This window comes from Musa acuminata, chromosome BXJ1-11, assembly GCF_036884655.1.
Source record: "Musa acuminata AAA Group cultivar baxijiao chromosome BXJ1-11, Cavendish_Baxijiao_AAA, whole genome shotgun sequence".
Taxonomy (NCBI): Eukaryota; Viridiplantae; Streptophyta; class Magnoliopsida; order Zingiberales; family Musaceae; genus Musa; species Musa acuminata.
In genome coordinates this window covers 7,488,059-7,557,885 of record NC_088337.1, presented here as the reverse complement: position 1 = coordinate 7,557,885, position 69,827 = coordinate 7,488,059, and the positions used below count along the sequence as shown (strand labels likewise).

The window sequence follows — 69,827 nt, the reverse complement described above, 5'->3', positions numbered from 1 at the left end:
TCGTGTCTTCTTGGAAGATTTTCCACTCAGAGGTCTCCAACATTAGACTTTCAGAAAGAGTGATATTTTTACACGAATGCATTTGCATTCTGTGTATTCACAATCTGGATTTGGAAAACAAGGGCCCATATTACAAGATTAAAAGATTAAATTTTGTATTATTCAACAGTCTATCTTGCTTCGACTTGTATATGTTTCTTTTATCTAAGTTCATTTACACTAGTTTCTCGATAGTTTATTGTTGTAGTTGGATACTTGAGGGTGTTAGTTTGTTGTTTTACTAGTTAAAATAGTGTAATCGGATACCCGATCTTTCCTCGTACCTATAATTTGTCTTTAGCATACCATCTTGTTCCTCAGGTTTGATGACGCCCAGTGTTTATTTGGTTGTAGGTTGGTAAACAGGTCATCTACTCAAAGTATGCAGGAACAGAGCTTGAATTCAATGGTTCTAAGCATCTTTTGTTGAAGGAAGATGACATCATGGGTATTCTTGATACTGATGATATTAAGGACCTCAAGCCACTTAACGACCGAGTTCTAATCAAGGTTTGTTGCAAGACTTATTTCTGGTGGATACAGTTTTTGCTTGCAGTCCAATCCCGACCGTGGTATACTTCAAAAAAAAAAAACCCTTCCTCTCTTTTCCCTCTTTCCCAATGCAGCATCTTGAAATTACTGCTTAACTTATTGAGCAACTTACTAGTGACTGTAAGAAGGGCAACCTGGTATCTGGGGCTTCTAGGTTCAAATGCCATGCGATCTGACCTTCACATGAGAGTTTCATTCCATGACATATACTCAGATTGGATTACTTATGTGAGATAAAGCTGGTAAAGGTGTTTGGTTCCCCTAATTGTTGATGCCAATGTTGCTTGAAACTTGAAGTACAAGCCTATCTTTGCGGGAAGATTGTTGAACCTCATCCACAATGTTTTGGAAACTGAATTTAAAAGAATTAGCAACTGTGGCATGATATTTTTCTTGAACTTTTCTTCATTGTCTTTCTTTGTTTTTCATTCTTTTTTACTCCCAATTTAAGACTCTGGTAAAAATACTCTCGTAACACTTGCATGACCTTGCTCTGGATTTTCTTACAATCATCTCACAATAATATATAGGGACATTTCACTGTGGGATCGATCCCCTCTTCTGTTTTGATGCTGATACACCGATAGTTGGAATACACCATCATTGCTCTCAAGCTATTTGAATAATATCGGAACTATGATCGAGATTAGTTTGCGGAAATCCTTGTGCTATTAGTGATCAACATGTCTTTCTTTTTTTCTATCTTAGGTTGCAGAAGCTGAAGAGAAGACCGGAGGTGGCTTACTATTGACTGAGGCCACAAAAGACAAGCCTTCCATTGGGACGGTGAGATTTCCACTTCAAGAAAAAGGCATATCATTAGGATGCTACATTTTTTTTTTTTTTCTGATGACACTATTGCATGTAGAAATATGTCGGAGTTTATTGGAGGGATTATTTAGTGCATGTCGTACCTACTAAAAATGCTGTTACCTCGTGTGTTTGCCCTGAATGTAATAATAGGTGATTGCGGTTGGCCCTGGGCCGTTGGATCAGGAGGGCAATAGAAGGGCATTGAAGATCATCCCGGGGAGCACTGTCATGTACTCCAAATATGCAGGAAGCGAGTTCAAGGGTGCTGACGGTGCTGATTACATTGTTTTGAAGGCGTCCGATGTGATGGCCGTCCTAGCTGCCTCCTAACCAACTCTACATGGGTATTTTTGGTATCTATCAATTCTTCTTCGTGGGGAGCCTGTAAAATTTTGTAGTCATTATTCTGTTGGTACATGGCAAATCTGTAATGACTGTGTGCAGGTTATTCTCAACATCGCTCACCTGATTAGAACACGTGGACGAACATGCTTTCTCATTCTCACCATCGGCGGTGAGCAGAATCCGAGACTATTAGTCAGGCGTTGTATCGCCCCCCTGGAAACGATCGAAGCTCGTCGGTACCGCACGCCTCGAAAGATTGATGTCAATTGATTCAAAGCTCGTCTCATCAGTGTTCTTGCCTACGGCATGGAAGTGAGTGCCGAGGTAGCCTTCAAAAAATGGGTAATCACGGAGACTTGCCGACGGCAGTAGGGTGTCAAAGCGTTGTCTTAAAAAGAAAATCGAATTGACCCACCCAAGATCGTCGAGGAGAATCGAAGGTCGTTCCCACCGCTTTGTTGCACGGCAGCCGCATAAGGGAGACCGCGATGAGCAGAATCCAGGATGTGGGATTGTCACGCAGCCTGCGCAGACCCACTGCGCGAAGATCCGATGTGGCCCCCAGTGTAGCACCAACCACAACGCAGACACGGGAGCCAGTAACCAAACCAGGGGTAAGAAATACCCATAGGCACTTATATAGGACGCAAAACAAGATAGAATTGGATAGAATTGGATAGGGTGCGGTGCTTTAAACTACCCAAACATTTTTACTGGTGCAGATTTTTTTTTTTTTATTTTTATCCAACGGTTATCAAAATTCAGAAGGGGTCTTTAAAACGCTTTCTTGCTTCAAAATTGGCGAACATAAACCTGTTTTGAGTAGAGGCTGCAACGAAGGGATGTGCCCCCAGAAGATTTGCATTCTCAAGGCCCTTTGTCAAAAGAAACCCAAAAATCCCCTTTGTCAAAAAAAACCCAAAAATCTATCATAACATTTGCATTCTCAAGGCCAACGTCAAGTCAGAAAATTTTTGACACCATGGATCTAATGCTCACTGGCTGTTGACTGAAATGATAGGAACTCCCCAAAGGAAGGAAGAATATGTGAATTGCTGAAAAGCATAGGAAAGAGGAGCAAGTTGTGCAAGATGAAACAAATGATTGTGACAAGCATGAAAAGGAAAAGCTGTAAGAAATCTACCATAAAGCACAAACTTTGTTATAGTTTCTCAAGCTGTAAACAAGTAGTTGATCTCAACTCAAGTCCCTTGATTTTGCATACCTCGTACAGTTGGTGACCTAAATGTGACTGAAAAAGATAATAATTCATTTCAAGTCATGGATATGCATTCTTTCTCTTTTTTTTTAATAAAGAATTTAAGTAACAAGAGTGGGATTCGACCTCAGGTGATGAATTGTCTTTACATTGACCAATATTGAAAAGAGACATGGTATGCATATCCTTTTATATATATTTCATCTAACTAAGTTGAATTTAATCGAATATATTTTTTCAACAAAAATTAAAAATCAACAAAAATAACAATCCATAACATATACCAATATCAGAAAACTATGATTAAACATCTAAATCAGAATATTGATTATTAGATTGCAAATCATTTTTCATAAATTAAAAATTCTCATAAATCAATAGACCCGAATTTTAAAACAAGAAAACCATGTTAATCTACTGTATAACTTTGATAAAATCTATTATTTAATCTGTAAATTACATTTTTCATGCTAGGATCACGCATAGACATCATATTTTTTATATCTAAATAACTCATAAAATTTCTGAAAATAAGAAATAATACTAAACATGATCCAACAACTTCTACACATTAAAATCCCAAAATCTAAAAAATCATAATAAAAAAGGGAAGGTCAAGAACCTATATCTCCTAAAAATCGCTCTCATACCATTATTTTTGCGCTATTCTAGTTACTGATATCAGAGCTTGGGGATTGGGACTATAGAAAGAGGGAGGGTCATGAATTAGTACTTTCTGTTCCAAGTGTGAAATTGCTAATAGACGTAAGGTGTCAAAAGGGCAAGGAGACCCGTAAGCACACTGAAAAGGTGAAGCAACGAAACAAAAAGAACAGGGAAGAAAGGCTCATGATCCCCTAGTTTGAAATAGATGTCTGATAGATGGGAAGAAGCTATACAACAATGGTATGCTAATTCCCATACCTCTAAGCTTGACTACCTTGATCTTGCTAAAACCATAAATCCTACAAGAAAAGAACTAGCCCATAATCTTTCGGTTATCTACGACAGAATCTGCCTGTCTAGTAGAGTCCATTTGAAAATTTTCAAGGCCATTATTGAGAAAAATCATAGTCTAGAAAGAGAAATCAAAGGACTCAAGCACTCCATAAAAACCCTCACTGCCTTACTCTCGGAAAATAGACCTCTCACGAAACAAGAAGTGCGAAATTTGGTTGCAGAGATTTCCGAGCAACCAAAACTTGTGGAAGAAGAAGCTCTTCGACTAACTCAAAGCTTAAATCAAAAGCTGCAGAGGGTTGAACAACTTCTATCAAGGATAGAAAAGCAAATTTTTGGATGAACTATCTGTTCTCCAAAAACACCGAATCCTACAAAGAAGCCCTCAAAGCCACAGAGCCTATCGATCCCCCATCCTTAGGATTTCTCAAAACAAACGATTACCTGGGGACCCTTAGCCACCAAGCAGCTATAATTAAACAGCACAACACACAAATCCAACTCCTCACACAAATCGCGGAGGATATAAAAGGGATACGAACGGAACTACAAAACATAAGGGAGCTTCAGCAAGCTAAGACAGGACCACCCCAGAGCATCCCAGAAGATCTGATAACAAAGCTCTCCAATTTAAGCCTAGGTCCCTCAGAAAGACCTAAAGAGGCCAAAGGAAAAATTTTGGTGTTCAAAGATCCTATACAGATCCTGAAACAAGTTCAGAAATGACAACCAGGACTCAGGAAGTCTCCACATCTGCCCCCTTGATCGAAGACCAAATCCGAGATTACAGGAGAAATCAACGCAGGATCTTTAACGCTCGCCAAGCAACAAGGCGAGTAGGACAAAGATTATTTGGAGGTTCAATCTCCACCCAACAGATCCTAGAACAACAAATAGACCCTCAGGCACAACTGAGGTTATCTATGCGTGAAAGATCTACTATAGCACCAGCTGAGGTGCTATACCACTCAAGAAGGGACGATATCCATCACAGGGTATATGTTCACAGGTCTGAAGAAGCCATGCTGGTTACAAACAACCAAGAGGATAGATCCTTCATCATGGAGGAAAGTTACGAAAGGCTTCAGAGGAGTAGAATGCAGTATGTCCACCTAGGAATACTACAAGTACGGCTGCAAACCCTGCATCGACAGGAAGAAGGAACACTAGCGCTACTAGTGTTTAGGGACAATAGATGGATGGATGATCGGTCCATCATTGCCACCATGGAAGTAGACTTGACTCGAGGGAGTCAGCTGGTCTACGTAATCCCCGACATCATGATGACAATAGGGGACTTTTACCGCAATATTCAACTCTCAATCCTTACCAGAGGATATGACACATGGCGGAATGGTGAAGCTAATTTGCTCGTCACCCGAGGGATGGTAGGGCGACTTTCAAATACCCCGAATGTCGCCTTTGTTTATGAGGTTTCAGGGGTGGTGGACTACCTAATAAGCCATGGCGTCCGGGCTCTCCTCGGAAGAAGGTACTCCACAACAGAAATACATGGCAGAGACTGGGTAATTCGACCGACCCAGGTCTCAATACCAATGCAGCCATCTGAAGTGAGAAGCCGCAATCTGATAGATGGAAGAATATCCATAAGTTTCGACAACTACAAAGCAGCATCCACGTCAAGCCGGATCAGTTACAACACCGCTGATGACGAAACATTCAGCGATGAAGAGGAAATCCGAAGCCAAACAATTGCTGTCAAAATCCAACTATCCGACAATAGCGAAGGTGAAATAGAGGAATTACGTGATAACCTTAACTATTGGTTTCAGGATAATCACGTTTCATAAGGTGGTGGGGAACGGGAACTACCATACCCCCAAAAATTCAAAGAAGAAGTAGTAGCAGCAAGCCTGGAGGAAGACTTGGCAATGGAATATTCGCAACTAGCAAGACTATCTCAGCAGATATACTCATCCTCCGCTGTCTCAAACTACAGACCACCGACAGATACTACCATGGGGCCAGCAAATTACCCCCCAGCAGTAAATGTTGAGTCTACAAGCCAAAGACCAACCTTTGAAGGCTACACAAGGCAACCAAGGTTCAAAGCAAAAGATTTTTCAGAAATTTGGAACCTTCCATCAGCCTTCCAGGAACAAGGAGCCATGTTCATAATCCCATCCCAGTTGGGAATGTTCGACGAGGTATTCATGAGGTGGGAATCTATCACAAAGAATTTGGTTTCCCTTCAAGGATTTACTGACCCACAGGCTAAAATGGAATTTATTGAAAACCTACTAGGCGAATCTGAAAAATTAGCCTTGATACAATGGCGAATGGCGTATCCAGAGGAATACCAACTTCTGATAGCCAACGCTGATGGCACGAGAGGAACTAAGAACAATATTTATTTTAGAAGATCCATTTCAGGGATCAACAACCGCCCAAGAAGAAGCATACAGAGACCTCGAAAGGTTATCCTGCACTAACCTGAAATACATTATACAATTCCTAAATGATTATATAAGGCTTGCATCCAAGACAGGACGGTTATTCACAAGCCTAGAGCTCTCGGAAAAATTATGGTCAAAGATGCCTGGAGAGCTGGGAAGAAAGATAAAGGGAGCGTTCGAAGCTAAATACAGGGGAAATACGATAGGGGTCATCCCAAGAATTCTTTTCTCCTACAAATACTTAGAAGCAGAATGCAAAGATGCTGCATTCAAAAGGGCATTAAAAGACTTATCTTTCTGCAGTGAGATGCCAATCCCAGGATACTACAATAAACTGGAAAGGAAATTTGGGGTACGAAGATCCACTACTTATAAAGGTAAACCCCACTCATCACATGCCAGGATTGAGAAGAGAAAGCACCTAATTAGAAATAAAAGGTGCAAATGCTACCTGTGTGGCGAAGAAGGACATTTCGCAAGGGAATGCCCAAATGATAAAAAGAATATCAAAAGGGTAGCGATGTTTGAACAATTTGAGCTTCCTGAAGACTACGAGATTCTATCAGTACAGGAAGGAGAAAACCAGAGTGATGCCATCTACTCCATATCTGAAGGAGAAGACGTTGAAAACCTAGAATATGGTATCCACTCTTTTACTCAAAATTTTTTTGCACTAATTGAAGATAGCAGGACCTGGTGGATAGGACCCGAGTCAGGCTACAAAGCAAGGGTCCAAGTCTCCCAGACCCAAGCAGAATGCCACCATGTGTGGGAAATCAACGGGGACCTACCAGCAAACCTAGAAAAGTGCAACTGCTGCAAACGAGTCTCTCAAAGAAGACACAGGAGGCACTGCCCCTTGTGTAAAATCACCTCAATGTGGGATGTGCAGCATGTATTACTTTGACAAAAGCACTCCTGTAGCACAAGAAGAACCAGTCAGGTACGAACCAAGAAATCTCCTTCAACAATAGCAAGATTATATTAACCATTGTGAAGCAGAGATTAGGAAACTTAAAATGGCCTTAGAATCAGGAAAAGACCAAGGAACTTAAAGAAATGCATATCCAAGCAATTACCACAGCACAAGAAAACCTACGCCTGCAACAGGAAGTACAGGAATGGAAAGAAAAATACAGCTAGCTTGAGCAAGAAGCCATGGAGGTCGAAAGACTAAGACTGGAAAGGGCTGACTTACAAAGAGAAATACTGGAATTAAAAAACAAAGAAGAAACTGAAGAAGCATTCGTTCTATTGGCGGAAGAAACCCAGAAGGTCCTATCAGTAAAAACAAAAGAGGCAAGCGGCCCAAGAAAGGCCAAAAATATGATGTTCAACATGAAGGTACAAATAGAAATACTAAACATTCCGCGATTCGAAGTTAATGCTATATTAGATACTGGAGCAACAACCTGCTGCATAGACGAGAACGCTGCACTAGATGATGCAATGGAGGCAAATCCCTACACAGTACATTTCAGCGGAATTTCCTCGAAGACGACTGCGAACAAGAAATTAAAGGAAGGTAAGATGACAATAGGGGATAATACCTTCAGAATCCCCTATACTTATGCCTTCGCAATAGAATTAGGAGACAACATCCAGATGATAATCGGATGCAACTTTATCAGGGCAATGCAAGGAGGAGTTAGGATTGAAGGTAACATGGTTACTTTTTATAAAAACCTAACAACTATCAACACCCTGCCTTACATCCCAACAGCCGCAGCAATAGAAGAATTGGACCTAGAGGAAGATAATTATATCCAGATCCAAGAGGCAGTATTTTATTCAGCAGAAGCTCAGCAAAGCGACAAATATATAACGGCCAAGTTCAGAGGCCTATTGGACCAACTGAAAGCCCAAGGATACATAGGGGAGGATCCCCTAAAACATTGGGGAAAGAAAAAAATAACTTACAAACTGGAGATAAAAAACCAAGATTTTGTGGTAGAAGACAAACCACTGAAACACCTAACACCACAGGCAAAAGAGGCTTTCTCCAGGCATGTGAAAGCGTTATTGGACATTGGGGTCATCAGGCCAAGCAAAAGTAAGCACCAAACTACTGCCATAATTGTCAATTCTGGAACTACTATTGACCCCATAACAGGAATTGAAAAGAAAGGAAAAGAGAGGATGGTTTTCAACTACAGGAGGCTTAATGACATCACAGAAAAAGATCAATACAGCCTTCCCGGCATCAACACCATCCTTAAGAAGGTCAGCAATAGTAAAATTTACTCAAAATTTGATTTAAAATCTGGCTTTCACCAGGTTGCTATGCACCCGGATTCTATAGAATGGACCGCATTTTGGGTCCCCGAAGGACTATATGAATGGCTGGCAATGCCCTTTGGTCTCAAAAACGCCCCGGCCGTGTTTCAAAGGAAAATGGACACCTGCTTCATGGGCACAGGACATTTCATTGCAGTATATATTGACGATATTCTGGTCTTCTCAGAGAATGAAAAAGACCATGCACAGCACTTAGCTCGAATGTTGGAGATATGCCAGGAGAACGGCTTAGTCTTAAGCCCTTCAAAAATGAAAATTGCGGTAAGAGAAATTGAATTTCTCGGGGCAGTTTTGGGAAATTCTAGAATCAAGCTACAACCCCATATTATCAAAAGGATCATTGGCTATCAAGAAGAAGATCTCACTACAAAGAAAGGCCTCAGATCGTGGTTAGGAATCCTAAACTATGCAAGAAACTATATACCCAACCTGGGCAGGCTTTTAGGCCCGTTATATTAAAAAACAAGCCCAACCGGAGAGAAAAGGCTAAACGAACAGGATTGGAAATTAATTAGAGACATCAAAAACCTGGTACAAAATCTCCCAGATCTAGAGGTACCCCCAGAAGACTGTTTCATACTACTTGAAACAGACGGATGCATGGAATGATGGGGAGGAATCTGTAAATGGAAAAAACAAAAACATGACCCCAGAAATACGGAAAAAATATGTGCCTACGCTAGTGGAAAATATAGTCCAATCAAGTCCACCATACACGCTGAAATGCATGCCGTTATGAAAACTCTAGAGGCGTTAAAAATTTATTTTTTTGATAAAAAGGAGATCATCATCAGAACGGACTGTCAAGCAATAATAAGCTTCTTCAACAAGTCTGCCCAAAACAAACCCTCAAGGGTCAAGTGGATGGCATTTGTGGACTACATTACCGGAAGCGGCGTGGAAGTCAAATTTGAGCACATCGAAGGGACCAGTAATATTCTAGCCGACTCTTTATCCCGACTAATAAATATTTTGATTTCAGGATGGTCGAACGAACAGATACTCCTACTAACAGAAGCCACCCAAGAGGTTCAAGCCCAGCCGAATCCAAGGGCAACAATGCACCTGAGTCAACTAATAAACCAGGTGACCTCCTCACACAATACCAACAAGAACTGGATAAGCTCAAATCCAGAATGCAAAGGCCAGGAGGACTCCCACTCAATGAGATGGGACTCGCGGAAAGAAGACTCGGAGCAATTCAAAAGGAAGCCGCCCGACAAGCATGTGAGGCACTTCAGCAATTCAGGGACATCCACTCAATGAAGACAAGAGAGTATCAAAAAAGGAGTGGAGGAAAAGACAACTGGTACAAAGACTGGTTACCAGTTGTCCTCCAGCAATAACAACAGCTGGAAAGAGCTTTGGCGTTAACAAAAGATGTTTCACAAAGGACAACCGGCTTCAGCCTTTAGGAGCATGGCGGACCCCTACAATAGCTGGAGCGTATCTACTTTTCTTTGCCGCCAAGAAAAGACGAGTTGAGCCTCGGGGAGCCACTCGTAGTGTCACTAATAATGGTATGAAGGAATCTGCTTTCCTTTGCCACCAAGTAAAGACGAGTTGAGCCTCGGGGAGCCACTCGTAGTAATGGTACAAAGGAATCTGCTTTCCTTTGCCACTAAGAAGAGTTAGAAATATATCAGGTGAAAGGATAAGAATACGATGGGGCCCAATGAGTACCCGGTTCTCACCTCTCCCTCTATATATTTCCTAGTTCAGTCTCTTGCAGAACACGGTCGAAAAACCAGAGTTCTACTTGAGGAAATTAAGAGTCTCTATCCAGTCTTTTGTAAGCATTTTAAGCTTTCACTAGTTCTTTGTGCTTATCATTTCTTACAAATTTCTGGAAGTTCCGCTACTTATTTATGCGCTATTCTAGTTACCGCACCATTATTTATGCGCTATTCTAGTTATGCGCTATTCTAGTTGGCAATGGAATATCCGCAACTAGCAAGACTAGTGAAAGAGGGAGGATCATGAATTAGTACCGGAGGGTGCGGATATTCTAGTTGCCAAGTCTAGTGAAAGAGGGAGGGTGCGGATATTCCATTATTTAAGCGTGGTCTGTAGTCCACGCTCACCGCACCATTATTTCTTCTTTGTAACATGCTGAAGATAATGGTGAAGATATGCCATTCTTGGTAACATGCTCGAATGTTGAAGATATGCCACATAACTCCCAATCTCGAACCCAAATCTCCATGTGCACTAACTAATTGCAAACCTAAATCTCGTCAACCGTTGCCAACAAACAAATCAAGAACGTCAAGGCTTGTTGGACGCCAACCACAACAAGTTCAAACAAAGACATCGAGATGCGAGTGTTCATCCAAGAAACTAAAGGAAAACACACCGTAAAGAAGACATCGAAAGAAGAAAATATTAAAGAAACGGGGTATGCTCGATCGCATAGTACCAGAGGCGGCAGAGGGGGAAAGGTCATTGGGCCTACGCCTTCCGCAGCCTGAGGAGGGACGAGAGGCCGCGCTCGCCCAAGAAAGGCGCCTCCAAGGCAAGGGAGGAACTCCTGACGCGATGGATCCAGGAGACGCAGAGGCCCGATATCAGACCCCGCCTCGGCGACGGTTACCACCGCCGCTCCCGATCTGACGTTACTGTTCGAGAAGAAAGTGGGGGGAAAGGCCGACGACACCAAATATATAGAGAGAAAACGGGTCGGATTCTTTTGACGGATGTGCAACATCCGTTTACGAACATTTGGGCTCCGAACATCGAACTCCAACAAAGAATATTTTTCTTAAAAACATAATATGCATATATAATGAATAATATAGTGAATAAGGATAATAGGAATGAAATAGAGAGAATTTGCTTTTGATAACTGAAATAGAAATATTATACATAATTAAATGAAATAAAAAAAAACTTAAAATAGACTTTGAATAATACCATATTTAAACTACCATATGAGCTGATTTTTCAAAAACAAAAAAATCTTTTTTTAAGGGGATTGATTCTAAGGATACTTCAAATGTTTCTTTTAACACTCCAAACAATTGGAGTTTGATAACCATAATACACAACTATTACTGTCATGTTTAGACATGTTTGGTAAGGGTTGAAACAACAACCCCTCTATAAAGAGGTAAACCTATGTTATAGGTTATCACCCCTTCTCACACGATGGAAAACTCCATTGGAAATGGAAGTTGCAACTCAAACCAATATCTTTATAGGCAAAATATAACGGAGTGTCACAAAGCATAATTTAATATACAGAGCAGGCATCATTGTTTCTTCCCAATTCGTCCAATGAATTCACAGCATACATGAACCCGTGATACACTAGACAAGCTATTTACATGCAGTTTGAAGAGATTCCAATCGCTTATTGAAGCTGTTAACAGTTGAATCGTTGATCCCTGCCAACACCATCTCTCTATGCAATATGTAGGAAGATTAATCAATCATGGGTACACTCCTATCTGAACGAACTCATACATTGCCGGCTGAAGCGGCCTTATTTGCACCTTGCAGCTGCTCCATGGGGGAGCTTGTGATGCTACCAACAGAGCCATGGGTCTGGGAGCTCAACTGCGGACTCGCCGGTGCAGCTGCAGGATTACCACTATTATTCATGTGCTGCAATGCACCGGAGCTCAACTGTTGGGGACTCATTGCAGTCTGTTGGCCGATCTGTTGGGGACTGATCTGCTGGTGCTGCATCACCATGGCTGTTGGGGAACCCACCATTGGTGGAGAACCAACCTGAGGCTGCTGCAATGGAGAGCTTATCTGCTGCTGCATTTGCTGCTGCTGCTGCTGTTGTTGCTGCTGCTGTAGCTGTTGCTGCTGAAGGTGCTGTTGCAGATGTTGCTGCTGCTGAGGATTCAGGTAAAAGTTGGTTCCAGGTATTTTAGGAGGACCCATAGGTGACATTGCACCCCGCTGGCTCATATTTGCTCGGTTCAGTGCACCCAGCATAGACAGGCCCGGCGAACCTGGATGCATCTGGTTGGTATTTCCTGCCATACCAGTAATTCCAGACTGACCATACAGACCTCTACTTTGTGCCATCCTCAGCTTTGTTGCCATTGCAGCGGCAGCAGCTTGGGCAGGTGAAAGAGAACTTGAGCGGGGACCAGGACTGAAATTGGATGCAGATGCAAGGTTCATCTGGTGGGGACTAATGTTGCCCAAGCCTGAAATAGGCCCCATGGGGGAAGATATGCCGCGGACACCACCCATGCCTATGACATTGCTCAGGCCACCGATACTCATCACACTGTGTCCCATGCTAATATTTGGATTAAGCCCCATCATCACCTTCCTTGCAAGCTGTGGCTGCTGTTGTTGCTGTTGCTGTGCCTGCTGCTGCAGCATCTGTAGCTGCAGAGGAGTCGGCTTGCTGTTTACCATCTGATTAGTGTTCATCTGCAGATTTGACGCCTGACCCATTATCTGAGAGATTGGATTTGTCGTGAGCAGTGGAGATGACCTCTGAACATGACTGACTGAAAGTTGTTGCTGTTGTTGCAATTGTGATTGTGTATTCTGCTGCAGCTGCTGTTGCTGTTGCTGCTGTTGAAGCAAAGATTGATCGACCTGCTGTATCCTAGCAGGCATAGCAGCGCCTGGGATATAACCTTGTGATATCGCCAGTGCCTGGCTGTTGTTTGCAGATGTCAGCATTCTTGGATTGGTTGAAGGGTTTTGGGAAGAATTGATAGGTCCCACACCATTGGCAACAGCTGGGGCAGCTACTTGCAGTGGCTGACCTGTAGCTAGTTCTGCTTGTTTCATTTCAGATGCAGTGCCATCTGACATTATTCCTGAAACTGGGGCCAAATTACTTGGAGGAGCAACCATGCGGATCGGTACAGGTCGGATTTGATCGTCAGTTTTCTGATATCCATCACGGTCCATCTAAATAAAAAGAAACTCAGGAGTTTGATAATCTGGGTTGATTGACTTGAAAATCAGATATTCAACATCTAGGTCTTGCTTGGAATACTTACCAGTATAGCAAACTGTGCTGCAAGCAAATCTGCATGGTGCTGATACAAGTAGCAATATATAAGATATGATGAAATAGTTCAAGTCAAATATGTATGAAATTGGACCCAGCAGAAGGGAACTCACAGTTGTGGACAAGGTCAGATGGTAATCATGACTATCAGAATCATCCACACATCCATACTGCATTGATACCGTGCCATCAAAGGGCTTCTCAGTCATCGTCAACCTCATAGGAACTAGAAAGAATAAAGTATTCCAAATCAGCAAACTATAAAAACCAGTTGTCAGCTTAGAATAGCTTGTTGGTTTTTAGCTTCCAGGAAGCTAGGTTTAAGCAAGGTAAACCTTGATACAGCCGTTCACTGCGCAAGAAGTTCATTGTTCTGGCCTTATAAGTATTGATTGTTCCACCAATTAGAGACTTCGACATGGGTTTTATTTGGTCTGTGAAATCTTCACAATTGAATGAGTCAGAGAGATAAAATGCAAGTTGCTGAGTTGAATACTGTACTGGTTCCCTTGCAGGATATTCATCGACTGTGTTCTTCTTGATATTGAGTTGGTATCTGATGCCAAAAGCAGAACAAATTAGCAATGACCAATTTACTGACATCAACATTGTCACTCACTCATGTAAATCCAAAACGTTCTGAAATGATGTTCCTAATATCTACAGTGGCACTTGTGGAAACTATTGAAGAAATGATTCCGTACATATGTCCAATGTTTTCTCACATGTGCTCCTAAACTATATATATACAGTCTGTTGAAATATTAGCATGGAAAAAGATAAGACACAAACTGCAGAAATTAAAACAGAACCAAATATTTGAATTAAATACCACGATAAATGCAGTGTGAAAAACAAGAAAAATAATCACTACAAATTATAAACATACCTCTGGGCTACCGCATCAATTTTTGCAAATCTCTCAAGAATGACTTGATCTCCCACAGGTGCAGTCCCAATTGACGGGCTGTTAGCAATCAGTGGAAAGTTCACATTATTAACACTGGCAGGAGATCCAACTGCACTCACAGCTGGTGTCTTTGAATTTTGTTTGCGTTTACCAGTCCCTGAGGTCTGGTGTTGTCGCACAGAATCACTGGGACTAGAAGTCACAGAAGGGGCACCAATTGCAGCATTAGTATTTGCTGCTAACTTATCCTTTTGCACTCCCATAGCAGAAGCTGTTGCGACACCACCAAACTGCCCACCTACGGAACCACTAGAGATCTCTCCCGATCTTGATGACACTGGCGACTGAACCATGGGCCCAGAAGAGACTCGTGGACTGGGCACTGATTTCCTCCTTTGAAGTGCATCATCCTTTCCCATGTCCTTCTCAGGTACTGGTCGTGCATTCGTCCACTGGACAGCAGTTGGAGGATGGTTTCTCATAGATGAGTGCTGCAGCAAATGTGCTCGTGACTGTTGCAGATCAAGAGCACTGTTATCTGAGTCCAGAGCATCTTTAGATCTCTCAAGTTCTTGCCTATCTGTCTGTTCTTCCTTAGCACCAAATCTCATACCTTGTTGATTAAAGTAAAAAGATGTTCCCTGCTCACGATTAGGTACATTATTTATCGCGGAAGAAGGATATCTTTGACCAGCCAAAGTAGAAGAGTACTGAATCCCCTTTATGTCTAGCTGTGACTGTAAAAGTTGGTTTTTCCATTGCATATCTGTACCTGCCAGTCCAACCAATTGAGGGCCTGTTTGCTGCTGCTGCTGAATGCCATCTAGTCCTATTGGTGTCTGCTTTTGTCTCTTCATGGCTGCTGCCATAGATGTCAACTGGGCATCTGGATTCTCCCGCTTCATGGAAACAGGAGAATTACTTCCGATGGTGTCAGTATAAGAGCTCATCATGTTCTGAGATGATGACATTTTTGCATTAACCCCAGAAAAACTGCCTGGAAGTCCAGATGCATGATCATGTGCAACAGTAGCTGAGTTGATAGCTGGTTGAAGCTTGGACTGGGAAGGCAACGGCAAGGCAGCTCTGATGACTTCCTGTCCATAAGTGTTAGGTCTGAAAGATGGAATCCCACTTGATCCATGTTGCATGGGAATGTTCTCATAAACTTGTTGAAGTGATGCATTGGTTATTTGGGTTCCTGGACCTCCTGCTACACAGTTAGCATTCATGGGTATCCTATCAATGCAGGTATTCTTTTCAGAATTTTCGATACTGTTAGTAATAGTCACTTCAGAAACTTGTTGCAATCTCCTCCTTTTACCAATACCAAGATTAAGCTGCAAAAAGAAATTTGAGGAAACATAAGTAACCTGTGTCACATAGCTGAAGTGATCTTTAATTAACTCAAAATACCTTACTAGCACTAGAGTCTTTACAAAGTCTGTCCAACATTGGAGTAGGGTCTAAACAAAGACGTGGTTGTATAACTTTCAAAATTCGTGCCTCCACTTCCTGTGAAACAAAACAATATCAGTTCATGACTCAGTACTGAGAATGTTCTCTTTGACGATACAAAAAATGGCATGCTCACCATGAGGTCACTATACGTCCAAGAATCATCAGCTATTAAAGGCATGTCCTTAACAACATTTTCCAGTGACATCCTTAATCGCACTTTATGTAAAATTGGAACCACATTGGAAGCCGAAATAACAGTTCCTTGTTCAGATGTGCAATTTCTATAGTCCCGTACCTGCATAGAGTAATAACTGTCTTTATACAAAATCAGGCAGATGCTACATAGGGCACATTTGCAATAATTTAATTTTGTTGATTTATTTTTCTAAAGAAACTTAAAATTAAGGAAACAGGCTTGACAGTGATCATGTTTATGTTTGTTATTCTCCAAAAGCATTTTAAAATTACTAAAAGTTTACAAAGCACAGATTTTCTTCTATCCATCCCAGTCAGGTAATTGTTCACCACATGACTCATGAATAATTGAGAATTACCCAATCCATTAGCCACAGTAGGCACCGATGCATCACATGTATTAGGTGTAATTTGCTTCTAAAACCTGACAGTTCACTAGGAGCCATAACAAACTCAAAGAAGCAACCAAATAAATGTGTTTGCAATATTATGACTTCAACAGTTAAGGACAACAGTTGTAAATTAATAGCAATAAGGTGATTTTCTAACCAAACCTGGCCTTATGAAACCAGGGTTGAAGGCAACCTTCTCAAATTACATGTTATCATGTCACCTACTGCTAACCATTAAAACAGATAAGGTTCAGTCATAATACCAACTAAAATTGTTTAAGCCATGAGCTGCCTCCTAGGTGGATATGTTCCATAGAGAAGTAATCAAGTTCCATTCAAATTATCTTTTATATACTTTGTAGTTATGCAGATCTAGGTTCCACAAGCTTAGCAAGGTCAAGGTGTAACACCCCAGTCAGTTTCATATCAGAAGTGAGCAAGATTAAGATTGACTTATAAAGGTCTGATGGGATACTACTATCAACTTCAACTTAAATATCTTGACCAATGGCTTAGGCAAAACAAAGTTGATAGATCAATTATCTCATCAGACCGGGTCATGACACAAGAGGATTAGACAAGATATAGTCACTTTAATGATAGGTCAAATACCATTAATCAAATATACAGTATACAGCATTATTCTAGTTTCAAATTTGGCCCGACATTGAAATATAGGTTTCATTTGTCAAACAGGAGTTTTAAAAATTAAGAAGGGTATAGGGAGCCACAAAAAGAGAAACAAAAAGAAAACGACAAATATGAATTTATGTTAACTTGTAGAAAACAAATAACAGAACATTTTGAGTCACAAATCAGTTGCTTTGGGACACTAACAAGTGGTTGCAACTTTTAGGCCAAAATTACAAAAGAGAATCTACAAAAAACATGTGTGTGTGTGTGAAGACATTCAAACTATGGACTTCGTGTTGATAAAATATTTGCAAGAAAACACAATATCCTAAGTTTTCATAAATGTAGATGCTTGAAAACCAGGTTTTGTTCTGTTGGTTCATTGCTTGAATGTGACATCAAGATGCTCACTATGATAAAGCTTGTCAAATTCCCTTTTTCTAGAGCCCCCCAAAGTTTAAAAAATGTTGGATGTCTACACTGTGCTAAAACCGAAACCAATAAGAAAGAGATCATTCCCAACAGTTTCTTCTCCTTTTCTTTTGAGTGACCTCTTTCATGCTTAGTTTTAACTTCTCTTGGGATTAGCAGCATCCATGGAGGATGAGATCATGATGCCAACAAGTCATATAAATCTGTCATATACTGTAGAAAGTTGTTCAGATTTTAGTTATAGCTAGCACCACACTGTTCAGAGTAGTATTATGATGATATGCTAAATAATGAGCTTTTTATCTTGGTTCCAAGTTTAGAAATTTATCACATGTTGTCCTTAAGATATCATAGGTCAGTTTCAAATAAAATTGAATATGCAGATCCATGTTTGTCCTTAAGAAATGATAAGTCAAATTCAAATACAGCAAATGTCACCATGACAAGACAAATAAGTAAATTATAATTCTTTAGGTAAAAAGTTAACCTTATAAATCCTTGTAATACGAAAGTCAACCATAATAAATCAATTTACTTGATTTCTCATTGTAAGCATAAAAATATAAAAAAAGCTTAATCCCAGAGTTTCATTTGTCAAACAGGAGTTTTAAAAATTAAGAAGGGTATAGGGAGCCACAAAAAGAGAAACAAAAAGAAAACGACAAATATGAATTTATGTTAACTTGTAGAAAACAAATAACAGAACATTTTGAGTCACAAATCAGTTGCTTTGGGACACTAACAAGTGGTTGCAACTTTTAGGCCAAAATTACAAAAGAGAATCTACAAAAAACATGTGTGTGTGTGTGAAGACATTCAAACTATGGACTTCGTGTTGATAAAATATTTGCAAGAAAACACAATATCCTAAGTTTTCATAAATGTAGATGCTTGAAAACCAGGTTTTGTTCTGTTGGTTCATTGCTTGAATGTGACATCAAGATGCTCACTATGATAAAGCTTGTCAAATTCCCTTTTTCTAGAGCCCCCCAAAGTTTAAAAAATGTTGGATGTCTACACTGTGCTAAAACCGAAACCAATAAGAAAGAGATCATTCCCAACAGTTTCTTCTCCTTTTCTTTTGAGTGACCTCTTTCATGCTTAGTTTTAACTTCTCTTGGGATTAGCAGCATCCATGGAGGATGAGATCATGATGCCAACAAGTCATATAAATCTGTCATATACTGTAGAAAGTTGTTCAGATTTTAGTTATAGCTAGCACCACACTGTTCAGAGTAGTATTATGATGATATGCTAAATAATGAGCTTTTTATCTTGGTTCCAAGTTTAGAAATTTATCACATGTTGTCCTTAAGATATCATAGGTCAGTTTCAAATAAAATTGAATATGCAGATCCATGTTTGTCCTTAAGAAATGATAAGTCAAATTCAAATACAGCAAATGTCACCATGACAAGACAAATAAGTAAATTATAATTCTTTAGGTAAAAAGTTAACCTTATAAATCCTTGTAATATGAAAGTCAACCATAATAAATCAATTTACTTGATTTCTCATTGTAAGCATAAAAATATAAAAAAAGCTTAATCCCAGAGTTTAAAGATAAAAAAGGGCCAACTGCCGTGTTGAGCTTAACCATCTGACCAGTAGAAGTGATCGGTTTCACAATAGGAAATGCAAAACTTTGCCAAAGTTCCCATTGCCAAGCGCCAATCATTTTAGACCAAACTTCAACCCTTGGCCAACTCATAATTAAAAGAAAAAACACATAGTAAACGCAAAACAACCAGCACATCAGATGGGGTATGAAAGAGGCAGTCCCCTCGAGTACATGAAATTAAAGTGTATGCATACAGACAAACTTGATCCATCACTTTGTCAACCACACTTACAATAATGATAATGGATCTAGTCAATTCTAAAGTCAACATACCATATGTAATGATCACAAACAGAAGGCAACCATAAAGAAAACAAACAAACTTTTTGAAAAACCACCAAAATCAATTACATTGCAAGTACCACAATGTACAAATGAGTGTTAAACATAGTAAAATCAGGAATTGCTTACCTCACAGACAATGGTCCCATCAAAGTACTTGCTAGGTATATCATCAAGAATGTCTCCTGGTAACCAACCTGACTCAATTGCCTCCAAGAACAACACACATAATAAAAAAGGTAAGTGGAATCAATGTTAATCAAGATGAAAGAGGATATGATAATGGACTATTTCAGATGTCTCAAACAAAGAAAATAAGCAAAAACAAGCATAGAATTTGAGTAAAGATTGGCTGCATCTTTATCATACAACACAAGGAAATCTTGTGCTGCATTTAATCGGGATGAAATTGACGTTGGGTAATCATGACATCTCATCTTTAGAAGTAAAGAACGGAGTGAGCTTTTTGTATGTTGAAATAAAGATGCTTTTCTAAACCACATTACAGCATCACATTTAAATCCTCAATTTTTTACATTATGTTTTGTCAGTGTTAGGTTAGGTGTAGCACAGTTTTGACTGTGAGAGAGCTGTCAATTTTTTTTCAATCAAATGTCAGTAAAAATTAGACGCAAAAACTAACTACTTGTTGATAAACAATTCGTGAATCAAATTTTAAAGAAAAAGCAACAGCATACTGTATGCAAATAAACATCAACATGTAGATACCCACAGATATCTTCAGCATACATACTCATCTGCAGCCTAAACCTAGATGCTTGCTTCATTTTAGTCTAAAGAATGGCCCATGTCATTTGCCAGGATTGTACAGATTCTAGAATTCACAGAAACTGGAACTAGAGATTCAGGCTTTGCATCGAACGAACTTTTTATACAGATTATAAAGTTACAAGCTAGACAAAATTATTTAGCCAAGCCCAAGCCCGGGCAACCTAATTCCTTATAGCTAAGCTAAGAACAGAGTAGCCTTTGGTCATACCATCAATGTCAAAGATTGCAAAACTGAATATCTCACATCATTACCATACTGATTTGGATAATATTAATGCATTTTTTAATACCATGTTGAAATATTTACCAAGTCAATTGCAGCACATGGATCAAGACAAGCAGCTAGGGTTGTTCATAAGAGATTTTATTGTAGCAGTAAAGCAGCCCAAAATAAAGCTTCAGTTAATTAAAAAAGAAAGAAGGGTAAGCACACAAATGGAACTGCACAAAAAGGACTTCGTATTTGCAGAATTTATACTTACAGAAAAAAGGCTCTCTGATGCCCTGTCATATGGATGCAACGACTTCACATCCTGAAGTAGAGTTTGACCATTCTCTACCTGAAAATTGGAAATTAAGTTGGGATATTAAAACTGTAATAAAAGATGCAACAAGGACAAATGGAAAATAAACACACGGAGATCTAGATTATGTTTGCTTTCTAATTTTAACAAACCTCAGTAGGTTTCCCAATGGAATATCCCTTCGGAAAAAGGTTCAAGGTAAAAGAGACCTCATGCTCTGCCACAGTATTCAAACAAATGAAATAGCTTATTACAACTGATAAATTTTGTGTTAATGGTCAATAACTACTAATCAAAATTACCTGGCAATAGATGATCAACACCATTTACAGCCTCAGGGATATCAACCTACAATATAGGATATTTTAGGGGGAAAAAAGAGTAATAAAGATATAAGATTGCTTTCCAGAAGCAGCAATGCCATATAAAAGTAATATCATTGGCAAAAAAGCAGTCATTTAATATGCTGGAAAATGTATACAATTACAAAAGGTCAATAGAACATTAGGTGCCTCAATAAATGAGCATGTTTAATATTAACAAGACCGAATGACTCTGGTACACAACTAAAGCATGTGTCATCACAAATAAGCAAAACAAAACAACTTCAGATGAGTCATTAATATAGAGCAGAGTGCCACAAAGTTTGTTTTGATATCACAATTAAACCAAATGCTCAACATCAGTAAGTTTTAGACAACTAACAGAGAGTAAGAAAGAAGTAGATCAAGAAAAAGTTAAGTATAATAATAATAAGTATGAAACTTCAATAAATATGACTGATAAATATGATTGGAGACCTTAGAAAGTGAAGGATTTCTCTGATTAATGAAAGGAAAGAAAAAAAAAAAAGCAAACTCGATTTGATTTAAACTCTCAGTAATCTGGTTTGCTTAGTGTTGGAGCTAAATCGGGCGTGTTGCTGTCAGCAACAGGAAGTTTAGTTAAAAATAGAAAAAAAGATACTGCTCCAAGTTTGGTCTAAGATTTTGATGAACTGAATAATGAACAAGCTGAAAGCATGCAAAAGGCCAGATATGAAAGTAAAAGCTTTCTCTCTTTCTTTAAACCAGTCTGAAAACTTCCAGAATTTGATTTCTCTCTCAAGGATGTTAAAAGGGCAGAATCGAAAAAAAAAAGACTATTCAACTCCAGATAACAGAAAAGAGAACAATATATAGCCAAAAAAAGAGTAAGAAAAAGAAAGAGAATATTTTATATGCGCAGAACAGTACGCCATACAAGAAAATCGTCGTATATGAAAATGGATCTCAAACTCGAGATATAGCAACTTCTCAACACCAAGGCCAGGATGTTAAAAAGAGCAACTATGTAACTCCAGATAACAGAACTTAAATCAAAAAAGAGAAAAGAAAAAAAGAAGGGTTTTGTATGCGCGCAACCAGGCGTAAGCCAGCCCAGAAAATCGTCGTATCTGAGGATGGATCTCAAACTCGCGATACATCAAGTCATAACCATCGATAAAACAACAAACTCGGGCCAGATCGCGATCACAGGTACCCCCGATTCGAAGTCTTGTAGGGTTGGTCAGAACCAGAAAACGTACAAAAGGACTGCAAAATCCAAGCGGCTACCAGGCACAGAAACACGAAAGCAGCAAATATTACAACGAAGAGCAGCCAAAAACCCGTCTTTTCTCCAAAAAAAAAGACCCTCAAAGCAAACCAAGAACCATGAATCGCCCAGTCTCAACCAACGATAAGCTAATCCACGCGAATATACCGACGAAAAACGCAAGACAAGCAGGAGATTCAAAGGAAGGAGGAGCCGAACCTCGCGCTTCGACCCAGTACGAACGAGAACACGAGAGCTCTCTCCCGATAGGCCGGTCTCTTCCTGCACCAGCGTCGGCTTCGGACGGAACCGCTTCCCGGTCTTCGAGACCTTGAAGGACACCCCCATCTCCCCCCTGCTCCTCCTCCTCCTCCGCCGCCGCCGCCGCCGCTCCCTTCTCTAGCGGGCCATGGATCCGCAGTCCGGCCAAAAGTTGGCGATAGGAAATCCTACAAGAACCCTAAGCCCCAAAGAGCTATTCTCGATTGGCATCAACAAGAGCCTTGTCCTTCCCCTCCTGATGTAAAGCTCTTCCCTTTACCTTCTTCGGCTGCTGGCCTCCGAATAGAGGTATGGAATAGTCTGAGAGAGAACCAACTAGTCTCACAAGGCTATGGATGTGGCCCAAAAGAACGGCCCAAGTCCAATCCATAAACACAAATTATAGTGGCCGAATTCCTTTTCTTTTTTGGATAAATTTCAAGAAAAAAACACCTCTTAGAACGTTCCTATTTATCATAATATCTAAAATATCTTCTAATAAAATAACTAAAATATTACCTGATTATATACCTTATGGATCGATCTAATCGATTTATTTTTCATTGTATTTATTATATATATTAATAGCATTTTAGAATAATATTTTGGTTCAGCAAATTCCAGACAGTACAGACTTTTTTTTATAAAAAAAATTATATTAATAATAAATAAAATATTTGAAATTTCAATTTTATTTAAAATTTAAAATTTATTTTTATATACTTAAATATTATTCTAAAACAAATACTTGGATTGTGTTTTTTTTTATGGCATATAGAATTTTTTTCTAATTTACCAATTCTTAATATATTGAATTGGACCAAGAGAAAGAATGACCATAGTAGAATTTTAAAGAGTATAGGCTAAATTTTTTTTTTTTTATTGCCAAAAAGTATGAATATAGCTTATTTATTTTTGTAAAATTATATATCCTAATATTATTATTATTATTATTATTATTATTCAAAATATATCCCTTCCATTAATATCCATCCAATAAAACTAAGGACAATCACTGCTGACTATAGTTACCATTACTAATTTGAATTAAAATTATCAAATATATAAATACTTCAAAAAGTCATTATTGGCATAGGGCATTATTATCAAAGTTAACTAATTAACTACATGCCAAATATAAATGTATAGGGTTAAAAATGCATGTGATGAATGAACCTAAGTAACATTTTTCGACTGTGGGATGAATATGACCATTATTTCAGACATTTTATATATTTTGTTAGCACCAATTGTGCCACTTAAACTCTAATAAATGCATAAAAGTCATCAAAGCTAATTTTAATAACATCATAAAATTCATACACTTAAGCTGTATATATATTTTTTTTTTCCAAAAAAGCCTACTACTATTTACTTTTTTTTTTTTACTAAGTGACAATCCTCTTGCTATCAATAACTTTAAAAAATAATATAATATTATTTTATTACTTACAATCTCACTAATATAGATTTTAAATTTTTTTTCTCATAATCCCTTATTTCATCCTCACTAACATCGCTCCTTGCTAATATCATCATCACTAATTCAATCCAATGTGTACATCACTCGTACGTTTCCTTGAATATCTCTTTGCTTACTATATTATCGATACTTAACATAGGAATGTTGCTTATTATCTCTTTATTTGTTATTGATATTGCTCGTCACTTGACATCGTCCAACCCTATTCGTGCACCTTCTTGATACCATCCTCTTACGAGACGAGGAGAAAGAAGAAGAAAAAGAGGAGGAAGAAAAAAAATTTATATTTCGAATAATTTAAAAATATTTAAAAATAAATAAAGAAAAGAGTAAGGATGGTTGTAAAGTGAAGTGGATTAAGATGAAGATTTGAAGTGTATGATGGAATGACATGAGAAAGATTTAAATGAGATCCAAATCACAATTATTATTTACCAATAATATATTATTGGCGGAAAAGAAAATGATGGGGGATAAGCATTGGGAAGCTGTTGACTTCTACTATTGGTATGTATTGACCATAGAGAGATGATTTGGTAGGTATTGACCATAGAGAGATGATAAAAAGGTGTGCAAGTAGAAAGTAGTGACATTTTAATTTTTCCTTTATTTATCTCCTGATGTTTACTACATGATGATACCATAGAACAAGACCCAGGCAAGTCCTTATGACCTAACCCTTGAGATATAAATCTATTTATAGGATCGATCACATGAATCTTTTATCGATATTAAAATATATTTTTATATATAAATATAAAATAAAAACAAACATTATAGTCATAATTGTTTATGCCCAGTTACTTAGATTTTTTACAAAATTATATTCTATAAAGGTTTATATTTAGGTATCTTAATAGTATTTAAATTTGTATTTATGTCTCTTTATCTCTTTTCAGACCATTAATAATATTTATTTCATCGTATCGATATATATCAATATATATATATATATATATATATATATCATCTTAAATAGATTTAATCTTATTTTATCTAATTATTTATAAATAAAAATATTTTTTTATCTCAACATTCTTATTTCTGCAATACAAATGATACATAATATCATAATTTTTATTTTTTATTTATTTCGAATCATACACATGATCTGTCTATACAAAAGCTGTAAAACAAGGAAATTTGAACCCATGATCCAAATGCCTTGAAGTCAAGAACAAATCAAAGAGAAATAATCCAGGTCAATGCTAACTTGACTGGTTGAAATCATTCCTCATGTAATCTAAAAAGAAAAGTACAAAACAACCACTAATAAAACACATTTTACATTCCCAAAACTATGTGTGACTATCCTTTTTAAGGGAAAAAAAATGTTGCTCATCTTGTTCTAAGAAGTTTACTCCACATCGAATTTAATATGGTAATTAAGAAATATTTAAATTTTTTATTAGCAGCAACAGGATAAACAGGGTCTTTCCACAATAAAATTGAAGGAAAATAGTTTCCTTCCATTTCTGTCACATCTTTGTCCAAAAGACATTTAACTTGATCTGAAACTGCATCTAATGAAAAAATGATAAGAAAAAAGAAGTTGATGTTCATCAGCAAAGAGGTGAAACTACTGCCTTTTTGCATTTCCCCTATGTATTTTATCTATATATCAGACTCCTAGCCTTAGGCAAACACCACTAGGAATTAATACATGTTATAACCCCTGATAAAACTGGGGCTCCCCTCTTGCAAAAGAAAAAAAAGGAAAAAAAAAATATATGTGCCGTGGAAGAGTTAAGGGATCGGAAAATCACTTTGCCACCTTCTGGGACTTCATCTTCCTGTTATTTACACTACAATTTGGGCAGATATATTCCAACCCATCTGTCTTTGCATAATCCTGCCACAGAAACACAGAAAAGCACAAGCTACATGTGAGATTTCATGGTCATGATACTGATCTAATGGTGATCAAACTCTTAAGTCTAAGAGACCAAAAACTACTTGTCATGAAGAAACAAAGCAATGACGCATGATTTTGAAGTCTTCTACCATTAATGCATCATGTGATATTAGGTTGTAGACGTAGGAAGAAGAACCTTAAAAGTAGCAAGACCCTGACGTCGATCACAGCCAAGGTGAGCCCATTCGCTGCAGGAGCCACAGCTCACCCAATCACCAGGAGCACTACTGTAGAAGAATCAGGGTACCACAATGTCAAGATTTTGGAGCAGAACACAGTGCGGTAAGAAAATTAGCGCTTGCTTACCTACGACACAACAAGCAACATTCTCCGTCTACGTCATTGTGTGCTAGTTCATATTCCAAAAGATACATTTCATAATGTTTTTTTAATGTATTTCCAACACCCTGGAGTTAGCCATAGGACAAAAAATGGAAATTTAGTTAGTTCATGTATGCACAGTTTCAATATAATACAAGTCCAGGAATAAATTTGAAATTTAGGACGATAACAAGTCATAACCCAGCCATAAGTGCATAAGTATCAGTTTGTAAGACAACCAGCCTTAGTGTTATAAACTGAACTATATTTTAATTACATTATGGAATGACGATTATTTTCCATAAAATTGGTATTCCAGGTTGAAAGCATAACTAATAGAAGGCGAAACCATGTTTCATTCTAATCTTATACATAAATGGAAGGAACTGCACTTAGGCCAATAATTGCTGTGATAAGTATGTTATGATAGTGCCCAAAGCACTGGCTTGTATCTTGTGATAATTGTAAATTTCTAACAGCTACAATCCACTCCTCTTGCAACCTATAGCAACATTAACTAGTTAATTAAAAGAAAATAATAACTTACAGTCATTTTATTTGAAGCTGTATAGTTTTGCATCTTTGAGAAAATCTGGCCTTTCCAGTTTATGCCATTCCCAACATAGAAGCCTCCCCTTGAAACTACCTGCAGAAGGGGATATCCATGAAGCATAATTTGAGATTCTCATGTAGGAAGGCATATGACCAACACAAAAATGTGGTGTTTTGGGAAAAAAATCAAACGGACCTGTCTATACAAGTTGAACAGATCCAGGCGCTTTGCGTTGAGTACAGCATCGGGAAATTTGGATATTCCTCCTTGGGGAACAAGCCGATTATGTCCTCTAAGAACCAGAAACTGCATAACATCCTCAAGAAACTCTACCTGGATTACAATGAAAAGGGAGATAAGATAGGATATGCAACCCCATTTGGGCCCAAACATGTAGCATATACTTACTTCAGAGCAAACTTGAATCGAAGATCTATTACATCCATGTTTCTTCAGTGGCAGAGGATTCTGAGGTACAATCTTCTGTTTTGGACGAAAAGAACTTGACATCGATGTTCTAGGTGTCAAAGGAACACGGACAGTGTTATTCTTTTTGGAAGATGCAGTCGGCACATCATCCTGAATGCCTAAGGGCAACATCCGCTGTCGAGAGCATGGAACAGGCTTCATTGTAGCAACCTTCAATCTTTTCCGACCAGAAAATGAGAGTATGTGAATTACTTCACATGAAACAACTTCCTTCTTGGCATCCTCAACATCATTAAGAAAAATCCCATTTTCCTTCATGGTTTGGCTACAGGCAATAGGTTTAGCTTCGGAAAAAGTTTTGGACCTCTTTGTAACAACAGATGAAGACAAAGGAGGCAGAGAAGACAATTCATGTCGGAAGATAATTTCTTTCCCTTGTCTATTCCATAAGAAAAGAAGGCGATCAGCATCTTCTTTCTCAAAAGAAGCAACTGGAATACCCTGTATACTCGCAATGCCAAGAGTGACCAAGCTGCGATAGGAGACTTCAGATGCTAGCTGTTTCAAAACCTGTACCACAGGCTTCATCAGACATGCAGTCATCATGTGCTAACATGCATATATTGCATTCAGCAAATAGGACCATGAGAAAAAGCCAAAGGTTCATGAAATATTATTTTCTTTTACCATTTCAGATAGACGCTTTTGAAATTGATAAAAAAAAAACAGAACCAAGAGAAGCTTGCACATGCAATAATCATAGGAACAGAAAGTAAGCATATTTCAGCTCCAGATAGAACTAAAGTTTGCAGCAAATCATCATTTTATAACTGATCACCAAACTTACAGATCTATGTTTGGGGACATAAATAAATTGGATATTAACCTGAACAGCCCAAGATGGAACCTTCATCCGGACTTCAAATGCAGAAGCCCCACAAGCAACAGAAACTGAAGGCAGAGACTCGTACAGAGGTGGTTTGTTTTGGTCACAATCTGGAATAGCATGAACTAGCTGACTCTTCTCAATAAGTTCATTTTTTATGTGGTTTTCCAATACCTGCAAATTAAGAGAAAGTGTCTTAGATACAAAAGTCTAACAATTTCACAGGCACATAATCATGCTAAGGTTTTACCTGATCATTAAGACATGACTGCACACTATCAGATACTAAGATGGAAGTGTGTGTGGAACTACAAGTTGTGAGATCACATCGCATGGTAACAACAGCATCAGAAAGTGGCCCATCTTGAAGAGGAGGTGCGACACTGTCAGGCATTTTGTCACAATCCATCAGTTGTTGTAGCAAAGTAATGTCATTCAAATACAAAGAAAAATTATTAGATATGACCAACAATTGCTTAAAAATTTCATTGTCATGATCCAAGTAAAAATGTTCATTCCCTCTTCTGTTCTCACAAAACAGTTAAGTCATTGCAAAAGGCATCGCATAGCAAGTCCCCACACAACCTAGGATCATCCCCACTAATGGCACAGGACTCCATATCATCCAAGCCTTTTCCATCCCATGGATCAAAGTTCCACGGAAGAGTTGACTGCAATCAGCTTCGACTTGATGTCAATCCTCTCAAAGCATATATATCAAAAGAGGTAATGCACTAAGACCTATCAGAAAGTCTGGTGACGGTGTTGTACCACACCCACTAAAATAATAGACAATAGATCGCACGAGCAGATATGAACAATCATGCCCACCACACAACCTGTTTAACAACAAAGGGTGCATATGAATTATCATCCGATGACAACACGACCAAGGTTGGCCAGGAAGCGTCTCCCAATAGTGATGTGGCCGAATTCAACCATGCAGTATCATCCTTTAATGAGACAGTCGAATCTGGCTATAAGGTGTTTCCCGACAATGATGCAATCAATTAAACATCTCCCGACAACAATATAACCGAATCCAATCATGAATCATCATCTAATGACGACGCGACCAAATCCGATCATGATGCATCTCCCGACAGTGATACGATCGAATTCAACCATAAAGCATCATCTGACAATGACATGACCGAGTCTCCCGACAATGATGCAATCAAATCTAGTCATGAAGTATCATTTGATGACCTCGCGATCGAGTTTGACTAATGAAGTGTCTCCCAACGAAGATGCGGTGAAATCCGACCATGAAGTATCATTTGATAATATCAAAACCGATCCACATGCCAAATATACTCATAATAGGTTACATGGTCAGTTTGCTTTTTAAGTATAATATCATGCCTCAACCCCCCGTATTGTCACGGACAAATTTCTAAACAAGGTGTTTGATGTAATGCTTATATCTGTCCGTGTCTATTGGCATGTTCATGCCTTGTACAACATGTAAAGGGGCGGCCGAAGGCTTAATAGTCCCATTTTAGTTGGGTTGGTGGCCTCTTTAGGCTTGTAAATAAAGGTTGTGTCATGTAGACACGTGCGAGAGCTTTTCGGTCTGTAATGGACCATTTTACCCTTTGTTGTGCCACTGTTCAGAGCTTGTAAAGTCTGTTTGTAATTTGCTTTGTCTATGAAGTGTTTTTCGGACATGTTTGCTTGTGGATCCCGTTTGAGGCGTTCTCTTTAACTCGTTCTCTCTTTTGTTGGTCCTAAGGGACAATGGGAGGCTTCGGGGAGGCTGACCTTTGCGGACGGACGCGCAAGGGTGCCGCACGACTTAGGCAAAACCAGCTAAGTCCGTGTCATATGGTATCAGAGCGGGACAAGCACTCATAGAAACACTTGACATGCAAACGTGGGGGACCTAGCGGGGCTGCGTTGAGGGCAGTCAGCACATGCGCGACCGTTTGAGGGAAAACGGGCATGGAGATGTAGGGAAAAGAGTCGCTCAGAGGAGCGGGCATCTGAGATTGGCATTCAGAGGAATGGTCAACCCTTCGCGCAAGAGGCACCACGAGAACAGGCAAGCTTGGAAGAATCTGGAGCGCACAAAGGTTGGGATGGCTGAGTTTGAGCTACGGCTCAACGTTGACAACTTTACTTGATGGTGCTCAAGGCAAGCGAGGCGCTTGGCAAAAGGACGAGACCATGCAAAGTGGAATGAGTTGCTCAGCGACCGAAAGAGTTGTGCAAAGCTCACAGAGGTGAGGGGAATTGCTAACTCGAAGAATTCGGTACTCATGCATGGGCTTGTATGCGGACGATGGATTGTTCGTGGCCATCCCAAGGCGACCGAGACTCGGCGCCATGGATCATTGAAACTTTCTCTTCGGCATGCGAAGGATACGTCCGGAGGAGGCTGAAGTGTGCAACGAGTTCAGCATGTTGCTAGGCCTGGAGGGGTGCAGCGGTGGCTGTATTGACGTGGAGGCGCAATCTAGCAAGTGCGTTTGCAAGAGGCAGAACAATGCACAGTTTGTTCAGCAGATCGGAGTAGTCCAAGGGGATGGTGGTCTCCGAAACGAAGAGAGATGTTGCTCCAACGGGACAGTTATCCAGGAGGGATAAGTCTCGGCACTCCAGAGGGAGAATCATGTGAGACGGACTTCACATGTTGAGGAGGAGTACATCACAAACAACAACTCCACGAAGCTCAATGGACTGAGCAAGCGGCGAGGAGTCGTCGCATGATCTCGCTTGAGAGAATGCATTGGTGGATGCATTGCGAGATTAAGTGGGGGAGCAATCCAAAGCAACTCAAATGGAGGCACACTTGGAGTCGATATGGAGATCGGACTCAAGGGAGGGCTGACCCGTGGAATGGTGGGCACGAGGGCCACCATCGACTCAATGCAAAAAACGAGGAGCGGAGCAACTTGGGTGTAACTTGGCGAAGTACCCAAGCCGCATGAAGGGAGCCAGCATAGAAGTTGGAACATGGAGCAGAGGCACAGTGCTTTCCCTAGACAGAGGTCAAGGACATGAACTCTTGCAGAGACAGGAGTAGAATCATGCTGTTCCATGGGTCCTTCATTCTGACAGAGCGGACTCATCTTGCATGGTGCCAAAGACGAAGGGAGCTTCGGGGCACATGCACCTTATCTCGGAGGAGCATTTGATGGAGGAACTAAGGCGACTCAATTTGCGAAGGCGAAGTTGGGTTCAGAAGGCCTTAGCACGGGGCAAGAGGACGCGGAGGCGGGTACTCTTGAAGAATATGCCACAGTGTTGCCATTCAAGTTGCCATGAGGGAAGCGGTGCGCAGCGGAGATTGTGCTGGTTGGGGCAGAGGCCCAGGATCCAGACAATGGTGCACTAATTGCAGCGAAGTCGGGGGACTTCGGGAGCTACTAGGCGACGGACTGTCCTAGAGTGGTGCTTCATCTAGGTGTGACCCAAGAGTGGGTGGATGAAGGTCGATTGCCAAAGGAGCGAACAAAATCGAAGGTGGAGGAGACCTTGCGATGTATTGGCAGAGGCCACACATGGAGGGTTCACAATTCGAGTTTATTCCACAAGGATCAGAATGCAATGGAGATGTCACCAGGAGGCGACATGGTGCAGCGGATCATGGTGGAACAGTTCGTGGCAATGCGACACACACGACACTGTCCCGGGAGGGACTAGATCATATGGAGGTATGATCGGGAGCTACTGGGAGCTCCGCTTTGGTGAACAACACGACGGCAAGAAGGGCTATGGATTCAAGGAGTGAAGGCCATGGTACCGCAGAGGCGGGTCTTCCGGGCGTGCACCGAATTTTGCATCGGATGAAAACCTTGGTCATCAGCATATGGGGGCTGGGTTCCACCAAGGGAAAAGTTCGAATGCAAGTACCAGTGAGTCCCATGAGAGGGACTTGATCATGCAGAGGTATGATCGAAGCAGCTGGAGAGTTGGACTGCTCCAGAGCTCATATTCGCTTAAGGGAGCCCGACAAGTCAGAGGACAAGGTCGAGTAAGCGAACGTTGCTACCAAGGAAGCTAAGGAGAACAGAATCGGTGCAAACCCTACAATGTGATGGCAGAGGCCATGCATGGGAGTTGTAGTCTATCTTCCCATCGACCAAACAGACTGCTTGGAGAACACAGAGGTGTTGAAGCAGGAGGTCGAAAGGGGCGAGGAAGCGACGACAAGTCCAGAGGGACTTAGCTACCCAAAATCAAGCAATCAGTGAGAATGGAGGTGGACTCAGAGGAGTGTCACGAAGGCATATCTACTGATTGTGAAGAAAAGGGATGTAGATGCGAGGTGACGGATAGTAGGGCCATGAGCATGGCAGCGCCATGGTACCGCAGAGGCGGAACTTCCGTCAAAGTCATTGATCCCTTGCTCTCACGGAGGGAGAGCGCTTGGTCGTGAAAGGGGCCGAGGAGGTGGAGCATGCAGAGGCAATCTCCAAGTACCGAGACAAGGCTGAAGGGCAGAGGCCAAGAAACTTCGTAAGACCGGTGTCAACAAGTTTCTCATCAAGATAGCCGTAAGTGAAGGACTTCGGGTCATACAAGAGTGCACGACCAAGGAACGAAGCAAGCAGTACGTGGTGCTGTACCTTTGCTACTCAGTGGAGTAGGCGGCAGGGTTGATGGAGAAGACGGTACAATCCCAGAGGCGACCTCATCTATCAGAGAATTACTCCAAGTTGGGGTGAAAACTTCCTGCATTCCAGAAGTTCAATGGCATTGAGAAGGTGAATCACAGTAGCTAACTTAACGCAAGGAGTGCAAACACTTCAAGTGCTTCAGAAGTGTGAGCAAAGAGCAGGCGAAGGCCAGTAACCAGCTCGATGCATGAAGTACAACCTCGAGGAGGCGGGCGAAGTCAAGTAACCTTTGCCTTCTTAACTCTTAAGAGAATGGGCGAAACCGAGTACCCCAGTTCTCTTATCTATCCAGCAGAGGAGCTCTGCACAAGTTCAAAGACCCTTCGAAGATAATGGAAGACAATAGTTGTCAAATCCTCACCAACGGTGATCAGTGCTACTGAGAGTAGATTGTCCGCTTCATTTCCCAACGAAATGCCAATCGAAAGCGGAAGTGATGCGAACCTACTTGGATGTGACAACTAACTGAAAGAAGAGTCAATGAGCAGATTTTGTGGAGGAAGGACCCAAAACTTCAGAAGTTTGTGAGGCGATGCTCGTTAAAGCTCCAACAAGCATCCACCCAGTTCAAGCAGCATGTGGAAATTTTGAGAAACTGGCGCAGTAAGAATGGTCTTTTCCTTCATTTGGTGGATCCGCAGGAATCAACGAGGATCAATACAACTCAGCCAACCCCACACCAGAGTCAGAGTCATTGGCGAGTTGAAGCAGCATGGCGGATCAAAGGTTCGACTACTCAGAAACAGCAGCGGAGAGCAGTTGGGAACCAGGAGGCGCATTGTAGCTAGAGCAGAAGATTGAAGACTCAGCAAAGGCGAAGAGTTGCAGTGTTCACAAAGGCTTCGACGAGGACGTCGAAGGGATAAGTGGGGGAGAATGTCACGGACAAATTTCTAAACAAGGTGTTTGATGTAATGCTTATATCTGTCCGTGTCTATTGGCATGTTCATGCCTTGTACAACATGTAAAGGGGCGGCCGAAGGCTTAATAGTCCCATTTTAGTTGGGTTGGTGGCCTCTTTAGGCTTGTAAATAAAGGTTGTGTCATGTAGACACGTGCGAGAGCTTTTCGGTCTGTAATGGACCATTTTACCCTTTGTTGTGCCACTGTTCAGAGCTTGTAAAGTCTGTTTGTAATTTGCTTTGTCTATGAAGTGTTTTTCGGACATGTTTGCTTGTGGATCCCGTTTGAGGCGTTCTCTTTAACCCGTTCTCTCTTTTGTTGGTCCTAAGGGACAATGGGAGGCTTCGGGGAGGCTGACATTTGCGGACGGACGCGCAAGGGTGCCGCACGACTTAGGCAAAACCAGCTAAGTCCGTGTCAGTATGTCGAAACACAATGGGAGACAAATAATAAAGGGGAGTGATACGACCCTTACTAAGTACATCCTAATGTAATTTTAACATGATCACCCGTTGGATTCTTTATATCTTCAACATCATACTTGCGACGAACCTTGAAGCTAAACCCAGATTGAGTTTAAATCCTTGACATGTCAGACAACTAAAATCTATATTGTCAAGTGGTAAATCCATGACCCGATACATAAGATAGTTTTAAACCTATTGAGATTGTTGAATGTTGTCCACAAGGTGAGACTTGTTCCTTCGAGTTTAGTACATATCTAAGTTGCATAATTATTCTATTTTCCTATCTAAGTAGAGTAGAATATATACAAACTATAATAATGACATGAAAAGAAAATGAAGAAAAATAAGATGCATCAATATAGAATTTAAGCATGTATTAAATATGATTTGCTCTTTTTCAATTGATATTACTATATGACATGCAACATAGATATTTATAATACAATATGTGTTGTGGAAGTGTGATTTAAGCAAATGCAAAGATAACTTTCATAGATATGATAATTTTTGTTTTGCATCAATATATGATAAACATACAATAGACATAAATCAGTTATTATGAGCAAATTTTCTTTTCTATATGAAAATATCCTTATTATCTTGTTAATCCTTTTCATTGGTATTATACTCTGCATAACATGGACTTTTGTAATTGAAACGTATCGGTTTAATGTATTGTTATGTGCTTTCTTTTGAACTAGTCTTATTTTTTATTAGGCATTTGTGCTAAAAAAAACATCCTAAAGATATTGTTTGAAGCTAGCATGATAAATGTTTGAGGTGAAGGTAGGTTTGGTAATTGAACATTATTGTAAGAGATGTATAAAATGTTTAAGGAAATGCAGTAATTGAACATTACTGCTTCATGATTATTCAAGGTGAAGGTAGGTATGGTAATTGAACATTGTTGTAAGAGATGTATAAAATGTTTGAAGAAATGCAGTAATTGAACATTACTGCTTCGTGCAAAATTTTATGTTTCATGCACTTATAATCTTCTCGAGATTCAAGTAAGGCTAGAGCAGGGTATAACAAGACCTGTGTCAATCCATGGCTAAATCGGTATGGTTCCGATCCATTCCAGCATATCGTGTGTCGGTATGCCAAAAAAATATCACGAACCGTTTAGGGGAGGGAAAAGGAAGAGGAAGAAGGAAGAAGAGAAAGAAGAAGGAAAGAAAAGGAGGTGGCATGGAGGAAAGAAGGTATATCAGAACAGGTGGTGGCCGGTGGGCAGCACGTGGTGGGCGGTGCATGATGGAAGATGAGCAGACGTGTGAGCATTGGTCATCAAGTCTCTTTGCAAGCATGAGTTGCATCCCCGTCCTTAACCCTAGTTAAAGAAAATATATACTATATATAGAATACTAGACGGCAATGCCAGGTTTGGGCTGGTTTGTGTACCAATAGATACCAAACCAGCAAGTTCAACAAACCTTGGGCCTAAGTATGTAGGGAGGTCATTTTCACTTTTCAAACCCACGGGAGCAAGGCCACAATGGAACAACCTTAATGTTACACTACCATCAAGCATACAATAATAATGATTCATAAAAATAAGTATGGGGATAGTTGACATACCTCATTCGATTATTAAGTTTACTCCCACGAATCTGAGGCAACAATAAGATAATGTTAGCTAAATGATAGCAGAGAATTTATTATTTAAACAACTAATTTAAATACTTGATTATTGAAGATAAGGTGATAAGGCTAGTAGGAATGCCTCTTAATATATGTCTATTTAGGTCTGAAGGTCCCAATAGAATCTAGATGCACAAAAATGCTTCTAAGAATGTATAATCTAGAATTCATGATTGTAAATGCAAGGCTTCTAGGATATCAAGAATGTTTTGATTAAAAAAGACATCCATAACTTAATTTTTTTTAAGTGCAGTGCATAAAGTGAAAAATAACATCTTCTTACAATTGCTAAGGTTTTGTAAAATTGTGAAAACTGTTTTTTTTTTAACTACTGATAAAAATTGGTTAACTTTGTGAAATAACTCGGTCATCTGAGAACAATAAGTTGATGGGAAAAACAGTAAATTAGCTCTTGGAAATATCCTCCCAAGTTGTTTTTTCTCACTTCAACTAAAAATACAGACTTGTCTTGTTAAAATTTTGCACCTAATGATGTTAATATTCACCACGATTCGAGCGAGAAAGGAAAGGAATGAAATCACAAAGGTGGCAAACCTGGAGAAAGCAAAAGCTAATTAGCATATTGCAACTAGGTTTAGCTGAACTTTTGTGGTTCTTGTCAAAGGAAATCATCCATTTAAAGATAAAACCAGTTATCATTTGTCAAGAAGCTTAGACATATTAAGCATTAGGAAAAGAAAAAAGAAGTCGTTGATTCACGATACTTACTTCAATGTTTAAAAGGGCATTAATGCCGTCTTCCAAAGAACCCAGTAAACATGCATCCTGAAAAGAGTGGTTACAACGTTAAAACTGTGGAACACCTGGGACACAAATATTACTTCTAGAAATAAAAGGCCCCTACTCACCAGCGTGCGAGGTAATCCGCAAATGAGCAACCTCATATCCACATCACCATCATTAATTTTTGTCACAGGAAGAGAATCGGATGAGGTTTCTTCACCCTCCTCTGCAGCTCTATCTGGAAGAACAATATTTATTTTAGGAGCATCTCCCAGTAGCTGTGGCCCATGATTGCTGCTTTCTTTTTGCCCATTATCTGGGAGAACATAGTTATTTCGTACACAGTACAAGCGGAAAGATGCATGAGCAAGTTGGAAAGCATCCCATGTGTGGCTACATGAACTGCACAGAAAATGCTCAACCATGACATTCAGCAAGTTTCGTTACTCAAAGAGAGAAGTGGAAGCACAAAATTATACCTTTGTAAAACAGACAGCAATGCCTGGCGGAAATGAGAAGCTGTGTAAGATGAGACTGCATTCTTCCAGTATATCACATATGGAGTCCCCTGACAATCAAGAATCCTAAAATCAGTATTTCATCCACATGTAGACACTATTGGATCAGCTCTTAAAACATAAAGCATTAGAAAATAAATGATGGACTATTTAATAAGTGAGCAGATACAGAAACATAAGTAGTGCATGTTCCTTAATCGCAGAAGTCAAGGTTTCAATAGCACCAATCAAAAGAACATGAATGCAATTGTATAATTTTTTTATAGCATCCACCTTTGAGTGTAGTGCTTGTGCGATTTTTTCACCATTGGGGACCTCCAGATAAACCTGCGTCCATCATCACAAGTCAGACATGAACACATACAGGATAAAAATTAATTAATGTTCATCAGAAAACAAACAAGTATCACTTGTATTATGAGAAAAAGATAAAACAAATTGAGACTACATTTTGATCATATCATTAAACAAATGAAACATCTTCCACAACATGGAAAACAAAAATAAATATTTAAATAAATACCTCCTTTATCAGTACAAATCAGATAAAATGCAGCCAAATAGAAGATATTTTCATCAGCTTTAAAAGATGATAGCAATTATACCCACAACAGAATATGCCACACAATACACATACAGAAGCACTCTACAGAAAACCACAGCACATGCCCAGCACAAGCACAATGCTGGATGGCACCAAGGTGGATCGCATAGGAAGCACCAGTCCAGCGGATGAATGTGCACATGAGGCACAGAGCAACTAAATCCTAGGCTACACTTTGAAGCATCTAACAACAAAAGTATGGCCCAAACTGCGGCTTTTTAACAACACTAGATGTCCGATAATCACTTCCAAAAAATCAATTTTCAATGAATGGTTATGAAGTATGCAAGAGAGAGAATGATTTACACAAGGGAAAATATTGACTTATTCAGTTTGCTGCAGTGTTCTCCTGATACTGATGTAGCGTTTTCAGAAACTTTAATGCTCAATTCAAAACACACATGTAATACAGATAAATGAAACTGAATATCAGTTTGGATAATTATATTGCTTACTGTTGTCGGTAATGGAGGATCAACAAGGGCACTGAACATATCGGGCTTGGACACATCAAGGTCCCCCCAAACAAGTGTGCCTATTTCTTCCTCATTCTCAAGCTGAGACCCTTGAAAGTACAAGATATTCGGCTTCAGTGACTTCTGAGCTTCACGGAAACTATCCACTGATGGATTAACAAGTGTATGAACCTGCACCGGAACACAATCAATCAGTGAACAAAATCAATGGTATAGAACTTAAAGAACACCATAACATGAACTTCAAAGAAAATACCAACCTCAAGGCGACCTGATGAAACAAGCTCAGGAAAGGGATATGGATGCTGTCGTTTTACCTCATTTCTTTTGCCAGTAAATTTCCCACATAAGACAGCAACGAGTCTACAAGTTTGCTTCGAGAAACCGTGAGTTTGATGCATCATTCTTTTATGTCATCAAATGCATAGCAACCGAGCTACCTCAGCTTCCTCTCAAAACCAATACCTTCTGCACCCACTTCCAATCGAACCCGAATGTGGGATAAACGGAGAAGCACCGGTTCTATTCCAACTCTCTTATCCAAGAAACCCAAACAAAATCTACAAACCCTAAATTCTTTGATCAACAAAGCAAATTCCCCGCCAAAAATCCCAACTTTCCGCTCAATCGTCTCCAGAGACCACCAGAAATAGCAAAAAGTTCCAGGGATTTGACGGGCCCCCAGATTCCCAGATGAAAAAATGGGCGACCAACAAAAGGGCAACCGGAGAGTAAAGCGAAAAAAATGACGAAACAAAACCTACCAGACTCGGACCTCCTTTTAAAGATCATCATAAGTACATATATAGAAACCCACGCCCGAATCGGAATCAAAGTAGCCTCCCAAACGCGGAGACCAACTAAACCGAACAAAGTTGGAAGGACAAAAATTCAAACAAATAATCCAAAAATTGGTTAACCAGAAACGGAAAATATGGGATTTTTGCGCGTCGGCAGCGGGATTTTTTTGAGTACGCGAGATGGGCCTCGTTCGTTGTTACGCTCGGGCGTCGGTTTGGATCCATGCCGGTTCTTTTCTTCTTCTTTTTCTTACTTTTTCCGATCCGATTCATGACCTCCTGCTTCCGCTACCGCTGTTCCAAACGCAAGAAGAAAAGCGAATTTTTAGTGTGTGATGATCAACCTTGACGTCCACCCGCTCTCCCTCGTGTCTCTTCGATCTTCCATATTCCTGGATCGTCGACGCGGGGGATTTGAATCCCTGCTCGATGGACGTACAAGTTTTCCTGGTTCGCGGGTGCGTTCTTGGCTCCGACGAGGGGTCTGCCAAGCACGTGATTCGGATTGGTTCAGTTGTCCCTCCGGAAACATTTAAACGAACGAGATACCCCAAATGGGGACAAATCGATCCGCATAAACACAGACTACTTTAACCTACATATTAAATAAGATGGGCGGTTCGTTAAAAGGGAATAAGGTGACTCGAGGGATCATTCCACACATCTAGTTTGGATACATTGGTCACAGTCATGTGGAGGAGACCTTCTTTAAGACTTGCGGTTAATATAGTGGGGTGGGGAGACCTCTCGACACTCGAGAGGAATCAGATTCATGGAAGGAGTGCCAAAGTGGAAAGGGCGATATTTAGCGTAGAGAAATCGGGAGATGCTCGTCGCCATGGCCACTCTTGGATACAGAGGAGGTGAGGCAATACCGGTTTAATCTTTTCAATAGTTCTCATTATCATTCCAAAATAGATCCTTGGTTTTCTCCTGCCAACCCCTTTTTGAATCATGTGGAGGACTGCATCCAAAACCCCACACCGGTATCTCTTAGGAGCCGACAAGGGGTGAGATAAGCCAGAGGTAAATATCCCTCTTTTTGAATGTCGATGATCTGCAGATGTGAGGCTTAGAGGCAAAGGGGGGACTTTAGTTTTATGTTCGTTAGAGGATCTTTGCCTTTTTGATCTATGCATGTATAGTGCACCCATTATCATTAATTTTGATGATCAACCCAATACGGTAAAATTGATAAATTTATTTATTTTTTTAATTATCCTTTAAAGAGTTAAGAAAGTAATCCTATAAAGAAATGCGATTCGGGAGTCGGAGACATAAGTTCACTCGGGATATCTAAAATCCTATATCGTGTTTTAGTTAATTTCTCAAAATGATTACAATGGGGTGTGTTTGACAAGATAATTTTAACAGTTTAATTGAATTTAGTCATAAGGTGTTTAGCATTTGAATTGAATTTAGTCGGGTCGAAATGTAGAATGCACATGTTATTATCAATTTTGATCATCAATCCAATATGATGAAATTTATGTAATCTGATCATCTTTTTCGATTATTGTCTCATACAGAAGAGTTAAGAAGTTATTCTTAATGGGGTGCGATGTGGGAGTCAAGACAAATAGGAAAATAAAAAATGCTTGTGTCTAACTTCCTATATCTTGTTTCAGTTAATTTTTTCAAAATATTACGCTAGAGTGTATTTGACAAGATCATTCTGATAGTTAAATTAATCTTGGTTTATTACGAGTGAAAAAAACTCCTACGGTGTTTAGCGTTTGAATTGAATTTAGTCAGTTCGGAATGAAAACATTGCACTTTGAGATTAAGATTGTCCTGGCCAAAGTGCAAAATCTATTTTGGGATCTTGACGATTATTGCTTACATAAAAAATAATTAGAGGGTACTCTAAATACCTTCATCCAGGATGAATATATTAGGCATAAGGGATGTTTGGACTAATTAGGATGCACGAGTGTTTTGATGCTTATGTCTTCAGTGGACGTATCGAGTGCATAGAAGTGTTTTGCTTGGTTAAGACATATTAGGTACTTTAATTTTTTCATTCTTTTCTAAGCAAAAGTTTGGTTGTATAGATTACTTCATATACTTATTTATCTAGCATGTGCAAAGTTACATTATAGTTACCTTAGGCTCTTCAACATCTCTTTTGTCCCATGTCGACATATCACATTCAGGGGGACACTTTGATCACATCGAATACTTCAGATTTTTTTTAAATCATATGAAGACAAGTTCGAGTGATTCTATGTAACCTTAGATTATTGTGGTTTAGTTATTGATATCGACATAAAGGCACTTAGCTAATGCGAAGTTGTGATCAACTTGGGACTAATTTGAGGATGATTTGAAGGAGAGACCGATTTTTAGGCATCTCAAAGGCACGATCAACTTGATGCATTCGACTTAAGAGCATAACTTGAGAAAGTGATCATTTTAAGGAAGCAACATTTTGAGAGCATAGTTGTTCTGATGGTGTAATAGTCTTTAGGGCAAACTTGACTTAACAATGCAACCAACTCAATGACACGATGAGGATATGACCTTCTTGAAGATGTGATCAATGGACTTTGCTCGTTTCAAATAACAATTATTTTTTAGGATGTAATTGACTTAAGCATATGATCATCTTAAATATATAGTCATTTCGAAGAATGCAAACGCCTTGAGGGTGCAATCATTCTGACGGTTGTTAACTTGGTGAGTAGTGATGTGAGTATATTTTGAATTTAAAATAAGATCCAACCTTGGGCATACAGCCAAGATGTCCGGGCCTCAAGAGATGATGGAGGTTGAACTCAAGAAGACTATTTATTTTCATGTCACTTCTTAGAATTGTCTTTTTTTTTTGTCTCAACACGAGGTCTTCAATTACTAAGTCTTGTATCGCCCTTTGAAGTAGGTTTGGGAGCTTCACCGAAGACTTTTTGGCTATCAACCAGAGGAATGATGGTAATATTAAGCAGTTGGTAAAAAGTATGGATGACCATAAAGCGATGAGGATCAGAATCTTGTCATTGAATTTGGAGATGTAGCAAGCTCAGAACTCATCTTTGCCTTCTTGGATGGCTAGCAATGTTGTTGCAAACTTCTGGAGACATTGGCTACTGATGAAATGGATGGAGCTTAAATTCTTTTCACCAATTGCTCGTTAGACATTTTTCCATAGAGATAGTACCTCTATCGAAAGACTCCAACATGTTCCTCTTGTATCAGTTGGATAAAAGAAGATTGGTTCTGAAGATCCACTTAGTTGAACTCTTTCATGTGTTGTTTCTGTGTCATGTGTCGCTGAGATATCGAACTCCAATAATGCCCTCTCCTAAGGAAGATGGTGAGGTATAAAGGAGGGGAGCAGTATTCACGGGGAATATCTCCTCAGACAGACATACATCTCTTTGGGGAAGCCTTTGATCTAAGCTTTGCGTCCACCACCGTGAATGTGAAGTTAGAACGAGCCGCTCGCCCCTTGAGCTTCGCCGTCCAACATTCCTTCTTTCAAAGGCATTGTGTCTGGTCCATCTACGGGCCCTTGTTGCTGCCAATTTAGAGGGATGCAGAGACTAATTGAAGACCTCGAAGGTGTCTTCTGAGGGGAGAGAGGAACATCTATACAGGCAATTTAATGTAATGCTTCAAGAAAGAATTAGTTTTGCATTTCTCAGAAGCATTTCCACAAATTATTCTCAATTTCTACCATCATGAAGTCACAACAGGCAACAAGTTATCATAATGGCATGAATGCTGAAGAAAACAAAAATTCAAAACTTGGAACTATAAAATCAGTGAATCTCCTTTTGCTCAGAAAGAGCATATAGGAGTCTTTAAACCTGCATTCCCAGTGAAGTTACTATAGTTAATTGGAGGATGAACAGGTAGATTTGCCCTTTTCTTCAGCAGCTTGAAGTATTATTGCTTAGGCTTAGCTCAACCAAATAATCAATTGAGCAGAAGTCAGAGGTATAGTTGAATAAGTTCATCGCTCACGACAGACGGTGTCAGAACTCCGAGGTCAGTGAAAAGCAGCGTAAGGTACTGAGGTGGGGTGTAATCCCTTGCGGATTTTTCGATCTCAACACCTGCTGGGATGGGAACACCAAATTCTATCGGGCGCAGAGCAGGTTCTAGGTCCTTCTGATCCAAGGGATATAACCGCGCAAACTGCACATCATCATAACCAAAAAAAAAAAAAAAGTTCAGCAATGTTTTTGTCACCTTGGAAGAACACGATTTCTAATTTAATGTCAAGAAAGGAGGGAAAAGAAACTAATTGGCATCCTTTAAATAATAAAGAAGATTAAATAATATAACCACTTAAGAGTCTTCAAAAGAGTAATTAATGTCACTTGGAAATTAAAAAAAAAAGAAGCATGAGAAATTACTTATTTGCTTTCCAACAAAATGGAAGTCTTTGTATGATCACTAGAACAAACAGACATGGATCCTTCTACCATGTGGTCTGAAATTATAGAAATGAAAATAAAAAGGTCATTTAATTATCATATTAGGTACCACATTGGAGCAACTCCTCTCCTATGTTGGTGGGAACAGAACTTGGTTTATAGTACCCCATATCCCAGTACACCAGTAGGTTTACATAAATATAAATTTCTACTAACTAGAATAAGAGTTTCGTGTAATTTGCAACAGCAGAAGTTAAATGGAGTTACGAAGCCAAAATTTTTTAGCATAAGCTAGTTTGCACTAGGCATGCAATAATCTTTCCTTTTACTCAATTATATTCCTTAAATGCTCTTCACTTGTACTATAAAGTAAAAAAAACCTGAAAACATTTTAAGAAATTAACAATCATCAACAACAATAATAATAAAACCGTAAGTCCCAACTATCTGAGGTCAACTATATGGATCTTTTGTTGTCATTGAGATCTGTAAGAAATTAACAACCACGAGAATGAAAACAGAGCTATCCAAAAACCGTCCTTATAAAGCTAATTACTTAGAGATGAAGAAACATAACATACCCAGTAATCTAGATAAGTGGTCTAACACAGGAGGAAACTTCAAGACTTCACACAACAATTGAAAATTCGATAATATATAAAAGCCACAGAAACAAATTTTCCTATATTCCTGTGTAATACACAGGAAAATGACAACCGCAAGCTAAATCCCAATGATGTCCACTCCAACATGGAGTGGAAGATGAACATTCGTATATCATAAATTCTTCACAAACATCCACAATTATAACCTTCAAGAAAATCCATATTATTTATGTACAACATTTGAAACTGTCCTGGTACCTTGATCATGAAAAGCGTGGGGTATGACTAGAGCTTTTACACATGACACAATTAGGAAAGCACAAGTATGGCTCCAAATTTGACCATCTAGTCCTCAACATAAGCATCATACATTATAAAATGTTTGGTATCCCATTTCTAACTCCAGAATAGTTCGTTCTATCTTGCTTATATCCAACATTATAGTGGGAAAACGTACAGTTGTTTGACAAAAGCAATTTAGTATAATCAGGAAACCAAAATATGAAAAAAACCAAGACCTGGTTTCAACTTGAAGTATGCAATTACTGGTCATAAAAAAATTAAAAAGTTGATATAGATGAAAAACAGACCTTGTAACTTTCAGCAGCCACATAAACAGGTTTGTTCATGCTGTGAGCAACTAATGCAGTTTGATATGTTCCCATCATGTTGATAATGCCACCACTTTCAACAACTCCATCAGCCCCAACAAGTACCATGTCAACCTCATCCATTGCATAGGCCACCGCTGAATCAATTAGAAGCTTAACAGGAATTCCTAGTGTTGCAAGTTCTTTCGATAACCTTAATCCTGTTTTATCCGGCCTTCCCTCTGAAACAGAACAAACATGTGAATTTCTTTTGTTGAAGTTAAGGCTTCCAGTGAATAATCATATAGTCAAAATGCTTCTTCGAGATGGACCTGTGCAAAAGACTCTGAAGAGTTTTCTATTTGATGCTGCCAGCTTCAGAACTTCCAAGACTACTCTTGAAAAGCCATGAACTAAAATTGTGCAACCATCAAATATAAAATCTTGACCAAGCATTGCAATCGTCCGGCGTGCCTTGCAAGGTTCATGTCAAATTAAGCTTCAACTGAGCAAGGATTAAAATAGAAGACAACACATAGAAATCATGTACCTTCAAGGAAATCTCTCCAAATTTCTCCCCTCGCTCAATCAACCGAAGCTTTGCAGCATGAAAGTCATCATATTCAAGAGCGGAAGTTCGGGTTACGTACCGCATGAACAGATCACAACCAGCTGATAATGATATAGAAGTTGTGTCCCACGACTGTAAAATAAGCATGTAGTTTGGTAAAATTCAATGTCAAGAGATACTGCAATGAAACCAACAACAATTACAATTTAAATTAGGCAAAGTGAGAAGAAAATTAAGCATTTTGTCGCCAAGTTACTCAGAAAAAAAAAATCTGTGTCCATTGATTTATCATTCTAAAACCATGAGTATTTATATGTACATAAAAATGTCTGCTTCTTGCTCGACATACATGCTCCATATCTGGAAATTTTGGTAATCCTTTTAGGAAGAACAAGCAAAAAATAAGCTACGAGAATATCAACCAAAAAAATGGCAAGCTAACTGCTAAAGCAATTTTGGAAGACTCCATAAAATTATGACAAAAGATGCCACAAGAATAACAAAAAAGAAAAAAAAGAAAAACTGAACCAGGCAAAGTTCAACTCCTACATTCTTAACTTTACCTCCATCAAATCTTAAACTTATTGGATCAGGTATCCAAAATCACTGTCACCACTAATCTCGTACTCAGATTATATGAACATCTATATAATCCTTGGCCATGAATTAGTCTAAACTAAGGTTTTTCCTAGATAAAGAATTTAGTCAACTACAATCTCTAGTAGTAAATACCCTCAATTTATTTTGAGCTAAATCTTGATAGAAAAAATTCTTTGAAGTTTCATGCATATCTCAAATATTATAAAGGACAATATTCTGTAACATCTTAAGTGCCTTATGGTTGGTTGTCATCTAAAGTTCTTCACGTTACATTCCTAACTAGGAACCTTGTTACACATCATAATAATAAACAAAAGAATATATTCGAGAGAGATGGTGGGATGACTTCCTAATCATAGACTTAAGATGACCTAACCCTACACATGAACTACAGTAAATATAAACCTAAATGGAACTTGAGCCTGAGTCAACTGGTACCAAATGCGGTGCATCTACTTGTTCGATAATCTGTTTTCAATCTTTTTCATAGCGTCCTGAATAGTGAATACTATATAGATCGGCCATTTATTTACTCTTTTTATTGTAATTTTACACCTAAAGCAAAATCTAAAGTAGGCCTTTCAATTCCACATGATTGCGTGGAAGTCATGACTAGGCTATCAGAAATTGTTCCAACAGGTACTCATTATACGATTCAAGAATTCCAGACATGCACAATCTAGCAAAAGAAGTACAAAAATGGGTGAATAGGAAGAAAACATAAAGCAGGACGGCTTATAAGCGAATCATATATCAGCACTGATCCCACTTCCACATTTACAAGCGAATTATATATCAGCATTAACATATAGCGAACGGTTATCATAATTATCCGAAAACCGGCGAGAGTTCTATGAATCAAATCAACCATCCCGACCAAATTTTGTAGCGAAACTCCAAAGATAGTGAAAAGAAACCAAAAAAATGGTTCATAAACTGAAGAGAGGGGCGGATGTCGAACCTTAAGCGCGTCTGACGCCTTCTTAAGTTCAATCTCGAGCTCCATCATGGTGGTCGCGTCGCTGGAGCGGATACCGGCGACGAGGGCCATGATGGCGGCGACGGCCTCGGCGAGGTCGGGCTTCCTACGCCAGTGGTTGAACTCATCGATGACGCTGAAGGGCTTCGAGGCGGCGGCCGAGGCAGGCGGTCCCTCGGGAGGGTGACCAGCGGCGGCCGCAGCCTGGGCCTGTGACAGCCAGTCGCCGCTGATGATGGCGTGGTGCTCCGCCCGCGTCTGGTAGTAGGCGGAGATCCCGTGATTAGGTTTAGGGTTAGGCTCCATGATGGAGTCGGGAGAGGAGGTCGGAGCGTCTGCGTTTGGTCTCGAAGTTGCTCCTCCGCAACGAAAGAAACGAATCTCCCTTCTTCCTTTCCTCTTTTGATTCGATGATATATGTATTTTCTATATTTTATATTTTAAATACAAACAAAATAAATTTAACTGTTATTAAAAATGTATTAATCTAACGTTTTAGATTAACATTAACAACAATGGCATAAATTGAGGATCTTAAATGTCCGAATCGACTATTAGAGAAACAATTGCTTGCATCTAAAAGCTTAAAATATATTCTTTTAAAAATAATATATAATTTCATTTTGATTTAAAGTAACAAATTTACTTTTACAAGGGATATTCTGATCATCTTGAAAAAAAAATAAAAAGAAATATTCTTATCTAATTGGGCACACTAATCACACCTGAATTATGAGAAAAAAATTATATGTGATTAGATATTATAATTTTAAGAAAATTATTATGTATTTTAAGTAGTAAATATTCTTCTAAAATATATTATCGATAGTATATCGTTCATAAAAAAATTTAAAAATAATAATTTATTTTTACATAGTCCAATCACTATTAATCCAATGACAAATGATATTCGAGCATATTCATAATGACTTCAAATATCAAGAAACACAATCATCAAAAGCTCGAAATATAAAGTGCACAATTTGATCAGGGCAGGTTCTGCAGAATCGAGGAGAACAAGCCAAGAAGCTTGGAAGCTCGAAGGAGTCATTCTCCGATTTTGTCAGTACCATAAAAGCTTGATGAAGTTGACGAGCTTGTGCTCATCTTCTTCCAGTCACAGATGCCACTGTATGAACTCTGGAGTCAGAGATGTACATGTCGGATGATACAGGGTGTTGGTCAAAGGACACCAACCGTCACATGTCTCATTGACCGCACACAGGACAAGCAGGAAATCGCCCACCGGCTTTCCCGTTCATGTACCTTGCGGCGGCCGCGACTGCGAGGTCAGACCTTCCCACCTACACCCACATGCTCCGGTTGGGTTACTTCCTCCTTTGCCTACTTATCCACACTATGCCAAGCCTCACGACCCCCATTCGTCTCTTCTTGATTCGTACAAGCTTCTTCCTCCTGTTCCGTCGATCGAAGACGAAGCACGATGTCCGATACGGTGCAGTCGACGGCCGTCGTCGGTGGGCTGTCGCTGGCGACGACCACCGGGTTCATGGTCGCAGCAGTGCTCGTCATCTTCATACTCTTGATCTTTGTGTTCGTTCTGTACCTCAACGCCAAGCGGTGGAACGGCGCCAACCCAGTCTCCGGCCGCGGCCGCGCCCGCCTGGTCTTCGTCGCGGAGCCTGCCGCCGGCCCGCAGCAACGCGGCCTCGATGCGGCCGTCATCGAGGCGCTCCCGTCGGTGTCGTTCCGACCCGAGGACTTCGAGGAGGCCGTGGAGTGCGCCGTCTGCCTCTGCAAGCTGGCGGAAGGCGAGGCCACGCGCCTGCTGCCCAAATGCAACCATGCCTTCCACCGGGAGTGCATCGACATGTGGTTCTACTCCCACTCCACCTGTCCGCTCTGCCGGAGCCCGGTCGTGCTCCACGAGCCCGAGACCGCTGATAACAGCACCGCAGCCATTGCTTCCGATGCGCGTGCGGGGGGGTCATCGTCTCACTCCCCGGCGAATTTGTCTCGGGCCAGTGTTGGAGGCTCGGGCTCTGCTTCAGTCTCTTCTGCAAGCAGGTTGGAGGGGGCATTGGCGATAGAGATAACAAGGGGAGAAGTGGATGGGTTCCAAGCTCCGAGTAGGCTCCCTGAGGAAGACCTCAGGTCGCCGACGGCAGCAGCGTTGAGATCGCTGCGAAGGCTTCTGAGCTGCGGAAGCAGGATGGCTGGTGATGTCGAGCAGGGATGTCTTCCGGTCCCCAAGCCGCCGCCGAGTTCATGAATGAGCTAAAATGACGCAGATGAAGATTTAGCACATGGAATACAGTAAGATTTGTATAGAAAGGAATTCGTGGAGAAGATGATTATTTCTGATGTGATTTTTGTGTTATTTTGTTGATTTAGCTCAATCACGTTGAGATTTCTGAATTGGAGTTTCATTGTTCATCGAAGCTTACTGTTTACGAACTTTTTCTACTTTTACTATCGCTTTAAAAAATAATAAATGTTTTTTTTTTTTACAATTACAGTTAAAATATTATTTTTTTACTATTATAATTATTATCTCTTCGTTTGTTATCGACGCGTAAATAATAACCCCTCGATGCTTGTTGTAAGTGCAGTTGAAAATGATATCATTTATTATCGACATGGGTTGTCATGACATTACTCATTTATTATCCAAACTTTGCTCGTCACGAGAGAGAGAGAAAAAAATAATTTACATTCATTTAGAAAAAATAGTTTTGAAATATTAAAAAAATTTAAATAAGATTGTAAATAGTAATTTCTTTCTTCACATTTAGAATTTAGTTTAGACAGTTTTACATATCTATCCTTGCAAAAACTTAGAAATTAGCATATTTGCCCATACAAATTGTAGTATATAACATATATCTCATGGTTAAATAAATTATTATTTATAATTTAATGTATATATATATATAAATAAAGGACTCTTAGAATTCTTACCATTATTTGGACTTGTAAAGGATATTAATGTCACTCTAATAGTAAAATAAAAGTCAATTAATAAAGATTAACTAAAGTGACATACATCAAGTTTTTTTTCTCACTATATTATATATATATATATATATATATATATATATATATATATATATCCCATTTGTAGAACATAAAATTACTTATGAATATTAGAAAAAAAATAATCAATTTGATTAGGATAAATAGGTCGAATGGATTATTTCTGTGATTCAAAACATTGGAAATTGATGTGTTTTTCCAAAACAACTCACAATATTTTATGTTCTTTCTCTTTGTAGCTGACAATTTGTTGGTGTAAAAACTCAAAACAAAAAAAAAAATTCCAACCCAATTAACAAAAATAGAAAGAATAAGATTTAGAAATCATGCCGAATCACATATGAAAGAATGATTTCACTCCTTGAAAATGAGAAATGTCAGATGATCACTTAATTCCTAACTAAAAACATAGGCAATGTAGAAACTCTCATCTACTATTTCTTCAAGTAAAATAAACACAGATCTTACAGAAACCTCAATGTCTCATTATTAAGCAATAACTATTTGTAATTTCTTAGAAAACACTAACACAATTTCCCGTCTGGTTTCAGTCAGATGAATCGAATCCTTGGTCAAGAATGAACTTAATGGTGGGCAGCTGCCTTCCATGCCCATCTTGCAGTGTTCCCTGGGAGGGAATGGACTGTTGCCCACTGAAAGAGAGATCTTTGTCAGTGGGCACCAATTTGGGAGGAGCCTCTTTTGATCTGGACCAGTTCTTGTGCTCTGTGCTTCAACAAGACACTCGAGAGATGTTTCCCTGCTCTGTGCTTGTCCTTTGTTTTTGGTCTTTCTGGAGATGTCTACTTCCACTGGAGATATTTTGCTGCAAGGTTGTGGAGTTCATGAACTTGCCATACACATGGTGCATGGTGAAGTTTCTATCATCAAGAGACTGTAATCTTCTGCACTGCTCGAGTGCCTCTCTCTCTCTCTCTGCAACACAGAACAGTCACTGTCGGGAGACAGCAAATTCTTATCTTTCTTTTCCCTGGATATGTCCTCCAGCTCATGTGTTGCAAGTGGACCTACATTCCTCAGCATTCACTTTGGATATATTCCAAGAGTGATATCTTGGAGAGAATGGAACACCTTTTTTAGGTGGGAACAGATTCTGCTTCAGAGTGGACATACATCTTCCATCTTAATCCCCCCGTTGGCACAGAAGAATCTGAGAGAGCTTCAGAAACATATGAGAATCTGCACACGAGAACAATGATGTCAGTTGCTCATACACAAGTACAATTGGAATGTATTAGATTTCTAGAAAGAGGAAAAGGAGCAAGAATTTTGGAACACAACATGCTAATTCAGAAAGCTAAGGGTTTAAGAGAACAGCAATCTGTGATCTAAAGCAGTTTGGATAAGAAAAAGGTGCTTGTTCATTGTCCAGATCAGGCATAAGCATGCATCAGATCTTAAAAGCACAAGTTGGAAAAATGTTTGTGGCCAATTGTGAAAATGCAGCTAATCAAGAATTTGCAATGCCGCTAATCAAGAACTTGTAGCAGACTCGGTTGAGCAAAAAGAATCTGAACAATTGATGTAACCAAATGATACAAGTCTGATAGCTGCTGAATGAATTAGACAAAATGATGAAGCGAAACAAGCTGCAATCGGATAAACGAAGACAAGAGCTGAACAATGAGTCGAAAATACGAAGACCACTACGACGAGCGATAAAGAGCAGTTAGACCGCGGCCACATACCCTTTACTAAGGGCTGCACCCATAAAGATCCTAGGAATTTCATAGGAAAAAGGAATAAGGAGGTTCGCTACAAACAAAGAAGCAAAGACGACAGTCATTGTCGATAGAAGAAGCCATCACCAGCCTCCCTCCTACCTGCAGCAGTATCTACAACTGGTGATGAAGATTGGTTGCTCAACGGATGACTACAGAAATTAGGTTCACGCAACATCAGCCATGAAAGCGAAAAATCATCAGACAGAAACCATCCGCGGCAACCGATCAACATCAAATCATGTAATATGCTAATGAGAATAAGTGAGCTAACTATGATAGAACTGTTTACATTTGCTAAATGGCGGTTGTCTCAGAATTAACATCAAGCAGCAGTCATCTCTGAAGACCAAACACCTCTCAGATGCAAAACTAAAAGATGGATGCACATTTTCCTAAAGGAGCTGATTTCGCAATGAATGCTTCCAGTTCCTATCCATTATCCAGATCAATTGAAGTACCAGTAATGAGGAAAGAAGGGTCCCTTGCTTACATATCCCTCTCGCCTTCCTTATCCGATTGTCAAGTCTCATTCAAGCTACTTATCTCTTTCATTCTTGTTTGCGATTTCGATTAGTTTGATTTATACTATCAAACAGTAGTTCAATGTATTTCCACAGAGATAAAAAAATTAGCTACAGAGTTCGGACTAATTCTATGGCTTTTACATAAATTACATATGCAAGTTAGAGCATCAGAACAATTCTCTCCTGGTTCAAAATCGACCTTTAGCATTCCCGGCGACGTGCAATTCGGATTCACCAGAAATCAGAACACGAACAAGTACTAACGTTTGATTCAAACCCAGCAGTATAATTTGGCTTACACACATAAAAAATCTAAGTCTATTTTTGCAGAAGCATATTCCATATCTAAGTTGAAACATGAACTTGATGGTTGTAAGATGCAGTGAAACAAAGACTGCTAGACTTTTGTAGATTTCAGGAGCATTCTGGGCAAGAACAGTGATCAGTCAACAATCCACAAAAGCCACAACAGAGCAAGAGAACCAAATTCATCTTCCCAGTGTACAATCGACAAGATTCAATAATATTGCAGAACTAAGATCGGTAACGATGCAGGAAGGAACAAATAGAATTAGTGAGCAATAGATAGCAAAGATCTTGTTAGGCAGAAAACCCAAATTTTAAACTTTCAACATGGATTGAAGTAAATAAACAAAACAACATACAAAAGTAAACACGAAAAGAATCCTCAGCTGCAAACACTTAATATGCACTAAATCCTGTACAAATCTAGTGGAAATTTAGATGCTAAACCTTCAGTTGTTCCAGTGGGGGAAGAACGCTCTTTTTCTGCATCAGGCCGCCTTTCATGAACTCGTCGCTGTTTTAGGACTCGGCGGACGTCTTCCCTGCTCGATATCACATCTTCGAGGACTACAGGAAGCATCAGCCATCCTGCTACCACGGATCAGAAGCCTCCGCAATGACCTCAACGCTGGTGTTGTCGGCGACCTGATCTCTTCCTCAGGAGTCCTCTCCACAGGCAATGGCGAGCACGGAGTTTGGAAGCCATCCACCGCTGTCCTCGGCATCTCAGTCACCAATGCGTCCTCTGACCTCACATAAGAAGAGCCAGAAGTGCTCGAGCTCCCTTCCGGTCCGCCGAAACTTCCACTGGCGACCCGACCCTCTGACGTGTAAGACAGCACATTTGCCGCAGAATTCAGCTACGGTTCGACGGAGTGACTATCGCCGGGAACCGATTCAGCGCCGGGAACAGCACTCTCGGGCTTCACGAGCTCCGCCGAGGTCCGGCAGAGCGGGCAGGTGGAGTGGGAGCAGAACCACATGTCGATGCACTCGAGATGGAAGGCGTGGCCGCACTTGGGCAGCAACCGTGCGGCGTCGCCCTCTGACAGCTCGCAGATGCAGACCGCGCACTCCAGGCTCTCCTTCAAGGCCCCAGCGGAGACCACCACCGAAGGAAGCGCCGCGACGGCAGCAGCGTCGAGGCCACCCGGCCGCGTGGCGGCGAAGGAGGCCAAGCGGGTGCCAGCGGAGACGGGGATGGCGCCCCAGTAGCACTTGGCGCGGAGGTACAGGAAGAAGGCGAGGACAAAGAGCACGAAGAAGGCGACCACCGCTGCGACCATGATCCCGGTGGTCGTCATCGGGGACAACCGTCCAACGCCTCCCGTCGACTGCTCTGTTCCGGACATCCGTCTTGTGACTCTCCTCGTAAGATTCCTGCGCAAATTGTAGTTTCGAAGGAGCTCAGTAATGACAGAAATGGCAAGTAAAGCAGTCTCTTTTTGAGAGAATCAGCAGAGCAATGGAAGGAGGATGATATGAGGAAGTGCAAGTCCTGCGTGTGTGTCGTCGTCTCATATACTGTCACTCGAGAGAGAGAGAGAGAGAGAGAGAGAGAGAGAGATTATTTTTCTTTAATTTTCTATAAATCTATCATTCGTTAGAAGAAAGGTATCAAAGACAAGTAATATAAATATCAGTTGGAATAAATATAACTTTAATATTATAACTATAATTAAATCTAATATAGTGAAATGACATCTTTGTACCTCACACTGTGCAGGAAATAGAGGAAATTTAATGGAAGAAAATAGTGATGTGGAGAGAGATTGGTTGGAAGTGGCATTGTTTGGTAAGTGGAGCTAATGCACTTCCTTCCATGATGGGTTGGTCAAACAGGTACAACTATGGTCTTTGTAGCATCAGCAAAGTTTCATGGTGGTGATTGTGATGACATTTGTTTATGTGAGCATCACTAACATCTGTTTGGTTGCAGCTCCCTGAAAATGAGCAGCAGATGACACCCTATTTTCCTTTTACTACTTATTATTTGGATCTTCCTAAGAATGAACAATAGATTGCTATTATTACTTATTTTAAGATCAAATAATAATAATAATCCACAGACATCTACTATTATTGATTCCTCCAATCTGATAGGTTTACAAAGCAAGCAGATCATTGCAGATTGTCCATGCAACTTTGGGCCGATCTAGGGCTGGAAGATAACCCGGGGAGAGCTCCAACGTCAACCTGCATTGTTGATCCAATGCGATAGGTTTACAGAGCAGGCAGATCACCGACTCGAGTTGCAGACTGGCCATGTAGCTTTTGCCCCAAAATCTAGGGCTGGGTAGACAGTGCACAAAGAGCTGAACCAGTGCAGGTAATTAAAGTATCGGGACTTGTTGGCATTTTAGCCAACACTTGGCGTGCCCGTTTGTTCTCGCGTAAAGATACCACTTTAGACTCTGTGGGCGTTCTTGGAACGCTCATCCTCTCGGGTAAATCAAACAATTCTTGGTGCCACCTTTTTGTTTGGTTTGATGGTTATTCTGTGGGCGGGACTCTTACAAGCGGGAGGGAGGGCAAGTGTGCGGAGGGCGGAGTCCTTAAAATGCGTCGATTTGCCACTGAGAGAGCGAAAAGGCTGCTCTTTGGTTCGCTCCTCGCCTCGCGGTCTCCGCCTTCTGCTTTCCTCTGTTCTTCACCCCCCGCCGCCGCCGCCATGGATCCCGCTGCTGGTGTTGTCACTGTCGACACGATCAACCCAAAGGTTGGTTATTTCGTCGATTTGATCGGTAAAGATGCCTTCTTGAGTCGATTCGATCACTTCATCCGTCGATTTCGCAGCTAAAATTTGATCGTCGCCCAGTTTTCGTGCTGGTTAGGTAAAGTTGGTTTTGTGTTATGATTTTTCGAGTGAACTGCTTGTTATTGTGGTTCTAAAAGAGTCAGCTTTGACTATTCCCTTAAGTGGACTCTTCTGTTTGATGAGGCCCTCCACCCCCTCCAACACCCACAAGATTCTCCTCCTCTTGTAAGTGGTATGGCAGGACCTCGTTCTTTGGTTGCTTCTGGCTGTTCACTGTGTTACTGTTCAACTCCTCGACTCAAAAGTGATACGCAACAACTGTAGGTGTTTCTTCAGATGTTTGATGCGAGTGCGAAAGTGATCTGTGCTTCCCATTTGGTGGATTTTATTAATCTATTCCTTCTGTTGTTTAAGAAATTTTTGGTTCCACTGCAGTAGCAATAGCAGGTTATTTATTATCTCTCTTTCTTTGGTTTTTGACTGATGTGAGTGCGAACTGCAGCAGCAGTTACAGGTTATTATTATTATCTTTAGATGTACTCATGTGATAATGCCCACACATTTTGCAATCTCCATGTTAAAATTTGTCTATACCTTTTGCTCTCTGGATGGTTATACTTTGCAGTTTGCAACTTTTAATAGGTGGTATGTGTCTCGGTAACATAAATCAAGTCATATATTTCTTTTATTTCAGGTTTTAAAATGTGAGTATGCTGTTCGTGGTGAGATTGTTAGCCATGCGCAGGTACTTCATTTCTCTTTGATGTTCATTCCATATCTTCACTTATTTTTTTCCTAGTCATAAATAAAAGATAGTGTTGTATGTATTATGCTATCTCATTTCTGTAATCGTATGATGAATTTGGGCGACCGAGCATACAGCTTTTGCCATATCTTCCTTCCGGTTGCTTGATGACATTTCGAAGGCCTCCTGAATGCCTGTTTTGTTTCTACTTTAGCAAACAACTATGCATTCCGATGTCTTGCCATTTAATAATACCTGAGTAGATTTTGTCACGATGAAGGTCATTAACTTATACATGACGTTGTATGTGCAACCATCCATCATTTGTTGATGGGAGATTCTTGATGATTACCTTCTAGTTTCTTTAAACTCTCGTATTAGTGGCGTTTTAAATTATATATGCAGAAAGAAATGATACTTGTTTCGGTAGGGTTGTTCACTTTTGCATGTAATGCTACTAGACCTTTATCTGACTAAACATTAAACTTTCCTTGAGCTAGGACCATAACCCGCTTGGTCTTCTAAAAACAAGCTAAGGTGGACAATGGCATTTGAGTTGATTTGTGATATTGGCATATTTGTAGCAAACACGATGCATAATTTATTTTTGACAAAGTGGCTTAAATTGGTTTCAAAATTTCTCTCTTATGTTGTGGTGGTCAGAACACACTTATACTAGGACAATTTGCTATTATATTCAATTCTAAAGATGAATCTCGACAAGGACATGGTGCAGATGATAATCCGTGAAGTATGTTGATCTGCTGCAATTATATTGCCTAAAGAACTGATGTATCTGTTTCTCGTTCCAATTCCAGCGCTTACAACAGGAGCTGCAAGACAAACCAGGGTCCCATCCCTTCGATGAGGTGCGCATAATTTTCAGTCCCCGTGTTATTCATTTATAAATATTCAGCATGATTTCATCTTAATCTCCAATACATTTGATGTTTTTCTATTTATATTGTTATGGAGTGATTCTTATTCTAATTTTTTGTTTAGTACTTGTTAATTTGTTTTCTCTTAATATCGTTGAAATTTCCAAATTGAATTGGCAGATACTGTACTGCAATATTGGGAATCCTCAGTCTCTTGGTCAGCAGCCTGTTACCTTTTTCCGTGAGGTGTTTGTACACAACTCTTTTGACTAATTTAGTTGGCTTTAGTTTGTCCCTGGTACTTAATTTTCCTATTTCAGGTTCTTGCGCTGTGTGACCATCCATCTCTTTTGGACAAAAGTGAAACTCACGCCTTGTTCAGGTATATTTGAACAGTACTTTTGCATGTACTAATATTCTACGAAATCATTCTAAGTCCACTGGAATGCAACATTCCCTTTTGTGTGTCATGTGCTGTCGATGCTATGCCAGAACTTTAGTCTTTGGCTATGGCTATTGTATTTTGTCTCTGTTTCCATTGAATATTCTCTGAGATGGAACAAACTTCCCTCTGGAGTCATTATGCCAGAAGTAATGCAGTATTATTTTTTTGCTTTTTTCCAAACAGTTCATTCAATGTGCACAGGAGTCATAAATTAGTGCTTTAGTGGTTTGCCTTACGTCAGTCTGCCTATAACAGTTCACACCATGCTATTCTTTGTTCCAAGCAACTTGAGTAGCATCTTGCAGAATTCCCGGTTCTACTAATTTGTAAATACAGGTATCTCTTATTACAATGGTATAACACAATGAAATTTCCAGCTTTATTTATATTGAACTACACAAGTCAGAAAATCTTCTCCTGGATATATTCGACCATATATCCAAGTCGTGCAACCTGATATGCACATAATTCTGAAGAACTACACGTGTCAGAAAATCTTCTCCTAGAACACTAATTTGCTAAGGTTCTTGTTAGCGTCAACATTATGTATGGTAGTCTGCTTTAAAATACTGGGGCTGATATCTATTACCTACCTCCTATGCATGTTGGAAACTAACTAATTAAGTAAAACTTGCTTTCTGCCTAGGTATGCAACTTACAACTCAGATCATTAGATGTATGCTTTAAGTTAACGTACGGATACATGGGTAAAATATTTACGTAATGCAATATTTACATTACTGCAGTGCTGATGCAATAGCAAGAGCATGGCAGATTTTAGATGTGATTCCTGGTAGGGCTACAGGAGCATATAGCCATAGTCAGGCAAGAACATGCTTTTATTTCTTGCAGAAATATTCTCATCTCTATTCACTGCATGGTCCTAAGAACTATTAATTAGACAGGGTATCAAAGGTTTACGAGATGCAATTGCTGCTGGAATTGCTGATCGGGATGGTTTTCCTGCCAATCCAGATGATATTTTCCTAACAGATGGAGCAAGTCCTGCGGTATTTGCTTGAGCTTTTATCTTTCAGTTGTTTACATGATAAAGATGGGAGGTATTGCTGTTCATGCTGATTACTCTTTTTTTTTTCACTTCAGGTGCACATGATGATGCAGTTGTTAATAAGATCTGAGAAAGACGGCATTTTGTGCCCCATTCCTCAGTACCCTTTGTATTCTGCTTCCATTGCCCTTCATGGTGGCTCTCTTGTATGTTCATTCATATAGTCTTGAATCAGTTGCTATATTTTCTACTATGTTATAATGATAAGAAAAACACATTCCCAAAATTTTTCTTCAATAAGCTATATTTTTATGGTTCATAGGCAAATATGGAGTGATGCAAACTCTATAAGATTCCTGTTGATGTTTGTCAGAAAGTTTAATTTGTAATTACTCATATTTTCGAAGCAAGTTATATTTTTGGTAATCTAGTTAAAGTTAGTTAATGATAGAATTGCTATGGTCAGGTTCCGTATTACCTTGATGAATCAACAGGATGGGGATTGGAGATTTCAGAGCTTAAGAAACAACTGGAAGATGCTCGATCCAAGGGGATCACAGTGAGGGCATTAGTCGTGATAAATCCAGGCAATCCCACCGGACAGGTTTGTTTCTCTTCATATTTTGTTATAAACCATGCAACATTACTGGATGCCTTTTGGGTAGCATCTTACTTTTTCCTTTTTCTCATCATGTGAAAGATTTCATATCACATACAACATAGGAAATAAATTTAAAAAAGACTGTATGATTCTAATAACAGTGAAGCTAATAACAGTATGATGCTTTTATCTTTTGGCCAGAGGTCCAAGAAAGTTTCTGTGATTATACCAGCAATGACATGATCAAGGACTCATTGCCCTAAATGCAAATTTTTATCCCCTAATCCGTAACAGCAAACACAAATTTCTCTACTGTCCAAATTATCATTTCTTATCTTTTCTTGAGGCTCTTCATTGGATAATGGTGGACTTTTACTAGGTTATTCTACTGATTGTTTGGACTACTCTTTGTAGTACCATCAGGAAAAGGTTTTTGTTGAGATATATCTCTTCATTTAGTAGATCTTCTGGTGTTTTCAGGTTCTTGCAGAGGAAAACCAAAGGGAGATAGTCAACTTTTGCAAGAATGAAGGGCTGGTCCTTCTGGCAGATGAGGTGAGTTCAGTGTCGCAGATCATTTTCATTACACGCTTATCATGAATTCTGTTCTTTTCTTATAAAGTTTTGGCAGAATTTTAATAGGTATCAGATGGGATTGTAGAAATAAAATTTTCCTTATTGGAGTGATCCTGGCCACAATGCACCAAAATGTTGCAGGTATATCAAGAAAATATATATGTCGATGATAAGAAATTCAACTCTTTCAAGAAGATCACAAGATCCATGGGATATAGCGATGATGAGATCCCTTTGGTATCATTTCAATCTGTTTCTAAAGGTAAGCACGTATTCTTTTTCCAAGTGAACATTCTTCAGTGTATTTTCTCAAGACTAATTGTCTTTCTCTCTCTTTTGTTTTGTCTGCATCAGGTTACTATGGAGAATGCGGAAAAAGGGGCGGGTACATGGAGGTCACTGGCTTTAATGCCGGAGTGAGAGAACAAATCTACAAGGTGGCATCCGTAAACCTTTGCTCCAACATCTCCGGCCAAATCCTTGCCAGTCTTGTTATGAATCCACCAAAGGTGAGTGTTCTTAGTTTCTTTCCATCTTGTTTATGGCAGCTATAAGGTTGCAATCATACGTAATGACTTGGATGATGAGCCTGCAGGTCGGAGACGAATCATATGAATCTTTCAATGCGGAGAAAAATGGGATTCTTTCGTCTCTAGCTAGACGTGCCAAGGTCGTATCGTGTTGATCCTTAGTTCTTATCAAACCTGGTTAGAATAGCTTGTTGGTTTCAAGTTTCTGAAGATTATTCTCCGTCTGTGTTATAGTACAGGCATTGGAAGATGCATTCAACAGCTTAGAGGGCGTGAGCTGCAACAAAGCAGAGGGCGCAATGTATCTCTTTCCTCGCCTGCGCCTACCGCAGAAGGCTATCGCAGCTGCCAAAGCAGTTAATGCAGCACCAGATGCATTCTACGCTCGACGTCTTCTCGACGCCACCGGCATCGTCGTCGTTCCTGGATCCGGCTTTGGGCAGGTGAGCTTGTTTCCAGCTCGGCTCGACTTTAATAGTTGTCGTTTGGGTGTCATTGAGCTTGGTCTTCTTCTCTTTTATAGGTTCCTGGAACATGGCATGTCAGATGCACGATCCTGCCGCAGGAGGACAAAATCCCCGCCATCATATCCCGGCTCAAGGCGTTCCATGAAGCTTTCATGGAAGAGTTCCGTGGCTAAAGGTTAACCTCGCTAGAACTAAGTAAGAGTATCCCATTCCATGGCTTTCTTGTGCTGCAACAAGGCAGAATAACTAGACATCCTTCTTGTTCTTGGAATGTTTGTGCTTTTCGGTCTCATAAACTAAATAATATGAAATGTTACGGAATTTCTTAGGTAAGATGCAAATGATATCAGAGGACAGGTAAAAATAATTTAGGATTTAGATGAAGAGAAATCAAATTCCCTAACTATCTTTCTTTCCTATAGGTAGTATCTATCATCACTAGAGCACATAACCATAGACGACAGTTTTTCTAGTTAAAAATGAAGACTCCCGTTGACTCGGTCAACAATTGTTGAGCGCAAAAAATGAAAATAATAAACCAGATAAAGAACTTAATCAAGACCGAAATGATACCTCAAAGTAGGCCGAAGAGACCCCAAGTATGAGCATGAAATTTGGCTAAGCAGTGAAATCCTAAAGATAACAAACCATGAGCAGTGAATTAACGTTACTAGTCAAAACATGACTCCTAGCTTCTAGTGTTATGTATAATAGACAAATGCTGCTTAATTGCTTAAGCACGAGAATTAGCTTTGATCTTTCCCGATCAATGTGTTCCAACTCAGAATGGCTGGGCAGTTTAGAAAATAAGAGAGAAGATAAAGTAGAAAATTCGAGTTGAGGTCCGACTAAGTTATCGTTTAAATGCTAAATAGAATTAACAGAGTATTCAAAACATTCATAAGCAAGTGATCGACAACCCCGAGCTCAGAAGGTGTGTATGGATGACAAGCACCGCATTCATAAGCGAGCAATTACAGCTTCAACCTCAGAGGGTGTGTACAGATGATAAGTCGGAGAAACCTTTGCAATGTCAACGTTGTTTGGGGTCACCTGTTCATGCAAATTATCTTTAGTACATAAGAATTATCAAGTAATGAAGGAAAGAGATTAGCCAAAGAAAACACCAAAGATAGGGCACCTTTTCCTCCATGACTTGCTTCAAGATGGAAAGAGCAATAGTTTCAGCTTCTTGAAGGGTTAAGTCCTGCACAAACAGGTTATTCAAACTCAAGACACAAAAATTATGTGCTACACTTAGCTAGTAAATGTCTGAAAAATAGTCAACCAAACTAGATATAGATAAATCTGATTTCTGATACCTTGTTGTACTGCTCTTGTAGAGAGCTATCAGCTCCTTCGGATCCTGACCCGATTGCTTTTGCATTACACTGCCAGAATGTACCAGACGGATCTGTGTAGTACCTGCAATTCATGACAAGTTCAAAGCTCTCTCCTAATACAGGTCTAATCCTTGTTCAACTGCAAGTATTCATAGAAGGCAGGCAAGCTGTTCTTTCTACAAGCATAATCTTCAGAATTTGGACAAAGGAATAGCACTGAATAGAAAAAAAATGCATGTAACACCATCCCACCTAATATAAACTAAATATAAAATTAAATAAATAAAAGGAACTTGTGCAACTAAATAAGCCATATCTTACACCCAAAAACAAATCACGTATGGATTTTTGCAATTTTAATGGAGCATCTGTTCTGAGTTATCCACTTGATTGTTCTTGGAAAATAAAGCATCTCAAACCATAGGAGGTCCAGATTAAAGTCAACTTCTTTCTAGATATAATCAAATTTAATTCTACCACTATTTGAAAGATTACTATTTTTGTTAGAAACATCAGCTTACTTACATAACAACTTCGCTTTACGGGTAAATCTATCAAGCTTCTCTGAGCTGATTGGCATCCCTCACCTTGAATAAAAGGTAGATCCCCTAAACAGACAATATTCCATGCTATATGTAAAACTAATTGCTTGATTTCAGACTTCCAGTTATGAAACTTTCCTTAGTTCAAATACACATTCTCTGGTTGAATTTCGATGTCGAAAAAAAATTGTGGAGTAAAACAGGACATGATCAAATTCCTGGTATCCTTATTCTGTTTATGTTTAACCAAGAAAACACCCTTGGATCAGAATTATTTTGTGGTTGCCATCATTATTGAATGGAAGCCTAAATTTGAATACCAGCAGGAAATCCACTGCAAAATATCCCATTGTATCTCCCAAAGCGAAAAATTATGAGTAATAGAGCATTTATCATGTTTCCTAAAGATAAAAGAATAAAGAGCCATGCATTTTCTAACATAAATGAAAATGTCAGCTAGTCACTATTAACAGACCAACAGACATAATGAGAAGCCAAAAATGTTAAAGAAATAAATCTATTGCTAGATAGAACAAAAATTGTCAGAAAATAACCACACAGGATGGTCTCATTTTCCAAGCATTCATGAAAACTTTCGTTGCAAAACCTTTACAAGTAAAATGAACTTACAAGCTGGGTCCATTCTCATCATGACCAGCAATCAGAAGAGAGACTCCAAAAGGTCGTGACTGCAGAAAAGCTTACTAGTATCAGTTCAAAGTTTGCTGGTTGATATAAAATGACAAGAGTATACTATCTACAATATTAAATATACTTTACACAGGTTTGCAGATACACAAAGAACTCTCTAACTAGATATTGACACCTTCAACATCATGTAAGCCTAGACAGGGAACTCCTAGTAATGAATAAAAAGCTAGTTGATAAAGAGGGTGTAGCTGCTATTTCATAAACTAAGCAGCTTTAAAAAGCTTATCAAAGTTTAAAATTAATTTTATACAGGTTAGCATAACAAGATAATAGCAACAGTGACATTCATCAATATTTCTAGAAACATATCTATAAGGCCACATATGTAGATAGTAGATACCATTATATTACCACCTCACATGAGGCCTATATAGTTTCAATTGGTTGCATTACTGCATATGCTCACCTACATAAGAACAACATTGCATAATTATTATTGTGTCTGCTATTACTACTATTTAATACTAACAAAGTGATCCATTATAATATAACATTAATTATTATAATTTATCACTTAAACAGCTTTTGAAATGAGTACGAGTAGAATCCCATAAATTCTTAATTTGATCTTAACATATGTTTGTGTGCTGATTGTATAAACTCAGTAGTCAGTAGTATATATTTTTGTCAGTGCTCAATTATGTTTGATTTAGAATGTTTGAAAACAAACCACATATGCAGCTGCATATATATCACCACAGACCCAGATATTTCACCAAATCATATGACACTCCCATACTACCTGCCAGCAGGGAGTTAGCTGACTTTTAAATCTTGCAAGGTGTCATAGCACCTGTAGAAGAAAAGAAACTTGACCAACAAGTGAGTGCACCAGAAGTACTGTACATGATGTACACAATTGCGGACCAAACAAGCAACAGAAAAACATGATTGGAATCTTTGTTAGGCAATAAGGGACAACCAACTATCTTGAATGGGCACCTACAAAGATAGGGAAGGCTAAAATGATCATCAAACACGTGCCAATCCAGTGAATGCCTATGACTTATAAATTGCATAGCACATTGACTGCCCGCATAAGAAGCTGCTTTACAGTACATTGACAGCCATGACAGGTTCTCAATTGGGTTAGCAGGAAAACTTAATTCAAAGGTGATTTCAACTGGTTATGTCAACCCAAGAAGTTTTCACTTGCAGAAACATAGCAGGAATGCCAGGAAAAAAAAAAACATATTGCATCTCCAAATCAAGACTGCTAGGAAATTAATTGGTGGAAAAAGAATTAATGATGCCAACCATGGATTCTTCATCTCCTTCACCAAATCGAAGAGCAAGATCACACAGTGCTTGGGTAGTTGACTCGACCGTCATTGGCTCACCATATGAAAACCTGTGATTCTGGTAATACAAAGTCATTCAATCAGTAACAATAGGTCATATCATCTGTGCCTTAGATGCCATCAAAAAGGGGGGAAGAAAATGAGACCTGAGTTTCAACACGAGCATGTTCTACAAGAGTCCGTGCATCAGCTATCAATCCACTCATTGCACAACCAATGTGCTCATCAATCTCCATAATCTTCTCAACACTGCTTGGTTCCTTCAAAGTAAAATGGATTAAAAATAAGATACAAGGTCAATGGTAAAAAAAAACAAAAGGTCATAAATATCGTAGTTTATAATAAATTCTTTCTTGCTGCTTGAATCTAGGTCCTTGAATTTTTTCAACAAAGAGCAGATCTACTAAAATCAGCCAATGGGCCTCAGTAGTTAATAATTAATTTCCTCACTAAGTTGGATACATCAAATTGGAGTTCTTGTCATTGTTAGGCACTTTTAGTTACTTCCAAGATGACAACTGTCCCGAAATCACAAACTAAAAAAAGCAAGAGCTTGAATAACAGTAGATACAAGACCGAACATTGTGTAAACTGTACATGATCCGAGAGGGCAAAATAGGAAATTAAAAACTTATACAGATCATGACTCAAGAAACTCAACATCACAACTATTTCTCTTGCCAAGGCTTCAGAAAAGAGCAACTTTAAGCTTTCAATTCATAATAAAATATAGTTGAAGAAATAACTCCTGTCCTGCAAAGAATGAATCGGTTGACTGCCAGCATAAAATAACAAGAAGCAATAAAACACAACCATTAGTGCACAGGTACATGGTTTTCCCTCCCCACCGAGTTCCATTGAGGGAACTAGCACTATTCAAAGTAGGAACCACTAAGTCTCTTTTCAAGTCTTTTCAAATAAAATTTTCTTAGGCAACAAATCACAACCATTAGGGTTCAGATTATTTAATAGTCACATCTCATCTAACGAGCATCTCTGGATAACACCTTAAGCGATTAATTCATTTCTACCTCATTTTTGTACCATTAATTTTTTATGGACAAAATAATTATTATTCCATTTTTGTGATAGTGAAATTAGGAACAAGAGATTGTTTGACTGATCAGATCAATCCGGTCCAATTTGATATATCAAAACTGGACCTAATATTATTTGTCTATAAACATGATTTAGATTTTTTTTCTTCATTATGATCCAAAAAACAACTTGTATCTTGTATACTGAGAGAACAAGCCAGGTTTTTACCAATATCAGAGCAGAGATATCAAAGTTTTAGTCACCTACTAACTAGATAGTCTAGACAATTAATAAAAAATTGCAAATTCAACTTTACAATCCCAACACATCCATTTTCTTCAGTATCTTGAAAACACCCTTCCCCACCTGCCCTCCCATATGTCTCTCATCTGTAATGTTTGACACGATGACCTCTTTCTTTGCTTTGCCCCAACCTGCAGCCGAATCACCATAAAGAAGGATGTCCCTCCAAGTCAAGAACACAGAAAACCAGAGACTAATCTCTGCATGATATTCACAGTACCCATTTATCTCATCCTTGCGCCTTCAAGGACTAGAACTTCATTTCCCCTCACCCCTTTAATGTCTTCACTTGTGGTTTGATCTAAGCAAGACCAAGTTGCTTTACCAACCAAGAGCCCGTTGACTTACATCACTAACTGAGATCAGGACCTAAAGAGTTATTGTGCTCCTACCGGCCACCTCTAAGGAAAGAAATTTATCAAATAACAAAAAAAAAGAAGAAAATTCATGGAAGCAGAGTACCTTAATATTTATAGTTCTAAGAGCACTAATCTGAACAAGACATTCGCATAAGTTGCAAGTCAATCTTATTCAACAAGGAAAAGTAACCAAAACCTACACACATTTAAACCCTAGTTACACAAATTAACGATTAGCAAAGAGAAATTACTGAAGTCCATAGCGGAACACCCGAACGAAAAATGAAGGGTAATCAACGAACCAGCAAGGGCGATGTCACACGCTTCTCCACCGCGAGCACAACGCCTTCCTTCGTCCTCAACCCGATGGCGGTCGAGCCCAACTGCCATCAGAATCAAACTCATTTCATCCCAGGAGCTCTCACCCCCAAGATCCAGGAGCCATCGGCTCCGAGATCCCAAAAGGAACGACAGGAAGAAGGACAAAAGGAAAAGCAGAAGAAGAATTTAGGTCCAACCTTGATGGCCTCGATGGCGTACTCGACCTGGAACAACCTTCCCTCGGGGGAGAAGGTGTTGACTCCTCGATCGTACTCGGTCCTTCGATTCAAAAACCCCGAAAGGGAAAAGAAGGAACAAGCGATCGATCAACTACTAGTGGAAAAAACTGCTCGAAGGACAAGCGAGGGAGAGGAGACTCACCTGGTGAGGAACATCTCAACGGATCTGAGAGGGCCGGGAAGAAACAAGAGTAAGAGCGGGCAGCGACGGCGGACGCTTCGTTGGGTTCTTTGGGTCCGCCGGTGCGACTATAAAAGGCTCGCGACTCGAGCTTCTTGCGATGCAAGGCAGAGGCCGCAGCGAGGAGTTCCACGGGAAATTGATGAATGGTGAGGGCATTTTAGTCAAAGTAAACGTTTAACGAACGTGACTTGCACGTGCTTATTTTTTCATAAAATTAACTTGCCATATTGATTGAGCATTATTTTGTTCTCATATGAAACAATTTTGTTAGTAGTTCTTTTTGTTAATATATAGTAATTACATAATAATTGATGTCTTTTTTGTTATTATTATTTATGATCATGATATCTAACATTGATCTTTTTTGAGTTCAAATTCCCTCTCGAAATGAATCATATGTTCGTGGAATTGAGCAAATTTGACATTTACGTTTGTGAGTAGCATTTGATTTAAGCCATTCGTCGAAGTAAGATCGGACTTGGCATAATGTACTGACTAATATAAATATAAATGGAGGATTTAGGAAATATATATTGCTATGTTAAACATTATAAGGGTATTTAAGTTATCTTTTGTAAGAATGGATAGATAAAAAACATCACATAATAACAGGAAAATTCGGTAGAAAAAAATGTTATATTTTGTGAAATTTCCAGTTAGTGCCCTCTTTAAAAAAAAAAAGAAAAATCATAAAGAATTCCAAATTCTCGAAATGGCAAAAAATAAACCTCAACACATTTTGTCTTCCTCTTGAAAATTTGCATCACATCCATTGAACCAACACATAAAACGTAGACTGATTTAAAATAAATAAATAAATATTTTATTAGTGTATATCAATTTATATTAATAAAAAAAATTATATATAATTATTTTAAATTATTAAAAGTAAACAAAAAATATAAATAATAAATTAAAAAAAAAATCTTATTGACTACCAAGTAAAAAATAATATAATAACAATGTTTATAATTTTTTTTAAAATCAAAGCAAAGCATAAAATTATTAAATATTCAAAATACATTTAAATGTCTATATGACCATTATTTTTTTTATTTTTAAGCCTTTAAAGATGGTTTTAAAAATAATTTTTATCCTTAAATGTTAAATTTATCCAAAATATACTGAAAATTAAATTTTAATGGAAAAAAATATTTTTATTTACCTGCGACCAATTCAAATGTTTGCTAAAATTTTAAGCTTATTTTGACCAGGTTTAGACTCATTTATGTCATTTTTTAAATATTTTTAGAATAATATAATTAGACCTAAATCTTGATGTTTTTGTACCAAGAATTTCAAATATGATTGAAACCTCATGAAAGCATCAAATTTTGCCAAAATATCGAGAAATTTAAAATTTTTAGATGATTCACAAGCTATAAATATCATAAAATTATCATTTAAAATATCATAAATAGAAAAAAAAAATATTTTTATCCTAATAGGACCAATTCATAGGTTTGGTGAAATTTTGGGCTTGTTTTGATAAGGTTCAGACCCAATTCAATTCATAGGTTTAAATCTTGATTATTTTTGGACCAAACTTTCATAATACAATTTAGATAACCAAATATTACAAAGCATTGTATGGAAGCATCAAATTTTGTCAAAATTTGATTTTTTTTTTTTTAAATAGACTATTCACAAGCTAAAAACATCAGAAAAAAATTTAATTCAAATCTTAAAAATATAATAAAATTATATTTCTGTCCAGACTAATTCAAAGCATTCTATGAAATTTTAATTTGTTTGACCATGTATAGGGGTAGTTACATTATTTTTGAATAACCAAAAATAATGCAAATTGGTCTAAATCTTAGTGTTTTTTTAGATCAAGCTTTCAAAATAAGTTTCAGACTAATTTATAAGCTTATATGTGACAAAACAATACATGGAAACATCAAATTTTGAAGAAATTAAACCAATTCATAATATTCACAAACTGAAAATATCAAAAATTATTTAATTAGCTAAGAGGAACATGAGGGAGATTTTAAGTGATGTAATGTAATATATTTTAATGAGAAAGGATCGTGAAGGAGATTTTTAGGAGAGGTAGTGTAATATATCTTAATTATGGGGGATTATAAGAAGAGATGGTATATTATATATAATTAAGATAAATTTATGAGGGAGATCTTTAAGGCGTAGCACCCCTCTATTTATATTCTCATCCATCATCTACTCTTCCTTCATTGTAATTGAAAGCATGACTTAAAACAAAAAAAGAGTAAAAGACTATGTTAGGGTATTACCGTGATAGAGAAAGGTAGGGATTTGAATATTTTTCTTTCATATCTTTTATAGAATAATATATATTATGATATAGGGATCCTCGCCTCTTTTAGTAGATCTCTTGAATATTAATATTCTGAAACCTCTTTGTTAACTAAATAGACACTAAGAGTATTTAAAAAAATCGTTGAGTTAGTGTTTAGGTAAAAATGTCGAGTATTTAGAAAAATCGTTCCGATAAAATCATATCGAAAATGTATTTGAACTTAGAGAAAATGTGAAGCGGAGTGAGCAGCCAAATCTATAAGCAATATAAAGGAAAAATATAAAAAAAAAGAAGGCACGCCAATTTTACAACGGTTCGGTTATCGTGACCTACGTCCACTCCTGATTCCTCCTCTGTCGAGGCCATCAGTATTCATTATCGATCTTCTTTCAATGGACAAAGATTAACTACTCTCTTATAATCCTTTTCTCTCTTTCACAAGTTTAAGAGATAACCTTTACAAGCCACTCACCTTTCACTTATACTAAAATCAATACTTACTTAAAGCTAGAGGAGAGGAGTTCTCACAAGATTACAATAATTTTTTCTCAATTTTTATTCTTGGTTGATGTGTTAACCGAGCAGGGACGAGTGAAGTATTTATAGGCCTCAAATGGATTCAAAATTGAAGACAAAACAATCTCATTTTGGATTTTTGGGTACTAGCGGTAGCACCGCTTGTAGACTGAAACTAGGTGGTACCACCGCCTAATTTGGGTGATATGATCGTCTGACAAAGTCTGAGAGATTGGGCTCTAGCGGTACCACCACCTAGTCTGAGCGGTACTATCGCCTAGTCTGGACGGTACCAT

At 39.0% G+C, this 69,827-nt stretch overlaps 8 protein-coding genes and 1 long non-coding RNA gene across 10 annotated transcripts in view; 4 read left to right on the top strand and 5 right to left on the bottom strand.

The window, feature by feature from the left end:
- The window catches only part of LOC103970774 (20 kDa chaperonin, chloroplastic), a 4,099-nt gene extending 2,218 nt beyond the window's left edge, over window positions 1–1,881 (top strand). For both annotated transcript variants that reach the window (XM_009384689.3, XM_009384690.3), the window contains exons 4-6: window positions 394–549; window positions 1,300–1,377; window positions 1,555–1,881. In XM_009384689.3, the coding sequence (XP_009382964.2) occupies window positions 394–549; window positions 1,300–1,377; window positions 1,555–1,734 (414 nt within the window). In that variant the 3' untranslated portion in view covers window positions 1,735–1,881. The remainder of the gene's footprint in view (window positions 1–393; window positions 550–1,299; window positions 1,378–1,554) is intronic.
- Window positions 1,882–11,816: 9,935 nt separating this feature from the next.
- LOC135597134 (protein PHYTOCHROME-DEPENDENT LATE-FLOWERING-like) lies at window positions 11,817–22,996 on the bottom strand. Its single transcript, XM_065089680.1, has 12 exons — window positions 22,673–22,996; window positions 21,181–21,226; window positions 21,031–21,095; window positions 20,837–20,914; window positions 19,692–19,772; window positions 16,141–16,302; window positions 15,963–16,061; window positions 14,526–15,886; window positions 13,972–14,192; window positions 13,750–13,862; window positions 13,626–13,664; window positions 11,817–13,533 (listed from the first exon to the last, which is right to left on the bottom strand). The coding sequence occupies exons 1-12, from the start codon at window positions 22,799–22,801 to the stop codon at window positions 12,103–12,105; spliced, it is 3,825 nt and encodes a 1,274-aa protein (XP_064945752.1). The 5' UTR covers window positions 22,802–22,996; the 3' UTR covers window positions 11,817–12,102.
- A 2,597-nt stretch (window positions 22,997–25,593) lies between these two features.
- Window positions 25,594–39,522, bottom strand: LOC103970772 (AT-rich interactive domain-containing protein 4-like). Its single transcript, XM_009384687.3, has 15 exons — window positions 38,543–39,522; window positions 38,262–38,453; window positions 37,476–37,529; window positions 37,164–37,252; window positions 36,810–37,086; window positions 36,670–36,726; window positions 35,878–35,909; window positions 28,552–28,684; window positions 28,302–28,475; window positions 27,395–27,985; window positions 27,182–27,319; window positions 26,981–27,079; window positions 26,419–26,519; window positions 26,249–26,339; window positions 25,594–26,049 (listed from the first exon to the last, which is right to left on the bottom strand). Exons 1-15 carry the CDS (start codon window positions 38,684–38,686, stop codon window positions 25,960–25,962), a joined length of 2,262 nt encoding a protein of 753 aa, XP_009382962.2. The 5' UTR covers window positions 38,687–39,522; the 3' UTR covers window positions 25,594–25,959.
- Window positions 39,523–39,746: 224 nt separating this feature from the next.
- Window positions 39,747–42,319, top strand: LOC135597133 (uncharacterized). The gene is made up of 2 exons (XR_010481120.1): window positions 39,747–39,945; window positions 41,964–42,319. It is a non-coding gene; the product is annotated as an uncharacterized LOC135597133 (long non-coding RNA).
- Window positions 42,320–42,689: 370 nt separating this feature from the next.
- Window positions 42,690–47,198, bottom strand: LOC135597132 (uncharacterized). Its single transcript, XM_065089678.1, has 5 exons — window positions 46,792–47,198; window positions 45,210–45,362; window positions 44,992–45,133; window positions 44,660–44,901; window positions 42,690–43,222 (listed from the first exon to the last, which is right to left on the bottom strand). The coding sequence occupies exons 1-5, from the start codon at window positions 47,113–47,115 to the stop codon at window positions 43,016–43,018; spliced, it is 1,068 nt and encodes a 355-aa protein (XP_064945750.1). The 5' UTR covers window positions 47,116–47,198; the 3' UTR covers window positions 42,690–43,015.
- A 711-nt stretch (window positions 47,199–47,909) lies between these two features.
- LOC135597130 (RING-H2 finger protein ATL3-like) lies at window positions 47,910–50,497 on the top strand. Its single transcript, XM_065089676.1, has 2 exons — window positions 47,910–49,086; window positions 50,358–50,497. Exon 1 carries the CDS (start codon window positions 48,254–48,256, stop codon window positions 49,040–49,042), a length of 789 nt encoding a protein of 262 aa, XP_064945748.1. The 5' UTR covers window positions 47,910–48,253; the 3' UTR covers window positions 49,043–49,086; window positions 50,358–50,497.
- Window positions 50,146–53,973, bottom strand: LOC103970770 (RING-H2 finger protein ATL3-like). The gene is made up of 2 exons (XM_009384685.3): window positions 52,829–53,973; window positions 50,146–51,006 (listed from the first exon to the last, which is right to left on the bottom strand). Exon 1 carries the CDS (start codon window positions 53,731–53,733, stop codon window positions 53,242–53,244), a length of 492 nt encoding a protein of 163 aa, XP_009382960.2. The 5' UTR covers window positions 53,734–53,973; the 3' UTR covers window positions 50,146–51,006; window positions 52,829–53,241.
- Window positions 53,974–54,551: 578 nt separating this feature from the next.
- On the top strand, window positions 54,552–60,711 carry LOC135597129 (alanine aminotransferase 2). Its single transcript, XM_065089675.1, has 15 exons — window positions 54,552–55,100; window positions 55,834–55,884; window positions 56,703–56,753; window positions 56,943–57,008; window positions 57,083–57,144; window positions 57,954–58,032; window positions 58,113–58,217; window positions 58,312–58,422; window positions 58,683–58,820; window positions 59,298–59,372; window positions 59,535–59,655; window positions 59,748–59,902; window positions 59,989–60,063; window positions 60,163–60,366; window positions 60,447–60,711. The coding sequence occupies exons 1-15, from the start codon at window positions 54,942–54,944 to the stop codon at window positions 60,561–60,563; spliced, it is 1,569 nt and encodes a 522-aa protein (XP_064945747.1). The 5' UTR covers window positions 54,552–54,941; the 3' UTR covers window positions 60,564–60,711.
- Window positions 60,712–61,227: 516 nt separating this feature from the next.
- LOC135597131 (proteasome subunit alpha type-5) lies at window positions 61,228–66,847 on the bottom strand. Its single transcript, XM_065089677.1, has 9 exons — window positions 66,690–66,847; window positions 66,506–66,587; window positions 66,290–66,370; window positions 64,434–64,547; window positions 64,244–64,345; window positions 62,906–62,964; window positions 61,713–61,815; window positions 61,532–61,597; window positions 61,228–61,443 (listed from the first exon to the last, which is right to left on the bottom strand). The coding sequence occupies exons 1-9, from the start codon at window positions 66,701–66,703 to the stop codon at window positions 61,351–61,353; spliced, it is 714 nt and encodes a 237-aa protein (XP_064945749.1). The 5' UTR covers window positions 66,704–66,847; the 3' UTR covers window positions 61,228–61,350.
- Window positions 66,848–69,827: the final 2,980 nt, after the last annotated feature.

Excerpts from the sequence above, each read along its gene's own strand:
- LOC135597134 (XM_065089680.1), bottom strand. The coding sequence starts at position 22,801 with ATGGGGGTGTCCTTCAAGGTCTCGAAGACCGGGAAGCGGTTCCGTCCG. Across the intron at positions 14,193-14,525 it reads ATTGATGCGGTAGCCCAGAG|ATACCAACTCAATATCAAGA; the intron begins GTATGTTTATAA and ends TTTTGGCATCAG. Across the intron at positions 13,863-13,971 it reads CAGTGAACGGCTGTATCAAG|TTCCTATGAGGTTGACGATG; the intron begins GTTTACCTTGCT and ends TATTCTTTCTAG.
- LOC103970772 (XM_009384687.3), bottom strand. The coding sequence starts at position 38,686 with ATGATGCATCAAACTCACGGTTTCTCGAAGCAAACTTGTAGACTCGTT. Across the intron at positions 27,320-27,394 it reads CGATTCAAGTTTGCTCTGAA|GTAGAGTTTCTTGAGGATGT; the intron begins GTAAGTATATGC and ends ATTGTAATCCAG. Across the intron at positions 26,520-26,980 it reads CAGCTTCAAATAAAATGACT|GGTGTTGGAAATACATTAAA; the intron begins GTAAGTTATTAT and ends GGCTAACTCCAG.
- LOC135597132 (XM_065089678.1), bottom strand. The coding sequence starts at position 47,115 with ATGGAGCCTAACCCTAAACCTAATCACGGGATCTCCGCCTACTACCAG. Across the intron at positions 45,363-46,791 it reads AGGCGTCAGACGCGCTTAAG|TCGTGGGACACAACTTCTAT; the intron begins GTTCGACATCCG and ends CTTATTTTACAG. Across the intron at positions 43,223-44,659 it reads TGGCTGCTGAAAGTTACAAG|TTTGCGCGGTTATATCCCTT; the intron begins GTCTGTTTTTCA and ends GATGATGTGCAG.
- LOC135597130 (XM_065089676.1), top strand. The coding sequence starts at position 48,254 with ATGTCCGATACGGTGCAGTCGACGGCCGTCGTCGGTGGGCTGTCGCTG.
- LOC103970770 (XM_009384685.3), bottom strand. The coding sequence starts at position 53,733 with ATGTCCGGAACAGAGCAGTCGACGGGAGGCGTTGGACGGTTGTCCCCG.
- LOC135597129 (XM_065089675.1), top strand. The coding sequence starts at position 54,942 with ATGCGTCGATTTGCCACTGAGAGAGCGAAAAGGCTGCTCTTTGGTTCG. Across the intron at positions 58,218-58,311 it reads CAGATGGAGCAAGTCCTGCG|GTGCACATGATGATGCAGTT; the intron begins GTATTTGCTTGA and ends TTTTCACTTCAG. Across the intron at positions 58,821-59,297 it reads CAGGCAATCCCACCGGACAG|GTTCTTGCAGAGGAAAACCA; the intron begins GTTTGTTTCTCT and ends TGGTGTTTTCAG.
- LOC135597131 (XM_065089677.1), bottom strand. Across the intron at positions 62,965-64,243 it reads AAGGAGATGAAGAATCCATG|TCACGACCTTTTGGAGTCTC; the intron begins GTTGGCATCATT and ends GCTTTTCTGCAG. Across the intron at positions 61,444-61,531 it reads AGCAAGTCATGGAGGAAAAG|GTGACCCCAAACAACGTTGA; the intron begins GTGCCCTATCTT and ends TTGCATGAACAG.